Source organism: Saccostrea echinata, unplaced genomic scaffold (genome assembly GCF_033153115.1).
Source record: "Saccostrea echinata isolate AGI-Se365-2 ecotype Australia unplaced genomic scaffold, CSIRO_AGI_Sech_v1 ptg000025l, whole genome shotgun sequence".
Lineage (NCBI taxonomy): Eukaryota > Metazoa > Mollusca > Bivalvia > Ostreida > Ostreidae > Saccostrea > Saccostrea echinata.
The window spans coordinates 19,970,497-20,042,585 of record NW_026889774.1 but is presented as its reverse complement, the minus strand read 5'-3'; the positions used below and the strand labels follow the sequence as shown (position 1 = coordinate 20,042,585).

Below are 72,089 nucleotides of genomic sequence, written 5' to 3'. Positions count from 1 at the left end.
GAAGTGGACAACTACTATGAAAATAAACTGAAAGAAAGCTGTTTAAAGCAACTGTATCCTGCCATTTATGATGAAGAATGTGAGAGATTCAGAATTCTGGAGAGAGTAGCTGGACTTTTTATCTACTTCCTAGGAATCAGGGGGTCGTTAAGAATTGGTCCAACTGGATTCAGAACCTTTGCCAGGTAGCTTTTTGACATACATGTAGGTTTTGTTGAATGTTCTTCAGAGGGGTGTAACAAAGTTATGAACATTTATTCTTCTTTACACAATTGACTAACATTTGGTATATGATAATACATAATGATACAGTCAGGTGAAAAAAGCAACAAAATTATGCTTAATTATATAGTCCTGGAATTATACATTGAACATTTAAGAAATAATGATCTGTCATATTTTTAACAGAAATTTGCTAAATATTCTGCCACTTTGGAAACCCTGATGATTTCTTTATAGAAAATGTCGACTGAACAGAAAAGGTATGACAAACGCAGCCGTGGATATCATGTACATAGATTTACAGAGGCGCTGGGACCACATGAATCCTGAGAGGACTTCTGGTAATTAGTATATTTAATTAACTCATTTAAAATACATTGTCATCTTTTATTCATGTTATTAATTTAATATTGTATTTTTTATAGAAAATGTATTATATTCTCTGAAATGTCTACAAAAATGAGACACAATAATTCCTAGATCATTATATAAAACCTAAAATTACATATATTTTGTATTTAATCACAAGTTTTATTAATCATTTTAATGTATTGGTGAATTTGCTGAAAATTAAATCTAGTCATGCAATACTAGTATCCTGTTTGAATTGCAGTTTAATTAAGATTGGTTTCTAGTAGACCTATTTGGTATCCTATATCCATCACATGCATGTAATTTAAATCCATCCTTTGTTCAGTTTTTATAATCTAGTATGGGATTAAAGTGACACTGTAAACATATACCAGATAAATTGAGGAACATTTTTCTTGCTATATATTGTAACTGCACATAGTAAATGGTAGATTTTTTTGAGTAATGGAACATATCAGATATGCATTTAGTTGTCTGTAAGAACATTTTATGTCCTCTAAAGTCAATGCAAAACAACAACAACAACAAAAATTTCAGGAAAAAAGAAAGATGTCCTTTGAATTGAAGCTTGAAGCAAAGCATGTTCACTATTTGTGCAAAACCCCCAAACCAATGTTCAGGCCAATCAGGGTCAGCTCTGGGCCCCCTTTTTACAAAAGAATTTACAATTAAGATCAAAATGTAAGTTTGCAAATAACTTTATTTTTCACTTTTATTTGAAAATGTGTTTAATCTTTTAAAAAAAGAATTTAGAAAGATATTTTATGCAAGCAATTTTTAACAGAAACATTAATTCTGTAATCAACTAAAGTTTTTGGTCTCAGTCATAAGTTCTTTTGTAACATGGGCCGCCCTTTTCTTCAGAACATGTTGGAATTCTTACATTCAGAAAATGAATTATAATTCAAAAATAATTTGTTCCACAAGGCACACAAGTTATAACAGTGGCTAGCAGCACATCACGGTGAATTTTAATAAGAGTTGCAGTATTTTAAACAACTAATTAAAAAATCATTGAGTTTTAAATAATTTACATCTGTTTAAAGGTCCTGGTGTAAAATCTGTTGGTAGGTATAATTACAGTCTCTGATATAAATAATTCTATATCTGAGAGATAATATAACAATAACTGTAATATAGACTTTAATAATTATGCTTTTAAGTAATTAATATTTCCCCAGCCACTTTCATTATTAATGCATATCACAATCTTCCATGAGCATATTTCTGTCACTTTTTTCAGATGATATGTATGTATAAGAAGTCATTTACATGTTAGCAAAAATGTTGACCCTCTGATAATACCAATAACTCTTGCTTGGGTTACTTACATTTTCCTTAAAAAAATTCAAGACAAAAGGCGAATTCAGACAAATTATCTGAAAATTAAGGACAGAAATGTGCCACCATACATTTGAACTACAAGAATATCATGCGAAACCACCTTTATTTTTTTGCCAGGAAAGAAAGGCAACGGTGGGTCCGTAGTCAGTGGTAACGCTGGTATATGTCTTTTAGAGCTTTTGTTACGGGTGCCCAGAATGATCTAAATGGAGTTCATCACTGGATTGATGTAGAGCATTAGTTTGAATTAACGCTCACGTCATAGGCACTTATTTATAGATTGCTCAGCACTTATGCAATATACATATATAATTTTTATTTAATATTAGATTGGCTTTAGGAATACATATGGAAGTGAACATTATTATATTGTTACCGAAGCTAGTATACATGTAGGATGCGTTATAAGTTGGTATATGTGCAAAACAAAAATTTTCCATGTGTAAGTTAATATTGCTGAAAATGTTACACATACTTATTCTCACATTAACACTAATACATTTATACAGTTATTCGTAACAAGTAGTAATATTATAATGGATCAGTTTTTGCAAATGTAATGCTGTTTATATATTACGATATTGCTGATCGGAATGGCACAGAGAACTAAATCCGTATCTTTAACACGATTTTTATACATAGCTACCTGAATTCACTTCCGGGCAAAATGTACATATGTAAAACACATCAATAATAGCTATATTTCTTATGTTAAATTAGAAATAAGGATAATAGATAGGTAAATGGTACTATATTATTAATAATTCACATCACTTGGGATGTTGGCCTCTATTTTCTTCTTCACACTTATTACCAAAGACAAAAAAATATCTTATTTTTGAGTCTGTCAGTAGGGTACGTGGTGCTCACTTAGTACTAAGTCTTCGTACTTCACAAATCACCTTTCATCAAGTGAATGTTTGATTGCCAAAATATCAAAAACATCAGGATTAATGAGATCATCTCTTACAATATATACTTATCAATATATATGTTCAGTTTGACAACCATTTTAACTGATTGGATCTGCTAATAAGCAAATAAAATGAATGGTTGTGTTTGCAGGGCTATGCTATCAAGGATTCCTTGATGCTTGTATGGAGATAGCCAGAAGAAAATTTTACGCTCCAACCAAAATAGAAATGCTTGAAAACTTGGCAGATCACTGTGAACTCAGTCTTAACCTCAAAGGCAAAGATCTTGCCGACAATCTGCCACGACTGCACTTCCGACGTTTAGGATTACAATACCGCCAGGGGTCAATGTTTGCAATGCCTCGACGAGTGATTGAGATGACCGAGGAAACGACAATTGAGGACCTTCTGACGTCACACGAAAAGAAACTGAGACAAGCCTCTAAAGAGGACATTGAGGCATTTTTGAGGAAGAGGAGAATGACGTATCAACCTACTTCTGCTGCCTCCATATTAGGTGGTACAAAGTCACCTAATTCTGAGTAACAGTCTTTAGTTCAGACAGGAAAAGGGGGAATTACCGATTAACTGTATTACAAAAGTTGATTTTAAAGACTCACTAATCAGATCCCATATGTCTTTGTTTATTTACAAAATTTGGTCACTTCAGAGTAAACAGTATATTAGGAAACTGGTACATTTTACTGATTCCGTACGGAAATGTTTTTGTAAGTATTTCCATATTTCTTATGTGTAAAAGGTATGTTTTTGTATAATGCTATTGTTTCGAAGGTGTACAAAAGGTATATTTATTCATGTACAAATGTACGTGTTTCAAGGATGTCAGGTGCAAAAGTCTGTAAGTAATAATTTTTTATATTACATGTATTTCTGTTGAATATCTATAAATACCATGATACGACCTGTTTATGTTTAATGTATGTACCTTTATGTCATCTAAGTTCATGAATGAGCAGTGTTGCACCACACACGTGCCTGTATTTCAGATTCATGCCTTGGATTGTTGTTTTGATTTAGTATGATTAAAACAAATAATACATTTAGAAACCAAAATCTAATGATAATAATAAATAAATAGAGGATGACCGAACTTTTTTAATAATACTTTTTGCTTGCCCAATAAAATTTAATTAAGTGATAATTAACTATTTTATCAATGTTACCAGCAACAGTTTTAAATGATCGAAATGGGTTTTTTTTTCTTAACTGATATTTTACAGTTATGTTTTGCAAGTTTTATTTTTATCTCTTGCATTGTTTTGACACAAGATACTGGGCCACATAATCTTCTGATATGAGGTAATTTAATGAAGCGATACAGTGCAATACATGTTTTTGCAACACGAGGATGTTTGTTAGATAGATTAATCAATTTTTAAATCAGACAATTTTTGATGGAGTGCCATAACGGAAAGCTTGAGTAGTTTGTAGGAATAACATTCTTTATAAAAATAATGTAAGGTATTACAATATTTTGCATTTTTTTTTTATATAAAATTTCAAAATGTAAGGGGAATAAATCGAATCTAAATGAAATTGCTAGAATGCATGGTTTTGATATTACATCCTTGTACTTGTGATTGTAAACATTAATTTTGTTTAAAACCCTATTTGTGGTTTATTATTCCATATATGCAGATTTTTTTTAAAAACCTTTGTCTGTATTATCTGTTATTTTTCAGTATATGTCTTTCATTTATACTTTCCCTATTTATTGTGCTTTGCATCAAGAAGTAAAGAAATAACACGAAACTCTCTTGATTTGTTGTTTTTTCTTAGGTCATGCAAATTTCCTCAAAGCCAGTATGTAGATCCAATAAATATGCCTCAAATGTTATAACCAATCATATATGCCTCAAATTCATATTTAATATGGTATGAAATACTGATCTCTGTCCGGGGAGGGGGGGGGGTTCTCGTTTGCCCTTTAACTGAAATGCCATGTCAGACATATTTGTTTGATTCTGATATGCACACCCGTATAGAAATTTGAAAAAAAAACAACAACAAACTACGTAGCTTTTATTCAAGTAATTAAACCATCAGATTGTATGTACCAAAACAGGTAACTTTGGTCTTTTATGATTCACATAATCTGTCCCTAAAGACCAAAATCAAAGAATATTTTGCTGCAACGTTAATAGCAACATCGTGAACTACAACAGAAATACTGTTATTTGATAAACGTAAAAGAAGCTCAAGACGTTGCATATTTATTAAAAACGTTCTAAAACTACAAAAATATTCAGAAACAGACTTGGAAATTCAAGTGAGTAAATTCTTTGGATGGTCCTGCGACTCCTTAGAGACAGTGATGTCCGTATTAGTGTTGTATAAAAGAAGACATGGCTTCAATAAATCTAATGTGGTACACATGATCAGGAAATGATTGTGTATGGGCTTTTAATTCTGTGTTTTAAATTTATTTTGGGGTTTAGAAAAACGACTGTACGTTAAGATTGATAGATTATATAGATAGAACTGGTTTAAAACGATTGTTCGCTAAGATTAGCATATACTATAGGTGATCTTATACTTATCTATATCATCTTTTGTAAACCTGTTAAATTATTAATAGTCGGTAACAAAAATAATACTAAAACGAGTAATAGGTAGTACATTGTAACCTTGCATTACTTCACACAGAAGAGAACGGGTATATGTTTTGAAAAAGATTACGTCTGTTAAGAGCATTATCTTTACCCTACTTGACCAGACCTGTATTTTGATCAAAGAACGTGAATGAATATTGGTAAATTTAAAAAGACTTATATAAAGGACCCAAATTTATTGATTAACACCACAAAGAAAATGGACATATGTATGCAGAAATGGACAGATCAGTGTATAAATGTCTTGATGTTTATCTTTGTGTATATTGCATCAATGATACTTCTGACTTTGATTCTGCAGCCCTTCTTAAAGTGTGAACGCAGTGACACGTATACTTCCATGAAATCCGTCAGTGACTTTAGGGGTCCGTTTATATAAGTTACAGATATTTTCAAGTCTTAGATGGCAAGATTCAATGGTATGAATCAAATTCTCATCGCTTCCTCCTCGTTCCAGTGACCTTAAACAGAGGGTAAGTGGCAAAAAAATGTTCCAGGCATGTCGGTAGATGTTCATTTTAATACCTTGAACTTCCAATAGTGCAGTGAAGTCTTTTATAGACTATAATAACCATGCCTACAGGCAAGTACAGTATGAGATGTGCCAAGAAGTACATACTGCTGTTGGCGGGAATCTGCCTTGTTATAGTTGGAGTATTGATAATCAAGCAGAAGTCAGCAAGACATTGTGTGAACATTCTTGGGGATAGTTACTCTTCATATATACAGGACTCTAATGTCGTGTTTCCACTTAAAGAGAAGCTTTCGGAATATAAGTATGACACCCTATTTTGTCTCTATGAGATGTATACAAGAACTCTACAACATCATTGCAAAAGACTTCGCCGGTTTGGTGAGATTGCGAGAAAAGGTTGGTATGTGTGTTTAGACTTTTTGGAACCGGCGCCTCACAACTGCAGCGTTGTTTCAGCAAATTCGGTATTTGATGAGTCAGTGTTCGTCAGGCATATTGAAGCCTACTGCAGATGTGAGCATCATAAATACGAGATGAATGAAATGGAGAGCGGGTTCACAAAAACAAGAACGTTCGACTTGTTTACTTTTTCCATCACAAAGAAAGATGATTTGGTTTTGTTGAGGACAATTTTAAAATCTGATGGTTACAATGTGCGTCAGTTCTTAATTGAAATACATTCCTTAATGTATTTTAGTGAAGGTGTTAAAGACTTAATTTCCGTTTTGCAGATTTTGTATCAAAAAGGTTTTAGATTGGCGTGGTTTGATATACCTTACAGATGTGTTCCATTACACAATAACCGAGCCTCGAACTGTATAAATCTAAATTTTGTTCGTGTTTCTAGCGGCGGAAATAGAAGTAAGAGTAAAGAAAACAGCAATCTTTTATTGTTGCCATCATCGCAGTATGTGTGGAAAAAGCTGTCTCGCGTTGATTTGGCAATTTCATTATACCATGAATACCTTTCCACGGTGCAATTCCATTGCAAGCATATTGTAAGAATGGGTAAAATCAACGATGGTGGATGGGACATTTGTCATGATTTTATGTCGAAATCACAGACAAAATCTCCCTGTATCGTGTACTCTTTTGGGATTGAAAACGATTTTTCTTTCGATGATGATATATCGAACACGTATGGATGTCAGGTTTACTCATTTGACCCAAGTATGGGTGTTGATGACCATCAACGTTCAGATAAAGTACAATTTTTTAATAAAGGATTGTGGAATAGTAAACGATTATTGAAACGAGCAACAATTTATTGGAGTATGGACACCTTTGAAGGGATCCGAAAACAACTGAAGCATGTACAGACACCAATAAAAATCCTGAAAATGGACATTGAACGTTCAGAATGGATTGTTTTGAAACAAATTATTGATAACGGACTTCTTGAAAACGTAGAGCAATTTTTAGTGGAATTTCACTCTATGGGTGATAGAGAAAAACTTTTTATTCTCAAAAGTTTATATGATATTGGATTTCGGATATTCTGGTTCCATAAAAACCCACTAGGTTCAAACTACAAAACCAGGAATATTCCTATAAGCAGTGCAAACGAAGTATCTTTTATCAATGTCGTTTACTTGAGGAAGCATGGTATGCTATAAAATGTATAGCACTTCAATAAAATATTTAAAATAAAATTATTTTTCTTGTAAACTTTTAAAAAGGTTTATGATGTAATACGGTGAAAATATCTAGATCTCTATTATATAATAATTTTGTTACTTGTGATAAATCCTTATCACCGTCTTCCTTTTCTGCGCGAGTTCTCCCTCCAAGATCGGAAGGTTCTGGGTTCAAACCCCGGCCGCGACTGACCTAAGTCGCTAAAAAAAACAACTGTTCCTTCTCCAAGCGCTCGGCACTTTGAAATGAAAGTTGTAGGTCTTTCGGATGAGACCTAAAAAACCAAATCCCCGTGTTGCGGTTTGCGTTGACACGATAAAGATCCCTCACTGCTCAGTGGGTTTGATTGCCGAGTAAAGGTCTAAATTTGAATCCTACCGGTGTCTCTATATGAGTGAAAAATTCTCGACCAAAAACAACATACAATCAATCAATCTGCGTGAATACGATTGAACGGTAACTTTTCGTGACTAAAAAGCGGACGTTGACTGCCTGAGCATCATTAGACTTTTTCTCGTCACCCCCAACCTGAGACATAATAAAATAGGATACATCTACATGTATGAAACAAACTTGTAACAATGACTTTGAACCTGTTAAAATAATACTCATGACAACAAAACAGTCGTAGAATGAGCTTCGTATGTTTCTGTGTAACTGAGTTCTTTCCAAGAATGGAATCTATACTTTTTTCGATGATTTTGCTTTATCCAAATGACCATGGCTTATTGATATGACAGTACATTGGGAAATAAAAATGTACATGTTAGCAATTTTGTTTTCAATATTGAGAGAACAAAATTTTAATTGATATTTCTTGTTTTAAAGTTTTCATTTAAGTTTGTGAGAGATAGTGGTGGTAAATACTGACTTGTATATATAGCTTTATGAAGGTATCAAAGATTCACATGTATTATTATTTATTTTCAATACATTAATCCCACCTTATGATTTGAATCCTTATGAATACCGGTGTTGTAGAGTAGGATTTCCCCCTTAGCCAGTTTTCCCCCGGAATCTGTACTCTAGAGTAGGATTTCTCACCGAGGGGAAATCTCACATTAGATCCAATTTCCCCCTCTTTCTAATTTCCCCTTTTTATCAATGCAGAAAGTCAGATGACACGTTCCTCAAATATTTATGCATGGTTTGTTTGAAATACATGGACATAACGTACAGTTTTGGTATTATTTCAGAAATTATTCATAAGTGTTAATTTCACATGATTTCTAAATTATTTTTAATTTTAATATGTTTGAAAAAATAACTAAACCAAAAAATGTGACATCAGCAATTCAAAAGATTACTCATAAGGATTATATAGGAAATATCACACTCCGGTATCTTGCACAAATGCCGGGTATAAGGTACCTCAATTTTTTTTTTGTTAGGTAACTCCTTTAAGTAGCAATACTTCAATGACAAATTCTTGGGATAAGTTGTATATTTTCGAGGAACTCGTCGTCTGACTTTAAATCATATCAACAAAATTTTGGCTAAAAGTTTATATGAAAGTCAACAAATTTTTTAATGGAAATGATTTATGAATGTTTTCGACCCAAGAATAGTCAAACTTAGTATGAAGTCTTAAAATATACAACTGATCATAATTGATCAAAATGATTAATCATAATTGAATCCATATAATTATAGTTCAAATCATTCAGTCTTAACCCAAAATTTTAACTTATAGGAAATTCTAAAATCAGTCACCCAAAAAATCGTAAGATTCGATGCCAGTAAAAACCCTCTGTCGGCGCATCGGTACCTGTTTGTTCACGAATTTTAAAATGTATATCAGGTCACCTTTTAATTTAGTGATTTGATAATATGTTTGTCCAATGAAGGCTTAAAGTTTTACATATGCATCGATCTTTTTTTTTTTTTTTTTTTTAACAAAGTCTACAATTTATGTTATTGATAGGTTCCACATACCATTTTCCGAGTATTTGAATCGAATAGTTCCTCAAAGGAAAAAACATACAAAACCAAATACAAAATAATACAAGAAACACTGCTTTCAAGTCGAAGCATAAGCAGGTCCTCTCGACCCCAGCAGTAATACTGGATTTGAAAGCAGGGAGAAAATACTCTCTTAAAGTTTTACAAATTTTCAGATTTTTAGAAATATAAAATGAAAAAAATTAAAGTACCATGGCAACGGCAGCTATTTTGAATATTTTAACACCAGAATCTTGGAGAGACACTTAAACACCAATATTATGTACATGTAATTTAATATATTTTGAAATACAATTGGAAAAAATATCTCTTTTCATAAACATATGCTAGTGTTTTGAACGTGGCACAGACTACATTGTATTATATACATTTTCTAGTTAACAACGTAACAACAAATAACAAACGCCCGTGACATCTTTCATATTTCAAATCTTTGTATTTTTTTATGAAAACAGTTTTTTTTTCGAATTGGTTTTTGCAGTCAATTTAATATCGATCGTTGAGTACCTGAACCACGTGTTCGAAGTAAAATATAAACCAATGACAGCGGGTCACTTTGTTTGATCAAGCGTGTTAAAGTTAATCACCATATTTCTCATCGATTGGATGTTTGATTTCAATGAAATGAATACTACTTTGCATATCAAATAGAGAATCCAACAATACACTGATAATATTGACCAATCGCATTGAATGATTGTTTACGAGGACGGCAGGTCAGTCAAAGCTATTGTCGGGTTCACTGCTCATTTGCAAAAATACTATTCATTTCATTGTATCAAACACCCAATCGATGAGAAATGTGGTGATAAATTTGTGAAATTTTAGCACATTCGATCAAACAAAGTGACACACTGTTATGGGAACGATAGTAGTTGTCCAGTTAATGTTGCTGTTCATTCACGATTGGTCTATTGTTCGTGGTATAAGATCCTCTGTGCGCAATATAACAATAGCCATATAAGGTAAACAAGGGTTTGTCATTGTAGAAGATAATACACTTTTTTTCTACCAGCGTATCGGGCTATTTTGGAAAAATTGTCACCACTGAGCTCCAATTTTCGCCCTTTTTCACAAAAGCGAAGATTAAGTAGATTGTGATTTTTACCCCCCACCCCCCACCCTTTTCTGTTTAAAATTATGAAAATCGCTCAGAAAGGTCTGGAAACACATTTTTCATAGAACATGTTTTTAAAAGAGAGAGACTATAGCAATTCCCTGTTTACTGCCAATTTTATTTATAAAACCAGTTCTATCCTACAACATTTGAATGGGTCAGCCTACACCACCTGTCTTGAATTTAAATCACAATAACATTAGTAGGGGTGCTAAGAGTAGTCAGTTATTTATCCGCTACTAGTACTATTATAATTCATGCTTTCGCATGCAAAGAAAAAATCCAAAGATAAAATATAAAATATGATATTTAAATAAAATATGATTCACAACTCTCCTTACTCCGCGACTCTAGAACAGACACTCTACCACTGCGACACGCGGGCGACAAAGTGGCATCATTTTGTATGAATACTGTATATAATACAGTTTTAGTGTACAGTGTTCCGCACTCATAAACATGTGATATATATATATTTATCATTTACTTAGTAGTAAATACACCAATTCTACACTCTGCGATACGCGTGACATCACAATACCCCATATCAAGGACCGGTCCGAAAATCCATATCACGTATTGGACCGACGTGCAAAAATCCATATCAAACCGGAAGTGACGTTTGTATAAAGTTTAAAAGTTAATTAAATTGATTTTATTTGAATATACATGTAAAATAATTCTTTACTAACATTTGTGGACTTACAAGTAATATGTTTTCAGAGACCTAAAATTGGCGCTATTAGATTTTAAAGAAAAAGGTCATAAGCATGCACGAAACATTCTTCAATGACTTTGTTAACTCGCATATTAAGTATTTAAATAATATGATAAATAGAATACTACATACTGAAATCCATATCATATGTCACATCAGCCCTCGGGCCCTATATCAGCCCGAGGACCGAGGGCTCACATGGGGCCACTCGGGCTGATTTGACATATGATATAGATTTTAGTATGTAATATTCTCTATATACTAGTTATGGAAACTCTGCCTCTCAAAATTCAGGACAGTTTTGAAATTAAATGTTCGAAGTATTTTTGCAAAGGGAAACAAAGGTCAAGGTCATGTAGATTTTAATGCCGGTATTTTTAATAATATTTTATAACAAACAGTACATATGTTAAATTGCACGGACTTATCTTTCAAATCTCAAAAATAAGCTGCATATCGGCTCTACATACTATTTTGAAAAGTAGGTCATACGTCAAGTTCAAAGGTCAAGAGGTCAGTAACCATGGTATTTTACAAAAGCTTTAGGGCCAAACAATATACATGTATGTGCAAAATGTCAAATCCATAAGTCTTATAGTTCTCGAGATATGTGGTTTCATGATGTGATCAATCGATTGGCTTGCGTAATAATTTGCATAAAATTATCACGCAAGCCAATCGATTGATCATCGTCATGAAACCAAAAAATCTGACAGTTATTCCTTATATTTACATGCTCTTGATTCTGCAAATTCACGAGCTACAGGCCCCGCTTCTGTCTCTATTTGTCCCGCCCTGCACGTGATTTTTTTTTTCACCACGCCTATCGATGAACCAGTAGATTTATGTAGAAATAAAGTATTTTTACTATTTGAAATTTTATCTCGGACAAAGACATCGGAAATGTAAATATTTCTTGATCATTCTATCGGAATGTAAATATCGCCAAGCGAAAGGTCAGGAGCTAAGAAGGCCTAATATGCATGTAATTCTCGTGCGGCTGTCTTTGTGTCTGACGCTAAGGAGGCCTAATATGCATGTAATTCTCGTGCGGCTCTCTTTGTGTCTGACGCTAAGGAGGCCAAATATGCATAATTTTCGTGCAGCTGTCTTTGTGTTTGACGTCAGTGGGCGGGGACTATTGAAATTGACATGTGAGGCCTCGTGTAATTTAAGTTTATTCGTCTACATTTTTAAAATCTAAATTTACAATTTTATTTCACAATGAAATGGAAATATAAGGAATCACTGTCTAGTTAGTAGAGTATGCCAGATACATCAACGATAGTTGGAAACGTGGGATAATTTATGCATAACGGGCTTCGCCCGTTATGCAAATTATCCCACGTTTCCAACTATCGTTGATGCCATGGCATTCTCTACTAACCAGGCAGTGATTCCTTAAGTCGTGCGAGAACAATTTTACAGCAACATTTCATGATTAAAAAGCCAGACGTTGACTGTCTGAGTATCATTTGACTTTTTCTTCTCACCACCAGAGACGTAAAATATGCTTTTGGAATACATGTACATGTTCTATGAAACAGACTTTTAACAATGATTTTGATCCTGTTGAAATAATTTCAAGCGAGATTCATGACCTTATTGTATGGCAATGAGTAACTTACAAGTCAAGAATGGGCTTCTTATGTTTCATTGTGTTACATAACCGAGTTCTTGTCACAAATCAAATTTTATACTTTCTTTTTCGATGAATTTGCTTCATCCAAATGTCCATTATAGCTTATTGATATGACTGTACATTGGGAAATACAAATGTACATGTTAGCAACTTTTGTTTTGAATATTTAGAATACAAATTGATATTTCTATTTTATAAGTTTTCATCTAATTTAAGTTCGTGAGAAATGGTAGTTAATGCTTGTCTGGTTTGACAACATATGTACAATCTATATATAGCTTTATGGAAGTACCAAAGATTTATTTTTATTTATTTTCACTACATATATCCCACCTTATGATTTGAATCCTTATGAATAACGGTATCACAATTGCTATATAAAGCAAATTCTTCATAATAGTAATGAACTCGAATTGTTTGCTATTTGCCGTAGTGAAATAGCCTAGAGGCTATAAGACGCACAAATATGCAATTTATCGTAAAGTGTCAGTACTGGAACATTAAACTCATAGGCTAAAGCAGTCCCATAGAAGGAAAGTGGAATTTTCATCAAAAGTATAATGATTTTCTTTAGTTTCCATACACAACTAAGCTCCCGTAACTGTTTTGGCCTCGTGTAAGAGGACACACCTCTTTCCGTTTTGGAGTTTCTTTCTCATACGAGTTATTAATTGCTAGGGATGGAGAGGAGATTGCCATAAAGTTAATGCATTTTCAATATATGATCATTTAGCCCCCAACCTTTTACTAGGACTTGGAATTTTAAAAAGGGGAGAATGAGTTTTACCATCTTTATTGTTTGGATAAATAATGCAAACCTTTCGACTTCATTATGAGTTAATTAGTATACAGTTGACCTCGGGCAATAGAACACATCGAGCTGTTCCCAGCACCTTGGGAAAAATATTTTGGTCTATTGACTGATCAGACATTAAATATCTGTTTTATTACCTAATATTATAGTGTGTATATGGGCACTGCCAGTCCAATAGATCACCGGTCCGAAATTTGCAAACTATTGACCGGTGGTTCAATAGATCACTCTGAAATTTCTTAATTAGTTCAGAGGAATGAATATACAGAGAAAATAGTCAAAAATACTACATATTTAATAAAACAACAAAATCGGTTGCATTAGGTAATAATACTTTTTACATTTATAGACATTGTCAATAGGATGATTTCATCATCGATCTTGAGATCGTAGATAAAAAGACGATAAGTTGAAAGCAATACTAGAGACAGATAGAAAAATATAAATTAATGAAGATGTCAGTTCAAAGTTTATTTTATTCAAATTCTACAAAACAATAAAGACGTTGATAAACATCTACGTATAACAAACAACATATTCAATGTAACATTAAAAAAAACTTGATTTGGAGGAAAAGAAAGATTTTGTTGTAGGTTCATGAAATTAATATATGACGATATCAATACTCATAATTTTACTAAATAAACGAGAGGAAAGAAAACTACCACAAAATATTCAGGAATTTCATTTCCTGAAAATTGAAAGTGGGACTAGACATAATTTGACATGTCATAATCCAGCATTATACTGTTATTAACAAATTTATCCATATATATATATATATATATATATATATATATATATATATATATATATATATATATATATATATATTATATATATATATATATTTATATATATATATTTATATATATATTCCATACTTGTGTTCATAACTTTATACATTATGAAACAAATTTATCAAAAAAAAATCGTTTTCAACCTCACATTGTCTTTATGTTTTATCATTTTTAAAGATCGATATGTATTTTTTCCATACTGGTGTTCATAACCATATAAAGTAATTAAGAACAAAAACATAAAAAGAAATTAGAGGAAAAAACTACTTTACATTATTTCCAACCAAGAAACAATTTTTTTTAATGCTGCTACATCAATCACAATTTTCCTGATTCAGATGCCACGTATTAAAAATGATAATTAAAACAATGTATTCAAAACGTAGGTTTCAAGACAAAATTCCAACTTTGTCGCTACAAAAAAAAATATCGTAGAGTCGAATATGGGGAAAGGGATGTTGTCCTGTCAACAAGAACAAATGGAGAAAGCAGCTGATATTTCAACCACCAATCCTTTACGTATGACCAACAAAACATATTGATATCACAAGTTTGGATATGTATAGGTTATCACAATAAACAATGTATAAATATGGGGGGAAAGACATTCCACAAATAAATTCTTTTATCTTTGCAAGACAAAATATCAACAGAACTATATGAAGGACTCAGAGAAATAGAAAGGGGAAAATAATTCATATTTCTGGTTGCGGTTCCTTTGGATCCTCGTCAATTTTTGAGATATCCCCACTCATACTTTCATTTTCCATGCCTTCACTTGCATGATACTGTTCGTCTGCAGACGATGTACTATCAATTGACCAGTATGAGCTGTCAGTGAGTTTAGATCGTCTGCTCGAGGTAATTGGTGTTTCTGGTTCTTCTGGCAGATCTTCCAATACGTCAGGATTCATTTTTTGCAGCACCTTCCTCTGTTGTTGAATAAGAAAATCTAGTTTTGTTTCTAATTTTTGAACTTTAAATTCAACAACTTTGACTTGTCTTTTCTTCTGTTGCATTTGGTTCAAAATTTCATATCGGAAACTAGATATGTCCTGCTTCAGTTCATCAAGTTCAGCTGAAATGCAAAGAAAACCGGTATTTACATTGTATAATGATTCCTTTAAGAGCAGCTAGGTTGAAGAATATGTGAGAAAATAGAAACTGATCAAAATAAGAGTTTATTTTAGTTTTCATTAGGTATAAATTCTAATAATAATGTTAAGATGCCTGGCACAAAGCAAATAATGAGATATCACTTAGTATCCCCTTCTCCCCCTTGAGCGGTTGTGAGAAAAGGAGAGACGCATCAAAACATACCATCTCTATTCTCTACATCTCTCTCCATGTCAAACACAAACCGTTTCACAATTCTCTTCATTACTTTCTATTGAAAAAGAAATTTTAAAAAATCATAAGAAAAAGGACAAAAAACTTTTTGAAAGAAGATTGAAAATAAATTTACTAGATTTTTATTCTAAAGTTCTCAATTATATTCATATGTCAACTTAATTGAACTTCGAGGGGAGCTGATAATAAAATACCCTATACGTGAGTTTTTCGTCACGAATAATGCTTCTGCTGGAATCGTTCCGCATAAAGCCGTTAGTCAGTCTTTGCTGTGCAGGTGTTTTTGGTGGTAGTTTAGGCTTCTGTGAAGAAACAAGATAGAAAATAAATAATCTGTACATTCTTAATTAGTTCAGATGGACTAAAAATTCCTACTCTGTTCAAATTCAATAAATTGTCATTATTTTTATTTTTTTCAAATTGAATATTTACTAAACATGTGTAAGTTAGAGAAGATGGGCGAACAAGGCAAGCGAAGTGTCTATAGTGCGACAAATATGAAAATGAAAAATTAAAATCTCAATTATAACAAAATTTTCTTTGATATTTCATCTAACATTAATATATACTTTATGTAAAAAAAATCTCCACAATTTGCAAAAATCTCACAAAATAGAAATTATTTGCCAATGAAATGGCATACACACACTATAGAGGGAAAAAGGATCATTTTCTCATACTATAACAAGATTTTCGATATGAGTGGGTCTTCGCTCCACTTTTTAGAAAGTTTATCCTCAAAGTTTGCGTAAAAATATACATTTAACAAAAACATGGAGTAAATACCCAATATACCTTAAAAATACACTTTTATGACACAACATTCGCATCTTTCCAAAAAAATACTTAAGTCCATTTAGTCAAATGTCATATCACAAACGATTTAAATGCCACTATTCATCAGGAGCTGTGTAGCGTAATGGTAAGCGCGTTAGTCTCAAACGAAAGTGATACTCAGGATTTTTATTGATAGTGTTCGAATCCCACGAATACCACATGATTTTTTAATAACAGAATAATTTTTGCCGAGAAAATTTACCTCAGAAAGATTTTGTTTATATTTCAATGAGAACTTTACTCTAAATACTAAATTCACAAATTGAATATGATTTTTACATATCTGCACGCCTTCTTCATCCATCTCCTTTATCTCTTTTATTATATTTAATTTTATTCTACAGAAAGTGTTGAATTGCAATATTATTTCTTGATTGCAAAATTTATCGGAAAAGGAACATTCAATCTTACTAACACGGCTAATTCTAGTCTTTCATAATTTTTTTCAACAACTTAGTTATTTTTCAAAACTCTCCTTTCTTTCTGTTTATCCAAATATATAATAGATCTGCATGAATTACAGACCGATGGATCCTCCATATCTTCTGATTCATGGGTTGATTCGTTTTGTTCCTTTTTACAGCAACAAGAACCAAACATCCGAAAAATGGATCTCGGCGTCGGGAAGATGTTAAAAGGAACTGGCAGCTCACTACTATTCTTGATAAACTCCATGTAAATTTTACTTCTTGCGAATTTCCATTCAGTATCAGCTTCCTCCTTTTAAAACATAAAGATGGTATTTTTAAACTTGAGAATTTTTAAAAATATAATGATAATTATAATAATTCATACTGTGTGCAAAAACACCAATTAACCTGTATTTTTTCAAACGACCTGGACATCATAGCGATCAGCATGTTTAGTAATACAATCACGGTAGCAATATTGTAAGCACCAAAGATCCAATATCCGACATTCTGTGTAAAGTAGTGATCGAATGCGCCTAGCTCCACCACAGTAGGCTCACCAAGGGAAAATAGGGACCAGAATACAGTGTGAAATGTTGTTGGACTACAAACAAAGGAATAATTATTCATGAATACAGTTATATTTTTTGGCATTAAAAAGGCTCATTTGGACCAGATAAAATGCTTGACGTTTTTTGTCTCGTTTGTGCATGAACAGTTTATTTCTTTCTTGCTACACAAAGCTACCTAAAACGATTGTTTTGACAGTGACTGAATTTTTGACGTGTTAAATACTTCATAATTCTTCATACTTGCACATATGCACATTTACTTTTAGAATTTGATGAGCATGTGCACAAAAGCAGTAATCAACCTCAAAAGTCCATTGAAACAATACAAATCGGGAGCAGAGCAAACGCGGACCTCTAAAAGCATCAGAGGTGGGATCAGGTGCCATGGAGGAGTAAGCATTCCCTGCCGTGTCACGCCCGCCGTGTGCTCCTTGTCATGATCGGGCAAACGGGAAAATCCCTGGACAATCCAATGTGAAAATAACGGCCTAACAACTAGTATATAAAATGTCAGTCAATGACTTTATGATAGATTGTATTTGCGGACAAGGTAATTGTATCGACCACAGAAATCTCAAAAAGTTGACTTCAAACGAGACTGTTGATATCCTTGTTTCGTCAACTTGTTTGTCAATAGCTTGCCTGGTTTTAGAAATTGATCGTACGTTGAGCATGTTCTTGCGTATCGAATCAACTGGGAACATAAACTCCATATGCAGGAGATAAGGGTATATTGCTAAGTAAAAAAGGGAAGTTGATGATAGAAAAGATTAAGTCATCACGTTTATCATAAAGTTTGGTTGTTAGTTACCATTAGCGTTTTTTTTTTCTACAAAGATATTTTACAATAAATGCAGGTGAAGAAATCTTAGAATTTTCCATTCAAGGAATCGAATGACAACATATTATGTACTTACAAACCAAACGCTTTTTCTGCTGATGTGGTGATGTTGTTTGGGACAAATTCAATGGATTTCCTGGTTTCCTTTGGATAATACCAGTATAGGTTGTGTAAACCAACCAGAAAAGCCACAAATACCACCATGAAAATCACAGCAAACCTGAGAATGTCCTACCAGAGAAATAAATAAAAACGACAATTTTACCCCAGACAAATATAGACGGGATTTTTTTTTAAAAAAGATACTTGAGAGTACATGCAAGAATTACACAGGGAGTATTATGTAACAGCATTAGTATACATTTCTCAACGTTTTTGTAGTGGATGTCTACTGGACGTAAATTTTATTTTAGTGATGAATGTACTTTTAAAAGATTAATTATCTTCATCTTAATGTGGTTGTGCTAAACCGATAATATAATCGTGTACCCCAATCATTCTTGTTAATGAAATCTGCATTGGTCCAAACAGTTCATAGGCGTGTAAGACATGAGTCACACGGCAAAAACTGATGACGTTTGCCATCGCAAACATGCCGTCTGCCACATTGTGTGGGTCCATGGAATCCCAGTAAAACCGATCTATATAATATCAAATATATGGATGAAAATGGTTATTACCAATCTTAAGGTATTTTACAAGATACAAACTTTGTGAAAATATCCTAATTTTACTTTCAATTGTTTGTCTGGGTAAAATATAATATTTTATAATTCTAACAGGCATGTCAATTTCTCACTGATTTATTGATTATGTAACTTGAAGATTATAAGTTTTTCTTTAGTTTTTCTATTGTTTGTCAATGTGATAAAATTTTCAGGACTTTTGATTTACTAATATACACATTTTAATATGATACAGTGCAAAAAGGGACAAGTATCACTAGATTATGATGTTTCTGTCTCTCCAGACTATATCTGATTTCCATCTTTAGAATTGTTACGTTCTGTTTCATTCCGTTCTAAATTTTCTATGTCTCTTTCCCTATCACCTACTTGTGTAAGATGTTTTCTATTAAGCGTTTTCAAATTTACTGGTTTCATTTCAAATTTTAGTTATATTATTATATAATTCCTCCTCAAACAGTAACATAGAAAACAGAATTAGCTATACTTATTTAATTATAATAAGAATTACCTGCAATAATCCAGTATAATTGCCCCCCTGCTTCCTGACTCCCATAAAGTAGTCCTCGCCAAGACACAGCATTCTCAAAGTAGCTTAAAGCCTTTCTAGTCTACATTGAAAACGAACTATCATTAAAATTTTCGTAATGAAACTACCAAGATGAATTATTTTTCCGTTTGATCATTATTTATCTATCAATTGCTGGAATAAGTTGTTGAGTACTGGATAAAACCAAAATTTCCTTGAAAGCATATTCTGGGACGTTTAACATCGAAACTACTCATAAGAAGATAATAAACAGAAATTAAGTATCATAATATATGTTATAGCTAACCAGTATTTTGAATGAGATAGTCGTAAGGATTGGATCACTTACCTTAAATATGCTTAGATATCTCAACGTGAAAGAAGTAATATACAATGTTAGGACTGCCACATCCATATAATTGTACAAGGAATCAAAATAATTGGAGATCCCGTCGCTGTACACCTGTTTCATTTCTTGTAGTAACATTCCTATAAATGTATTCCAGCTTATGATTATTTGTGCCATTTGAATTCATAATTCTATAGAATTTATGTTTTAACAAAAGAAAACAAAAAAAACAAAACAAAACAAAAAAAAAAACAAAAAACAAAAAACAAAAAAAAACATACAGGTCAAAAAACGTCTTGTAGTCGTGTTTGGAAGCTCTTGTCTGAATGATTCTTTTAAATCCCTTAAATGTTATTATTTTTTGATTATTATTAATTTTTGGCTGAAAAATGAATGTTTGAAACACATTACTATGTAATATAAGCTAATGAAAGATAAGAATTTAATTGAGATATATCCTAGTACTATTACAATTATCTGCATTTATTCATAACAATGAGTCAAGGAAAGAAAAAAAAGAAGTTCTAATTACCAAAAACCCAGAGAGACAAGAGAATAGTTATAATATCCGGACTATAGCCGCGGATTGCGAAATCGTCTGGCAACGGTTGATTGCTCTGATTTTTGTACCATCGATATTTCTCGTGTGTTGAGAGAAAAAATGAGAGTTTGTTCGTCTCTGTCACACCCTCCGCCAGTGTTGATATTAGGATAAGCGTTAGGAACAATAAAAAGGATAGTGTGTGACCAATGAATCGGATACACGGAATTTCTATCCATTTTCCAGCCTTAAAAAAATAAAAACTTCTGTAAAAGTCTGATATTTTGAGAACAGTTCAAATATATTCTGAGATGAGAAAAAACATGTTGTAGCTGAAAGATGTCGAATATTTATTTGCAATTTTATCATTATTTTTAATGTAATCCAAAGAAAATAGAAGTACCTTGGTATTGGGAGCGATCCAGTAAAACAAAGACAGGAATGGAAACGTTAAAGATATTCCTAACACAATAAATATTCGTGTAATCCAATGAGAGCGTTCGATGATCCGGAAGTCGTCATACCAGATACTAACAAGCTTCTGTTGACAGCTGGGATGAGCCACGAACTGATGAAATTGATGATTGTTTTGGAAAATTTATAGACATATATAAAAAAAAAAATATGAAATGTACTTTTTATGTATAATAAGGACAGGTTTTTTTCTACCATATATCTTTTTCTTATTTATAATTAAGTTTATTTATTTCTTTGATATATAAGGATTCTGTGTTTTGTCTCACTTCTTTAGCTGGTATTAAAATTGTGAACCTTTTTTTCGTTGCATTGGATAGCTATTTGAAGTCGTGCGAGAAGATCGTACGATTCGTCCTGTGGGTCCCGACGCTTTTTATTAAGCAGTTTTTCCAGTTCATCATGACCTCTGACCTTATCCAACAGCTTAACAACATAGTCACTTAACTGGTCGGCAAGGGCCAAGTATTCAGTCTGCAGAAAAGAATTGCACTTAAAGGTAAAAATTCTTCACTTTATTCGTTGTACATATTTGTAATCCTATTTTACTTAACATTTTTTTCTCTCAAATTCTGTGAAATATTTACTCATAAATAATCTTTAGTTGACTTGTCAACAGCTGATATAAATAAATCAAATACTTGGTAAAATTTTAAAAAGTCATATACCTTAAAACTTTTCTCAATTGTCGATACATATCGAAGCTCTTTCGCCAATTCAAAAGCTGTCAACACGGGATCTTCGCTTGTCAGCGATATGTACGTGCAACTAGCCAATCCCTTATAGGCATTAAGGCGAGTTTTTGCCAAACGCAACTCATCGAATTCCAGTTTGTTGCTACATTCCTGGCAGCTGCAATAATAATGGTGCGGCTTCTTGATCTTCTCTCCTCGCAAAAGCAACAATTGAACAATTTCAATCTGATTTCGCTCTGCTGCAAGTATGAGAGGAGTTATGTCCGACGAAAAAGGCGAGTCTTCCTTTGTTTGGTTGAAGAAATGGTCTGTTTCCCCTATTCGTTTGTTCTTTGGCTTTAATTCTATATATTTTGGATGTTTTAAGATAGATTCTGCAATGTGTTCATGACCTTTGCTAATTGCATGGAGCAAAGCTTCATGGATGTTAGTTATATTTGAATGTCCTAACAGCAATTCAACAACCTGCAAAGAATAAATTCTTAAAATAATAATAAACATGTGGGTACTTCAAAAATTCCTTGTAAATTACACATTCAATGCATTTGAAATATGAGATGTCAGTAATTTAATCAATTAACGTTGTCCTAGTAGTTCATGTGTTGCACTACTGATAATCTTGTATTACAATATATTATCTGTAGTAGGTATTATAATTACATGTATTAGATTTCGATACATCATTTAGAAAAGTTGTTTCTTTTTAATTTATTTTATCCTTTCCGCCGTTTTACTTATCTACTTAGTGTCATCCATTATCTCACATGGACAGTCACTTGTGCTATAAAAGTTGAAAAAACACAATCTTTACATTTACTGCGGCAAAACTAAAGGTAGCTTATGTATCAACTAAAGGCATTCTTATGTATCCCATTGTAATATTTGCAATGTTTAATAAACACAACACTTGGGAAATGTTATTAATTTATTTAAAGAAAGACAACATAGCAATATAACCAAATCAAAATATTGCAGACACATTTTCAGTAAAAGTTAAAGGTGTCAAAAGTTCATCTTCATTCGTTAAATATTATTTATTGGTCCAAATATATTTTTTTTTAACTGAAAATTCATTATGACGACAAACAATGCGTGTAACTGCTTGAACGTCAAAACTAATCTTTTGACTTTCTTTCAGTATGGAATATATAGCGTGTCTTATCTTGCAGACTTTTTTTCATTTGAATGAAAATCAAACATAGAACTACTTAAAGTAGTCATATTTCAGATTAAACAAAATAACTGAAAATCTGAGAGAGAAAATAACTGTGAAAAATAAAGCACATGTGTGATGAATACAAACACGTGCCATCAGATTCTTTATACATGTACAAATTATGAGTATTTTTCATTTTTTTTATTGGAAGATCTCTCCACAAAAGAAATGTTCTGTTAATATCTAATGAAATAGACATGATAAGTGTGAAATAAACAGGTAATCTAAAGGTATCAAAATTATTTTTTAATAAAAAGACGAATTAATCAACACCAGAAACTAAATATAATAAACTATATGAAACCAATACAAAAAAAATATTATATAGGTGCACTGTCTTCTATTATTCATGATACATAATATTAGCTCAATTCTAGACACAAACTCAGCTATATATGGGTAATTATCATTGATATATACACAATAAAGATAATGTTAGGAACTAATCATGTCTCAAAGTTCATCCTGTATTTCCGTACATCTTTTTATTTTTCTTGCAATTATTTGCTTCATGTATACATGATAAGCGAGGTGACTGGACCTCGTTCAACCTGAAACTCAAAGCTGTCTTTGTGCTTTAATCTCTTGTATGACTGCGGCATGAAGATGCTATCGTTCCCATCGTTTGCTTCTTCCATTTCAACGTGATCTAAAAGGTGATGAATTATTTGATTTATTGAAGTCAATTATTATTTCCTAAATGAAAAAAAAATCTCCTACGGAGAATAATAGAAGACGTATGGACCTTTTCCTAATACATCTTAGAAACTAACAAAGAGCTCATGTAGACATTTGTCTTTTCTTTTTTATCGTTAATAGTATAGACATATATTACAAAGCAAATGAGGTAAGAAATATAATAAATATTTGTCAATATTTACCGAAGACATTTAGTATAAAATTCCAAGTTATTTCTCACAATATTTCAATCCTTTCCTATTTTAACAAAATATCTCAATTAAAGAAAGTTAATCTATTACCAAGTCCATTAGATTAAAAAAAAAAAAGAATACTTCGGCAATCATTGGATGAATAGATAGAAACTTAAGTTCATTAAAACAGAAAAAGTGAGTTATATATTATATAATTTCATCGACAGTTAGAACTCTTATGTAATATATATTGATTTAAGCTCGTCACGCTAGTTTCATGTAAAAATTATACCTTAAAAATTGTATTTCCACTGGAGATTGTATTTTGCATAAACTTTATCGCTGGTATATACAATTTTCTTAAGGAGATGAGCATAAAGACAATTGTACTGATGTTGCCAATATCAATTGTAGAGTAAGCTAATGCCTAAAAAACGATTAAAGAAAAATGCTTTTAAAGCCACATTTAATTTTGAAACATGTTTATCAAGAAGTAATTCTAATTTTGTTTTTGTACTTTTGAATAAATAACTCATTTGTTCAGTTAGCTAAAAAAGCAATTTCCCTACGATAAAACCGATTAATTAGAGCCCTGTAACAGAAGGCAAAATAAGGCAAGCCAAATCAAAAGAAGACAAAACGAAAAGCAGACCATCCTCTCTCTGTTAAGGATTGCAGCATGTACTTAAGTTGGTGGATCTATTCAAATTGCAGATTATACAATGATTAATGTTCAGAGAGATAGAGAGAGAGAATGTATGCTTTAAATTATTTTTTTTTAACTACGACCCTTTAGTTTCATACTGTAAATTGTACTCAACTGGTGACTACAAATATAAATTAAAATTTACAAAATGATCAAACTGACATATGTATTCAATTGTGTTTTCTTTGAACTGACACTCTACATCTTTTTAAATCTAAAATTGTATGACAGTTGAAAGTTCTAACCAGCTAAAACAATTTTCCAAAGACCTTCAAAGGAATATTTGGAATTACAGAGGTTGCAAATCAAGGGGGGAAATGATTCAATTCACAGAGAAAGCGTGAAAATTGAAAATATATAAAGTAATTATTTAAAGCAATATGAGCTGCAACTTTGATGTTGGAAATTTTTGTGTCAAAATTGTAATTAACAATTTCAATGACAGAAGAAAGAGCATTTAATATAAACTTCTGTTGCTCATATTTATGATGGAAAAACTATTTAGAAGCTTTGATTGAAGCAATATTACATTATTGTCGTCCTGTACAATATTGTTTTCTTATATAATACTTTACATTCCATAGTACAGAAACTTTTCTTCTGAAAATAATTAATACTTTATTTTAGTCTAATTGATCATAAAGGTTTAAATTACATACAGATTTATCATAACAGCACAATTTAACAGCAAAAATAAAATTCTCAAATATAAATAAAATTCTCGCAGCTCATATTGCTTTAAGACTTAAGAGAGATTTCTCCTCGCAAAGAATATTTCAACATTTACCAAATGAAATTTTATTAGGAGAGAAGAGAATGAAAATAGCGCTGTCAGTTTATCATTGTTGTTAGCATTCGGCGATAACCAGGCGACCGTTTCACTAACTGGTCGTAGCTCGTATACGTAGACGTAATTTGAACGTAGCACGTAAGTGCGTTATTAAGAGTTACGATTAAAGTTGATCATAAGTCTATGAGCAGTCAGGGGCACTCTTAAGACACTTACTTGCAAGTAATTCTCGAAAAAAGCAACATAAAACAAAAATATAAGCAAAATCAAAATGATTGTCACATTTTACATCTCTGGCTGCTCTCATAAATAATTTTGTAGACCGAGTCCCATCTTAAAACACACGCTTAGTTAAAAAAAATATATACTCGCAACTGAATTAAAAAATTCAAGTCTAAGATTTCATTTTTGAGCTCAATATACCCCCACCAACCCAAACAATTAAAATAAAGTCTTCAAATCGGGGGTGCGTTGGTTGCGATCACACTCTTTCAACAATACACTTAAAAATATCAGTCTTGATAAAAAAAAAATTAATAAATCCTGGTTCAGAGGATCTACATACTACTCCTCAACCCAGTTACCCTGCAAAACAAAAATTAAAAAAGAAAGCCTTTCCCGCATTTTCTCTCTTCTTTTCTAAATATTGAAGCGCTGAAATGATACATGTATATATAAGAATATATTGATGTGAAAAAAGCGATAGATTTTTTATAACAAATTTTGTTTGGATTTACGTACTGGGGCCAAAAAATCAAATCAACCACTCAAACTTTATGGGTACGGATATATACAATCTCTATTTATAGACGTGGATAGCAGGTTGTTGGATCAGCGCCTGCTATAGACTGTCGTGTCAATTTACAGATTTGAATTTAGTAATTTAGTTTGATATCTTGAATTATCACGTTTAGTCCTTTATACAGTGGATATAGCTCATTGGACATCGTTTTCATATCCACGGTTGTAACGCCACCATGGTTTTTGTGTGGGTTTGATCAAGTCAAATATTGTGGATTTACATCTATGAAACAGTATAAAACATGAAATAGCTATGTGTAAAACATGTGATAAAAAGAATCTCCATTGTTTGTGCTTGGAAATGATCGATTTATCCAATTTTTTGTGTTTTTATCCCCTCGCCAAGACGAGGGGATACAAACACACAACTCGTTGGATAAAAAAGTCATAGCCAACCAGAAACCATGGGAGATCCTGTGTGTATGTGACAGTAATATATACCACAAGGAATTTTTACGAGAGATTTGTTCGGTATATCACTTTAACGTAGAAATTTGTGTTGTGTACAGATAAGAGCATGTAATATAGCGAGTAAGGTAATTCTTCTTTGAGAAGTTGATGAACCAGAGAAAAATAGAAATAATACATATACATGTATTAATATGAATAATTTATTTTTAAAAAATAATTTGACAAACCTGCATTGGAGATGCATTGAAAAAGTATCGGCAATAGCTAAAAAAAATAAACATACCGGATATTATTATTATTAGTTTTTGAACGGAAACGTGACGCGAGGACCATCAATACACTAGGAAATAAACTTTGTTTTTAAATGTTTGTTACACGAGTGTATTATAAATTTGCAATATTAACTTCAAGTAAAATGGAACATTATACACCATCGTAAACTATACTTGTTAATTATAAGACATAAAATGCAAGAATGAACTTCGATAATTGAAACATATAATTTGATCCCAGTTATAAAGGAACTTTTTATTAAAGTTTACGTAGGGGCCTATAGTGCAAATTAATATTGTTTTTTTTAATCTTTAGTGAATTATTTTTCATTGCTACATTGTCCTTTTATTTCTTTTTGAAGGCTGAGAAAAATGATGAAACATGTTTTTAGCTTCGTAATGATCTCTCTCTCTCTCTCTCTCTCCAAATACCTCTTCTTAGCCAGAAGAGTTCCAAAAATTAGTCGTAACTTGCTAATCATAAGTGCTACGTCTACGACACGTTTTTTTAAATGCTCGTATACGTTCACGTTAGATAATTGTAAACGTAATCGTACGTTTACGATTTGTTAGTGAAACGGTCGCCAGAGTCTTGAAAGACCATAAACATTTTTATCATTTAAACCCAGTTGATATTATATGCATACAAGTAATGAATGTTTTTAAAAACCGAATTAGGAAACTAGAAGAACTATAAACTAAACTTAATATCACAAACCTACCTTTTCTTTTCGGACTGGAATTAACTTCTGAGAAAACCGAAAAAAAAAAATTGTTCAACAACATATGTAGAGCACTATGCCGTGTCTACTTCGTTATTGAGGTAGGAAATGTGTATGTGTCGCTTTCAAAACGACAAAAATATACATTTAATCGTTTCATAGAACGTATTTTCTCCATTAAAAACCTTTCATATATGAAAAATAAAGTAACACATCATCATTATTGTTTATTATCATAAACGATCTCGATACCAAAACGTATAACAGTCAATTATACGTTCTTTGCACGGATCTTGCAAACGAAACGGTAATTAATATTCTGTACATGAAATATGAAAATGATCATGCTCAAGTTCATTTAAACAATATAAATTGAGCAGAACCAACACGGACCTCTGTAAACTGAGATTGCGTGAACCAGGGTCATGGAGGAGTAGCATCCCTGTTGACTGTTGACCCGCCATGTGCCCGGGAATTCGGTGTAAAAATAATGACCTAACTATTTGAATAAAATTCGACTAAACGACATAATTTATTTGAAAACAAGGTTATTGTACATGCATCTATCATAGAATATGCGAAATGCTTCAACGAGATGGTTGAAACATTAAATTCCAATATGTAGGTGATAATGTTCTATTGCTACATAATTAAGGGAAGTTGACAATAGAAAAGTTGAATTCATCTCCTTTATCATATAGTTGAGTTGTTAGTTTTCCATCAATTTCTTTCCAAGTAAAATATCGAAATATGAAACAGATTTGTTAGACTTTGTATTGTCTTTCATTTAAGTTCAATGGAACGTAGGAGTGAAAATGAATATTGTTAATTGATGATGCGTCGTCGATAGATATAAGTGTCGAATTCCAACAGATTGTTGGAAGACATGGTCTCCAAAAACTACATAGATATTGCAAATGAGAAACTCAAGCATCTAATATCAACCCTGGAGTACAGGTGTGGAAAATCAGAATGTTTTTAACAAAATAAGTTTGTAGATGACCAATGACAAGGTATGCAAATTTACGAGTTCCACTTTTGTTGAAGAGGCAGTTGTGCATGATGTCAAAAAGCCTGCAGCCATGCTCATTAAAATTTCTTTGGGCATATCTAAAGACTATCTTGAGATGTCTTTTGGTGTAAAACGAAGGCATGTTAGGAATATCTTAAGACGTCGTAATTTCCATTCTACCCCTGATGAAAAGACAAAGAAAGTCATATACTTCTTTTTTCCTCTAAAAATCTTTGTGTTGGAATTTTTGTTTTTGATTGGTAGTAAAACTATATACCCCCCCCCCCTTCCCCTTAAAAACGATTGCCAAGGTCACATGTAATTCATAAGAATTAATTATAATTAAATTACAAACATTTCTTGTAACCATAGATATTTCTATTTAGAAAATGTTTTCGAGGAGGAATGAGGGAATGTACACCACTTTTATGACGTATTCCCTCTTGAATAAACAATAAAATTCACCCTATAATAAATTATACTTTTATATAGGGTGAATTTTATAATCCACATATACAGTAGGAGTATTTATTTTGTAATTATTTTTTTTTTCAAAAATAATTTTAAGTCGCTTGTCCCCATATGCAACATCTCTCTCTCTCTCTCTCTCTCTCTCTCTCTCTCTCTCTCTCTCGTATAAACACCGGCTACTACTCACACATGTAACAGGTTGGTGCTATTTACATGTATTTATGAAATGCTGAACTTGTACTTAAATCTATTAATAAACAAAATGAAACTACGTACAGAATGATTTTCCCCGACTGTTGTTTTAACCGATAAAACAATTATCAGACAAAGTGTTGGATTGTGCAAGTCAGGAAATTGGGGAGGGGAACTCCAAGTCCTTTTTTGATATTAAAATTATGTGCATGAGACTTCATCCCCCAGCAAAAAAACAAATAATTATAGGTCTTTTACAGTCATTTTTAAACGGATTTAATAATAAAGCTACCTCAAAACGTTTAAACTGCTAAATGTTTAATACATCAATTAATAAAATGATGCAATTTCATTTGTAACTTTCTCCATATTCTATTTGATGGGATACCCATACACAGTGACACGACGCAATGTTTACTAAATTGATTTAATTTATAAATTAAAGAAATTAATATTTTGCAAAATTATCGGATTAAATTACACATACAATGTGAATTCTTTAATTCCTAGATGTTTTCCTGGCACTACATGGCGCTACTTAAATCACCTAGGAGAAAATGATAAAGCATCGTCGTCTTAAAGTTCGGACATGGATTAGGAAGTCTCCTAAGATAGGATAGTTTCGTTGGCCTCACTTAAGTCTAAGATACGTCGTAAGTTAATCCTAAGTTATAGCTTAATCATAAAACAGCTTCATGAGCATGTCTGCTGGTCTTTATTTTATCTTGGGAAATAGTAAAAGCTGTACGTTTTGATGCTGTTGATAAGGGTAAAATTTTGTGATTTCAAATCGTCTAAACGTTTTTGAAGTTTTTAAGCATCCACATCTGATAAACACCACATCTCAAAAATGTTGTACTTAACTTTGTCTCCTTTAAAATTTTCATGAGAAGTAAAAGGCCTGGTAGAACCTTTACTAGAACTCGCTATTTATTTTTGTTTGCATATTTTAGGAATAACTCTAATTCTTGGCCAAATTATTCGAGTATAACCTGGTTTGGGTCAGTTTACGCTTTATAATATTTCTCACCTTTAAACAAAAACAATCAAAAAGTGAAATGTACAAGTACTAATGAAGCATAATAGTGCCATTTGGCACTTTTTTATTTTCAATTTTTCACACTTTAATCAGTTAAATTTACACTTTGAACTGTAAGATTTACACTTTAATCTTTAAATATTACACTTTCATCTGTAAAATTTACACTTAAATATATATAGTTTACACTTTAAACTGTAAATTTTACTCTTTAATCGATAAATTTAACACTTCAATCTGTAAATTTTACATTTATTCTGTAAAATTTTACATTTATTCTGTAAAATTTACGCTTCAATCTGAAAAATTTACATTTTTATCTGTAATATTTAAACTTTAATCTGTAAAATTTACACTTTTATTTCATTCATACACCTCATACAAATAAGTTTTAAAACCAAACGACCATGAATCCTGCATACTGTGAAAAGTATAAATCTTAGTTTAACAATTAATAATCTTGGTAGATTTCAGACATATTTCGTAAAATGTATATGGAAATATCACAAATAAATTTTAAATAGGGTGTTAATCGCTTTTTACTTCTCAAGCATTTGCTAGAGATAATTACAAGAGGCCCATGGAAAACGTTCATTGAACTCATTTTCACCCTACTTTCTTAGGAACTTCCCCCTCTTTATTCCTCATGCAAAATTTGACCCCGTATTTTTACCACCCTAACCCCAAGGGGTATAACTTAATGAATTAATCAAAGTTTAATCGACACAAGGGGATGGTTCAATATATAACATAAATGTATTGTCTGACTATTTTGGAGAGGGTGATTTTAAGATGTTTTTGTTTATACATATACACTGTAACATTTGACCCCGATTTAACACATACAATAATTAATGATACATTAATTTTTACAAAACCACTTAATAATATACAAGTTAGTAGAATTTATAACCATGGGCCAGTCATCCTTTAAGGTATTCCATCCCTAATAGCCTCAGATTAAATGAATTTGAATACATAACAGATGTGTACGGGTGGAATACTCAGTATATTTAGACATAATTCCCATTTATTACTATTACCATGTAAGAATGGAACATGTCCTAATTTATGACCTTGACCTTTGTTGAAGAGTGGTCTACCTCTTTTTTAAGTAATAAAAATTATTTTTAAAAAATCTATATGGTAAAAAAAAAAATTTCACTTGTCATTCTATTTCTAATGATTTAATGCATCTCTGCACCACAGTATTTATTGATATTCTTATTATTTGAATTTTTATTTTTAAAAAAATCACTTGTCTCCATAGACTTAAATGCAATTTCTGTTAATTAATCACTGCTTAGTTAATTACATTTTTGAAACTTTCTCTTGGTAAATCCTTTTCTACTGTAAAATGCTTTGAATTAATATCAGAGTATTATATACGTGATGGATGTCTAAGGTTAGAGAATTAGGTTCTATAAGGGATGGAAAACCTTAATTTTCTATATCATATACATGACAACATGATATGACTATTCAATTAATACAAACTGACTTACATGTTAGTTAAAGATCAATGTTTAAATTTTCAGAGTAAAGTGTATATTTTACAGTTTGATATGCAAATTTAACAATTTAAAGTGTAAAATTTACAGATTCAAGTGTAAATTGTGCGGATAAAAGTTTAAGATTTACGGATTAAAGTGTAAATTTTACAGTTAAAAATGTAAATTTGATAGTTTAATGAGTAAAATTTAAAGTTTAAAATTCAAAGAATAAAATTTACAGATTGAAGAGTAAATTTTACAGATTAAAGAATAAAATTTACAGATTAAAGCGTAAAAAAGTAATAAAAAGTGCCAAAATACAACCTATATGCCTTACAGAATAAAGTGTAAAATTTACAAAAAAAACAGTTAAAAAAAATTTTCTAGATAAAAGTGTAAAAAATAATAAGCGTCAAAATGCCATTAATATGCTTCCGTAATGTGCCACATCTTTGAAAAAAAATTCAAATAGGGGGATACTGGGAAGATTTCGTCCCCGTTTTATTTTCGCCCCTTTCGCCATACTCACAGGAGGGCGAATTAAAAACAGGGCGAATTCAAAGTACATAGTAAAATTTCTTAATCAGAACTGTGACTGGGCGAATTTAAAACAGGGCAAAATTGTTTGCAAGTTTGAAAGGGCGAAAATAACCCTGTATACAGTATACAATCAAACAAAGGGAGGAGTAAATAATAAATGAAAACTTATGCCCAAAAATGTTTTTAACTGAACTTGCTCATAAATTTTATACAAACCTCTAAGTGTTCATTGGCAACTGCCAACTGAAGTGGTGTACGACCAACGATGTCTGTGTAATCAACGGAGAATGGAAGCTGTTCTTTCTCTCTTTCTTTCAAGATAGATTTGATGGTAGGAAAATCTCCATATTCTGCAGCTTCTATAAATATCTCCTCCACCTCCGACAACTACAGATTTAAATACATACGTAAATTTACATGTATATACGTACATATAATTACAATAACTGAATAATAATGACTCTACTGTATTTCATACATAGACATCAGTCTGTCCAGGAACCCATGATTGTATCAAAGATTGAATTAATAATCATTGTGTTTTACATATACGACTTTTTGATGAACATGATTCTTACTGAACTTTTGGCATCCCATTTCCGGCCACCCGATAAACCTAACTTTAGTTGTGATGATTTCCTCTTGCCCATAGGTCGTCGTGCCATTTTTAAGAGTATGGAAGTCTATCAATATATTCCTGGGAAAGAAGAGACTACAATTACATTATATCATAAATGATTATATATATACCATCAGCATTACAAGATATAAGTAACATTTGTTGTTTCTTTGCAGACTTGACGATTTATTTTGCCAAGGTTTTCAAATGATATGTGAAAATTAGGGATGTCAACGAATAGTCGACTATTCGACTATCAGTCGAATGGACCAACGATCGAATAATGAAACGACATTCGAATATTATTTGAACTAAATAAATGAGAGATAGATGAGATGGAATTCTCATCAAAAATTGAGAAACAGTTTTTTTCTCAAAGACAGTCGATAATTTTCCTCAACAAAAACGGTAGATTTTCCATGTTCGTATAGAAAGTACAGCAATTATAAGTGCTTCACTACTGCGAGAATTAATTGTCAGTAACTGTTTTTGTTGTGTTTGTAATAAATTACCAACCAATATAATGGGCTTTGTTTGTAAAATTATTAATTGGACTTGATCTTATACCATGTACCAATTATCTTTTGTTATTTTAAGTTTGCTCAAATGCAAGGAATAAACCTGTTTTGATACATCGATAATTATTAAAACAATGCGCTTACATTTCAAACTGTTTGAAGACATTTTGTTAGCCCCCCCCCCCCTTCCATTTTATTTAATAATAAGCTTTAAAAAATATCGGCTGGCAATTTTTTAATGCTCACTAAATAAAAAATGACTGCATGTACAGGCCGATTAATGAATTCTATTTACGGGAAAATAATAAATTTTGGAGAATTAGGTTTCTAAATTTATTTCATAGAATCATGCTATCCACGCGTTACGTTGCATTAATTTCGATGTTACTTTTTAAATAGATTTAAGTAAAAAGGTTTCTGAGTATTTACCAATGAAGTTTGAAATAAAATTTTATTTTCAGAAAATGTTTCGAATATTCGACTATCGTTCGAATAATGCAATCGAATGATCGACTAAGGAAAATAAATATTTTGACATCCCTAGTGAAAATGGAAATGCCTGTGCTGCTATCAAAGAATGTCATATATATTAAGTTATCATAAACTTTTACAATATTAAAGTGTCCTTATTAAAAATGAGGCAAGGAAATTAACCAACGTTCTGGAGTTACTGATATTATTTAGGTCACTTCATTTTACTGTGTCGAATGTGAGACCTCTTGATTATTGGGTAAAATGATTGCTAGTCGGACATGACCCCAGGTCGAACTTATTTTCAACGTCTCCTACACCGGTTGATAACCAATAAAAACTTTTAGAAGAAGTTAACTTTGCATATCGTCATTCCGAAGCTTAGAATTGAGATTTGAAAATTATTTCTTGAGAATTACTATAGAAGCAATTGTTCTACTATAAACATGGCATGCGTCCATTGTAGGAAGTTTTACCTCAGCCAAAAAGAAAGCAAACGCGGCCATGCTAGAAATCCAGCTATTCCGAAAGATAACTTAAATAGAGGCCACGTAGCGGTGAAGTAAGGAAGAAAAAGGCTTAGAAACTTAACAAATTCTGAAAGAAATACGACCTGCTTCTGGAAAATTAAGCTAATTATTGCAACTTCCCACTGCTTATATAGCACTTGCCTATAATCTTTTCCTAATAACATGGTATGATTACAAAATAATCATAATTTTGTCTTTAGTGAGGAAAACATGTGGGTAGTGTTAATTTAAATGTTGAAGGGGTGGATGTCTTTGTATCGTCTGCAGTAATATCAGTGTTATTACACTTATTTCAGATATACAGGTAGTCCTATAACCTTATATTAAAGCTGAATTATTTTCATTAGTTCTTGTGTCCTAGCATTACATTTTTATTAGACGTAATCTATAAATACATGTATACACAACAATAATATCTGTACGGGTCAAAAAGCTTTATTGTGAACTAATTAAATGCACATTTTGGAAATATATTGCTTCTAAACAAAGGCGCAAACAAAAGATGATGTTTTTTCTAATTCTATTAAAGTTTTGATTTTCTGATTGATGATGTACTTCGTAGTACTTAGTTGCATCCTTTTCTGAACGAGTAACACCCTCAATGTATTTAGGTATGTTAAAAAATACGTTTTCTAGAATTATTTTTGGGAATTGAGCACCGGTCCCGCTAGAGTGCCTTCCTCATATCTTTTATGTTATAAGTTGATTGCATCTTCTGAGTAAGATTCGGTCTCTTCTTTATTTGACCCCAGATATTTTCATTTGGGTCTGAATCATGTCTGTTCGAGGGTAATGGAAATGAAGAAACTACATTTCTTATGAGAAACTCTCTTTTGCTTTTGAATAATTGCATGCTACTAAATAATGCAACCCTTACAAACAAAATACTCGTAGTTCGCTATAGTCTACTATAGTAAATCAAATATCAATGTTATCACTATTATAGTAAATCAAACTTTTCAAAGTGATCACTATAGTGTCATATTTATCACTACAATGTCGAAGTTATCACTATGGTAAATCAATGTTTGAAATTATAACTACATTTAGTTAAAGTTTAACATTTATCTACAGTATACAAAGTTCTGTGATAGAAGTCTCAACTAATTTCACAGTATGGCCATGGTATCATCCAGTTTAACAGATTTTTCATTTTACCAAGAAATTTGTATTTTTTTTACTAAGGAATGAAAATATATTTTTTTCTGGGAAATTTTAAACAAGTACACATGGTACTACATGTAACATCTTTCAGTACCTCCTGAAGAGCACAAGTTTCTCAAACACAATATATTTTTTACACTAACACAGCCGTGAAGCAATCACGATTGTAACTCTATCTAAAACATTTATGGTGAAATTTACATTGGAATTAGAAAAACTTCGGTGAAAAAACATTCCAACGGCTAACAAAAAGACATGTGGAAGACACGTCGGCGGGAATACTACTTAATTTATAAACATTCTGTGAAAACTTGACTCATAACAAACCTAGAGATATTAAGGCTGTTATTCATGCAAAAGGGAGAACAACTAAATAATACAAAAGAAAATGTCAATTATGACCCCAAAATCTTTGATAAAATTTCAATATTCAACATATGTTGATTTCTTCTTTGTTTAGTTGCAATTTATTTATTTTCAAAATGTGCATTTATTTAGATCACAAATGCATGCAGGGTTGAAACGTTTTTTGAACTGTATATGACTCTTGTTTTAAACTACTCGGTAGAATGTCCTAAAGTGCCATTTTACTAATTTTTTTAAAATAAGTAATTAGTCATACACAACGCAATATACAGATTATCAATTAGCAATAATTAATTCCATTCATATGTCGACTCCATATATCCCCGTCAACTCAAAATAAAAGACTCCACAGAGTCTGTTACATCTGTTTTACTGACTATAGACGATAAGGGCTAACTAACAACTAAATTCAATGATAAATGAGATGACTTATTAAATAAACTTTTCTATCAACTTTCCTTATTTATGTAGTAATATTCAACTATCATCTATATATGTGGTTTACATCTCCGTAGCTTATTCGATACTCAGCAGTCTGAGGAAGATCAGTTTTTAAAAGGAGACAGACGATTGACAGATAAGTTGATGTTACAGGGATTCCAACAATCCCCTTTAAAGTCAGCATAAACTCTATTGTCATTATAATAACCTTGTTAGCAAATATAACCTATCTTGGCTGACGTTTTTCATATCAATTGTTAGGCCTTTGTTTTTATACAAAATTTGACTACGGAATATTCTGTCTACCTGATCAAAACTTACAGCTAACGGCGAAATGACGGGATGCTTTCTCCTCCTATGCACCTTATCCCACCTCTGGAATTTCCGGGGGTCCGTGTTTTATGCCCTGTTCACAGATTTGTATTGTTTGTAGATTTTTTTTCTGATCGATCACTGTTCGTTATTTTCACTTTTTCATTGGGAACAATGTATACTTGTATATACAAAGTATGTTTCATTAATCTGGACAATTTGTTAGGGAACACAAGCGTCCAGATTAACGAGGCTCGACTGTAATATGTTATGCAATTAATATACGATATTATGTGGTTGAACCCCAGGAAATTCTATTCACAAGTTAATAAAAAAAAGTTGAGCTATGTTTAACACACAGTGTGTGATTCAAAAAGAATTAAAACAACAATGTAAGAATTAATCTTTGTAATATACCACCTTGTTATCCATTGTTCCAGAAAGACTGATTAATTTTATTCTGAAGTACAGTGTAGTTCAACATGTAAAACGTAAACACATAACTGAAACGAAGATGGTTATTAATTAAGAAAGAGAGGTCAGAAAGAGAGACAATGATGGCTTGAAATTAAAATGAGTATCAATATAACGGCTGGACATCATGAGAAACCGATTGTAAAAGAAGATGGTGGAACAAGGCGTGCAAAATTCCTATAGCTTTAAATGTATAAAAGTGTTATTCAATTAGTGAATTTAGTATTTAAAGTTATTATCATCGAAAGGTATGAAATTATAACAAACAAAACGTTTCTGTGGAATTTTTTTTTTTTTTTTTTTTTTTTTGGCAAAAATGACTCTATGATTTAAAAAAAAGGTGGCATTCTTGGGGTTGGTTCGAACCCAAGCAATTTAAGTCCTGAGTGTCAATTTTCCCTTCGAGACAATCACGCTAACAACAACGCTTTACGCTCAAACCAAACATCGGCATTTAAGCCATGTATGTGATATGACCATTGACTAAATGGACTTTAAATATTTCTAGGAAAGATACGAAAGTTGTGCCATAGAAGTGTATTTTTCAAGGTATAGTGGGTCTTTGCTCCTTTTTTTTTTTTTTTTTTTTTTTTTTTTTTTTTGTTAACCGAAGAATTTTTACGCATACTTTAAGTATAATCTTAAAAAAATGGAGCGAAGACCTATTGATATGGAAAAATGGTGTTCGAGTATGAAGAATTGATCATTTTTGCCCTCTTTGGTGTATGTATGCTATTTCATAGAGGAATAATTTCAATCTTTGTGAGATTGTTGCGATTTGTTAAGATATTACCTGATGTATAAGTCAATGCTAAATGAATAGTAAAGAAAATTTGTCACAATTGAGATTAAATTTTTCACTTTTTCTTTGTCGCACAGTCGGTATTTCGCTCGCCTTGCTCGCCCATTTTCTCTAGGTACTATTTCAGAAAATTTTAACGACTAACATATTGCGAATTAACAGTATGTTATGTTTAGATGACTTAACAAACACATCTTGCGAAGGAAAATTATTTTGATTGTAATTTCTTAAATTCCACTATTAAATTTCAGGTAACAGTCCTTGGGAATATTTTCCGGATTAGTTATAGATCGAAATCTTCTCCACATCGGGTGGGAAGATGATCGACGTAGTGTCTTTGAATGTTTTCTGTGTAAACATTTTATCAGGATTTTATTGATCGAAAAGATGCTCTTCACCATTACAACCAGTTCTTGTCTCAAATTAACATGTAGTTAGCATTGTCAGTCTATAGCCGTTTGTTGAACCTATTCATCACCATGTCTGTCTTCTATGAAGACGAGAAAAAGTGAGAAAACCAATTACTCATGATTCAGGTGCAAAGTCAAATTATTTTGCAGGCCTAGGGTATTAAATTTTTATTTCTAAAAAGCAGTTCAATGAATTTAAGGAAAAATTAGAAGGTGTCTTAATTTTTATATGATGTTATTTTTCAAAATTAAAATAAATAATTTATTTTATTAATAAACATGTTATAAAAGACCTACCGAACATTCACTTTATAATAAATCGGTAATGTCTATAGACCAATTTAATTGCAAATTAAACTTTGATATAAAGGAACGATGTCATTTTTAATTACCTTTAAAAACTCAGTCTTCTATTGAGAGTCTACAGCACTGTACACACTCTGTAAAATTGCAATATTTTTAATTTTCCAAAATGCTTGTGTTTCTGAGACCATTCAACAGACATCTATTTTGAGCAAAATCCTTGATTAGGAAAAAATAAATAAATAAAAATAAAACGTAAAATAAAGATCAACATGAACTTGCAACTTTTTAAGTTTTTGAAGGCGAAAAAGGAGGCAAGGACACTTTTGGGGAAAACATCAGGCTTAAAGACTTCAAAAATGCCTGGCTAGTTCCCTAAGGGTTCGAAATTCACTATATACAACTCGCAAAACGCGAGTTAGAATTCCCAAATTGCGAGTTAAAATTAGGTAACTCGCAAAAACTTGCGAGTTGATTTTTTTGCATTGAAACTGTAACAAAATTACATAATATGACAGAACACAATGCTTTTGATTTAAATCAGGAAATTAATAAAAGGTCACACTGTAGTTGTATTTTGTGTATTGTACAGAAGTTATACTTTTTCCTTAAGTTACATGTACAGCAAGTATTTAATTTATATAAATTTAACTTTATATGAAAATTGCGAGTAGTCTTATAAAATTGCGAGTTCACTTTTTTGGTACTCGCAATTATTTGCGAGTTGTAATTTTAGGGAGTTTCTAACCCTGTCCCTTCATCATAATTTTTTATAATTTTCATACCTACGTTTACACTGATTTGTTTTGATCTGAATAGTTAATATGGAGCAATGGGTCTACGGGTTTTGTCATATTGAAAATTTTGTATTTACTGCCACCCTGTAAATTCAAAATTCACAACATGACAGTCCTAACGTTCATCAGAGTACCACTCTTTAACATGTGTAACGTTTTACATTGATTGCTAGGGATTGAATAAACAAAATTTGTGTGAATCGGCATCATTACGATGCTTGCAGATAAGTATGACACTGCTTTTGACCTTTTTTTCTATATTGCAATGTAAAATCTTTGAAATCTTGTTCACCCTAATCAATGTTCTCTGGGTCATCAGATCAACAAATTGAGGATATATACGAAACATATACATATTAATCTAACACTTTTGCTTTTCTTTTTTTTTTCTTCAATATATATAAAGTATATTGATATAAACTCGACAAACTTTTAAATCTCTTATGGTTTTAATTTCCAATTAAGCTATGATGTATGGATATAACAGTATTCAAATTCAAAGTCCATTAAAACAATACAAATCGGGAGCAGAGCAAACAAGGACCTCCAGAAACATCAGAGGTAAGATTAAGTGCCATGGACGAGTGAGCATCCCCTGCCGACCAGTCACACCCGCCGTGTGCTCCTTGTCATGATCGGTAAATAACGGAAAAATCCGTCGACAATTCAGTGTGTAAATAATGGCCTAACAATTAGTATGAAAAACGTCATTCAGCATTTCACTCAATGATAAATTGTATTTGCTGACAAGGCCATTGTATCGACCATAGAACTTACGAAATGATGACTTTAAACGAGACTGTTGATATTCTTGTTTCATCAACTTGTTTGTCAATAACTTACCTCGTTTTAGAAATTGTTCATACGTAGAGCATGCTCTTGGGTATCGAATACACCCCATGTGCAGGTGATAAGGGTATACTGCTGCATAAGTAAGGGAAGTTGACGACTGAAAAGTTTATCATTAAGCTTTGTTGTTAGATTACCATTAACGTCTTTTTCCATTAAAATATCCGAATATGAAACAGATGTGCCGGACTCTGTGGTATCTTTTATTTCATGCTCACAGGGATATATCGTGTCGACATATGAATGGAAATGATATTGTTTATTCATAATACGTCGTCGATATATCTAAATGTCGAGTTGAAGGCCACAGCATGAGATTTCTTTCTCTCATGTAAGAGACTTTGAATAAATTCTGCTTCATATGAATACAAAAATAGGTCTGTTAATAACGGGGCGCAATTAGTACCCTTGGAAATTCCAACAGATTGTTGGAAGACCTGATCTCCAAAAACCATACAGATGTTGTTAATCAGAAACTCAAGCATCTTTTTAATATCAACTTCAGAGTACTTGAATCAGGAAAAAAATCAATTTGCATTAGATGAATGTGCATATCAATCTTATTTTTGTGATTCTTGACAATGTTTAATCTTTAGAGTGTTTTTCGTAAGCTTTTGTTGTTTTGAAAAATTTGGCTCCCCATTGTAGATCTTTATAGCACCCCCCCCCCCTTCCCCTCTTGATTTGAAGGAAGTATAAGATTTTATCAAATAGATAATTAAGTAAAACGTTAAATCCCCTGTCAAAGCTTTATCTCTGCTATTAGTGTAACGATTTAACAAATCTTCATCTATAATAAGTATTCATCATTGTGTCCACTATTGCTTATCCCCCGTGGTTCTCTTTATTCTTCCGACCCAAGTTTGCTCTGAAGCGGATTGGTTGAAATCGGATTAAAAAAGCGGATAGGAATTTACTTTAAAATGTTTTAATTTTTTTTTGTTTCTTCAGTGTTTCAGACACGCCTACTGCAAAAACAAATTTTTCTCGGATATCTAATCATCATTTGGTATTGAAATACAATAAAAGTTATAAAACTGATGTTTTTCTCTTCAAAGTGTTTCGGGACGCAGTGCTCATTAATGGAGGTTACAATAGGAGATAATTACATGTACGTGTGAAATCTACTCATCTTTAGGAACTGAAATACAATGTTCGAAGATGCGACTTGCAAATCATATGAACAGGCATTTATATTAACATTTAAATCGCACAAATAAATTATATGATTATTGTGTTTTTTTAATTACATAAAATTACTTTATTTCTTAAGTTTTATGTTATTAAAAGAGGACAAGAATGATGTATCTTAAATTGTCCAAAAGACTTTTTTGATTTTGTGTAGTAAATGTTTAAAACCATTTTGCGTTCAACATTAACTTCCCGGCAATAAGGAAATAAAACATGTTATACAAAGATTCTAAGTAGGGGAAACACAAAAACATTATAAGCATCTGTTTGTTACTGCTTCAGGAGTTTTTTGCAATTGTGTTAAAATATAAAAATGGGACAAAAGATAAAAAAAAAATTTGGGCACTGGATCCCCCTCCCCAAACCAAAACATTGTTTTCACAATCGTCGACCACAAACAGGAATTTTATTATCTATAAGCACAGTAATATTCTTGTTGCATGAAAATATTTCAAGCTTCGTTAAGAGACATTCAAATACATGTACTTTTATTTGAATGAAGTTTTATAGTACCCGCTAGTGTAAATTAAGTACATGTATATTGTATTTTCTACCTTTCAAGGATTTACAGAGAAAATGACTTTTTTTTATTAGACAACATCATCCCTTCCCCTTTCCTCTAACCCCCCCCCCCCATCCCCAAAACAAAAAAACGAGGAAAGAGACGACTAAATTCTTGCTTCTGGGCTACCATGGCATTAAATGACGCAATGAAAGAATAATTATTATTGCAATGTTGAACATGGATTTTCAAAGAAAAGTGTAGGTTTTCCTTTTCTACGTAAAATTGTGAAAGTGCGTATAATGAGAAAGCTGAATCTTATGAAATATTCATTTGAAGCATGAAAAAATAAAATAAAGATAAAATCTAATTAAATCCAGATTACATGCATATTTTTTGTTGCACTTTATTTATTTATTTGTTATACTTTTGCTCCCTGTTTCCATTCAGTGATTATCAAATACCTCTTTCTCATCAAAACATATTTAAGAATTACTAATTATCAAGTTATGTGTGTGTACTTTGCATAAATTAGAATCACAACCGTACTTGCTAGATTGTAAACAAGACTATAAAAATATTACATATAGTAATATTATGATTGTATATTATCAGATATATGCATTATTTTTCATAGGAATAATAATAAAAAAAAATTAAAAAATAAGAAACCCATCAGACATGCCTAAAGTACCAGTTAAATTTAAAAGAGATGTCATTCACGTTCATTCTGCATTGTCACCATAATCAAAACAGCAATTAACACGTCGAAACCATTTAACCCCACGATGTCAATTTGGGGAGCCTTAATTATCTCCGAATCAGTTTAAATTCACAGCTGAAAATACTACTTTTCAAAATGTTTTTATTTATTCTTTTTCAGTTGAATTTTCAGGATTTTGTGTTAAAATTTACACAAATATTTTTTTTTCGACTAATCAATTACAGATTTTCCAACCGATTAGCATCGTTCGTTCCAACCGGTTAACCGCTTAAAAATTGCCACACACACATATATATATATATATATATATATATATATATATATATATATATATATATATATATATATATATATATATATATATTTAGTGCTCCCAGAAATTATTGAGAAGTTTTATAGTGATATATTTTTTAGTAATATTTTTAAAAGAAAATATGGTTTGAGATCAATTTTTTGTCAAAGGACAATACCTCCTACTTTCTTAAGTTATGAAAACCTTATATAGATCTGTATTATCCAAAAATTGTAAAAGTATCGATACTTCTGAAATACTGAGTATTCCAGACTCTTCTTTTGTTTCACCTTGTGACAAAATATTTAAAAAAAAAATAGATGGAAATCAACAGAGGGAAAGAGCTGGTAGAATTAAGAAAGTAACACCATTTCAAAACTTTGCTTGTTCTTACTGAGAAAATATCCAATCCTTCTTTGATCTGTAAATGTAAGTTTACGTGGCGTACAATCTCTTACCCTTTTCTGAATTCCTCTTCTTTTTCAATATTTTGTTCCACACAATAGAAGGAAGATAGTGAAATACTCAGTGTTTCAGAAATACCACCAGATTTAACAATTCCTTACAAATGCATATCTTATATAGGCTTTCTGTTTTCAAACGCAGTAATTTTGAACAACAGCACACAACAGGAAATATATAAAATAAATAAGAGGCTATCCATGAAAATTGCATGTATCAAAAAAAAATAAGGGGGTTTTGTCACTAAATGTGTCACACAATGTCATAATCATAAAGACACTATCATATTCTTATTACAGATACAATTTATAAAATAAATAAGAGGCTATCCATGAAAATTGCATGTATCAAAAGAAATAAGGGGTTTTGTCACTAAATGTGTCACACAATGTCATAATCATAGAGACACTATCATATTCTTATTACAGATATAATTTTTTATGTCGGCGAATTTCCCACGCTGAAGGTCGTAACTGATGCTAAGAATTACGTAGTTCTATCTACAGAAAAATGTAATGTTCGAAGAAATTAATCATGATACACTGTATTTACGACATTTATTTTTAATCTGCCAAAATTCTATAATTTCAAACTGTCTTACAATATGAACAACATCTATCTATATTATTTGAGGATTTTACAATTTTACACCCCGGACTTCTCTATTAATAAAATTAATGTTATTCCCCAATATTCCGTGTGCTGTGGGTTTTTATCAATTGAAAAATATATTTACCTACCTAAAAGAGCACTATGAATTCGAATGTTTTATCACACGAGGAAGAAGTTCAATCACGTCACATGTTAAATTTACTCTCGGAGAAAAAAATATCCACGTTGTTCTACTTCAAAGCAGTCGCATCTCATTCCGCCGGGTGAAAGAAAAAAGATCGTAGCCTACGCCCACTTTGAAAAAAAAAAAGACAGCACGTCTAAGAATATACTGATCGTCCTTGATAGAGGAAACACGTCTCCATGGTATTATTATTAATGATATTGGCGACTGAAGATCCATCAGTTGCAGTTCTGCTTTACCTGTTGTCAAGGATAAATTTCTTTGTATTGTATTTGGATACATGTGAATCACACACCATTGTATTAACTTGTCATTTATGAGTGACATGTTTCTGTTTCTGCAAAAAACATCACGTTCTGGGAGTACGCTGAGAACGGATTTATCATATTAACTAATAAGATTGGCATTTTTATGTAACAACAATCCTTAAAAGTATTATTTAAAATGGTCTTAAAATCAAGTATTTTTTCTAATTATAAGCATACTAAATTCTGTATAAATCAATTTTTTTCCATGCAAATTTTAATTAACGTTATAAGGTAGTGGATACCATTATCCATGTACTTGACGTGAAGCTGTCACGACACAGTCTGAAGTAATTGAAGTTCGATATTCTAGGCTGAATCCGCTGTGATATTACCTTTTACGTTATATAAACATTGCCTGGTAGGAATACACGCTTTAATGAATGAGCACTAAATTAATGACCCGGAGGCCTATTGCTTAACAGGGGACTGTAAAAGTCCGGATGCTTTAGAACCTATAACTGAAATCATTATAGGCATGCTTATCTTGCTTTAACAGGAAATGAATGCTTTTTCTTTTTTCAAAATTAAATTTCTTAAATGCATCTTCATGTACATAACGCGATGTTTTTATTATTTCTTCATTTAATTTTATAAGAAATCAATGCCTTATTCATAATTCTTAAATCTACATGTTGTTCATCTTAAGGAAAAGAACATGCATGATTTACATGAGTTTGAAAGCTATATATCGTTAGATTCTCAAGTTCAACTTTGTAGCATAAACAAATACAGGAGATTCAAACCATTTTCAGTCTCATGAATTTATTGATACAATATCTTGTATACAAACGGATGCTTAGAGAAAATCCAAATTGTGAATTCGACTTGCCCAGCCACTAGAGAACTTCAAAGTGGACCAAATTAAATGTAATGATGAAAATATATCTTCTATGAAATTATTACGTTTGCAGTCGTCAATAGAATCTATACAGTATGAAACACGCAGATGAATACGCATTCCTATCCGACATTGCTACTTCGACAAAATGGACTCGATTAGAAATCTGAAAAATGTTAACGATATGTTAGCGTTATCTAAAGTCTTTTTTTTTTAAATCCTACCAGCCTTAATGCTTAGTTATACATTTTACTAATTAACCTTTTACTTTATTTCAATCAAATAAATGACATATATAATCGACAAAACTTCATCTCTGTGTATGGTTATTCTTTGCTGCCCTATCAGGCAAAAAATTCTCATAGGAGGCATAAAGGCACATCAAAACAGATGCTGAAAAGTGGATAAATGGCGGTATATTGTACGGAATGCGACAACTGATATTCTTCCACGGAAAGCCTTTAAATCTAAATCCGCTGAAGACTGGACTTCAAGGCATTTAAAGCACATGTAACCGGGTCGAGATAACATATCAACGAAACGAAAGCGAATTCATGAACTAGGTTATCGAACAGGCACATCCTAAACTCAACAATAAAGGAATTCCTACTCTCGACGTGAACCCAATCCACTACAACACATTTAGAAATTGACAGAGAAACAATTACATGCCCTTACGAAATTGCAAATTTTTAGCCCTTCTGAGCCGAAGGCTTAAAGGTCTAATACTATGGCCATTTGTGCGGTGTGCGTCAACATTTCGTAATTTTGGCCATATCTCAAGAAGCTCTTGGCAATTTTTTGTAAAATTTGTCAAAGAGTATTCTTGGCTGAGGCAGAGTATGCTCACTCTTCTATGGCACCTGATCCAACCTCTGTCTTAGAGGTCCGTGTTTGTTCTGCTCCTGATCTGTATTGTTTAAATGGACTTTTGAGCTTGAATACTGTTCGTTACCTCCATATATTTCATTATACTAAAAATAGGGATCGTGCCCTTCTACAAGAGGAGATAATTAGGAAAATTTTTAAAAATTAATTGCTAAAAAAATCTTCTCAAGATCCACAGGGCATGTTATCACCAAATTTATGTTAAAGATGATGACATAATGAAGATTAAAAAAAATGTTCGAGGCATCGCGGAAAAGAGCGTGGTCTCAAGGTCACTTCAAAGTTGACCTAAAGTGAAACGTTGATATTTTGTCCACTATAAGGACTACGGTCATCAGGTCTTGTCAGTTGATGCATCTTAGGACCCCATGTCATGTTGACCCAAAAGAAGACCACGATGACTTTCTGAATTTTCATTTTCAAACTGATCTGGATGCATATCTTGGACACTTTGAAGCTTATGATCATACAAATTGTCAACTTATGCATCATGGGACCATGAAGCTAAATTTTGAATACGTCAATTTATGTACACGTACAGTATATCTATAAACAATACAATTCTGTTAAGAGGGCATAAAACACAGACCCCTAGAAATTCAAGAGGTGAGGTCAGCTGCCAAGGTGAAGTAAGTGTTGCGCCTGCATAGCAAATTAAACCTTTAGAATGTATGTTTCATAATTATGTTTTCGTAATAGAACTAAAGATGCATGTTTACACTTGGAACAACAACGTCTGTGCTTAACCTTGATTACGTATACGTGGATTACGTTTACCTTCAGTGCATATTTAAGCATATGTTCCTTTCTATGTCTTTATACATATATTCAGAAAATTTGTTTTGCTTTTTGTTTTGTTTTTGTTTTTCTTCCTCTTTTTTTCCAAAAAATACTCTAAGTATTGGAGGGTGACCTGGCCCTCGATGCTAGTTACAGTGGGAGTGATGGACTCATTTTCTTTTTTTTTTTTATTAGAAATTCCCACTGTAATCATGTTTGTATATGTGTAGGTTATATTACTATTGTTATTAAAAAAAAAAAACTAAACAATCAATTATATATGCATAAAATTTCCTTTTTTCCAAATTTTTCTTCACTTTCTGAGTTTTATGTATCTATTACTGTGTATTGTGCATATATACATATATGGTTTATACAGATGTTGGTGGCATTATTAATAATTTATTCCTTATTGAATATAGTAATATAAACAGTTGAATTGATGTGATGGAAGAGTAATACGCCCTGTGTACTAAATAATGTTAATTAACGTATCATTTTAGGTTGATATTATTTATCAGTTGATTAAGTGTATTGTCATATTATCTTGGAACTGTTTGTGGATATTATATAATATTATACAAATGAATATATATTTAATAATTAAATAAAATATGTAAAAAAAAAAAAAAAAAAAAAAAAAAAGGTCAAGGTCAAATGGTAAAAAAATAATGGTGCCTAAGGTAAGGCTTCTCACAAGAAATATATTGGTGAAATATGAAAGCTGAAGCACCAATTGTTCAAAAGTTATGACCAAGGTTTAAGTTTTCCAAAAGTAGGTCAAACTCCAAGGTCAAGGTCAATGGATTATAACTGTTAGTATCCAAGGGAAGGTCTTGTCACAAGGATTACATATGTGAAGTATGAAATCCCTAGCACCAACGGTTCACAAGTTATGGCCAAGGTTAAAGTTTTCCAAAAGTAGGTCAAAATCCAAGGTCGAAGGGTCAAAGTTGTTGTTATCCAAAGGAAGATCTTGTCACAAGAATTACATATGTGAAGTATGAAAGCCCTAGCTCCAACGGTTCACAAGTTATGGCCAAGGTTAAAGTTTTTCAAAAGTAGGTCAAACTCCAAGGTCAATGTCAAAGTTGTTGGTATCCAAAGGAAGGACTTGTCACAAGGATTACATATGAGAAGTATGAAAGCCCTAGCACCAATTGTTCAAAAGTTATGGTCAAGGTTAAAGTTTTTCAAAAGTAGGTCAATCTCCAAGGTCAAGGACAAAGGGTCAAAGTTGTTGGTATCTAAAGGAAGGTCTTGTCACAAGGATTACACATGTGAAGTATGAAAGCCTTAGCAACAACCGTTCAAAAGTTATGGCCAATATTTAAGTTTTTCAAAAGTAGGTCAAACTCCGTGGTCAATGTCAAAGGATCAACGTTGTTGGTATCCAAAGGAAGGTCTTGTCACAAGAATTACATATGTGAAGTATGAAAGCCTTAGCAGCAACCAATCAAAAGTTATGGGCAATGTTAAAGTTTTTGCGGACAAACAGATAAACGGACGGACAGGGCAAAAACTATATACCCCCGAATCTTCGATACGGGGGCATAATTATAGATATATAAAATAGATCTTTTGGAGTATTATAAGTAGGTTGGATAATCCTAGCTATAGTTTATTGATAAAAAATATTGTTTTTGAGTTTTATTTTACATATGATGTAGTCGCTGTATCACTGCCTGTCAGTATAAAAGCAGCACTCGAAGCAGCATTGTCAGATCCCTTGCAGAGAATTTAGGAAGAACATCTAGATCGGTGTCAGTCGCTGCCAGTCAAGATTAAGGTAATTTCATATTTAAGATAAGTTAGAAAAAATTGTTTTAGAACTTCTTGACCTATTTAGAAATAGCAAATTAAATTGAGAATTCTTCAGGAAATATTTGAGAATTATATGTTTTAAAGTATTCAAGTATTGACTACTTGGTGCGGGATTCTGAACCAGTTTGTTTCTTAATTTATAAGTAAAAATTTATTATTATTTACTGTGCAAGTTTACGATGATGAATTTAGAATAATCAATTCCCTTTTTGAGATTTAGCTTAAGATAATTTACGGTGCAGTTTGGCACCGGCGACACCGAGCACCGGGTAGCACCTTGCACCTGGTCGCACCGAGTAGTCCCGAGCATCGATTAGTATATATTAGACCAATCTACGTTGCATAGGTTAGAATTGATGGTTGGCATTAGCACAAGAACTTTCCTACCTACGCATGACATGCTAGCATAGGAGGGGGGGGGGGGCTTTTTGATAATAAGAAGAAGAAATTTGGATTTCAGTTCTAATTACAGTATCAGAGTTCCTGATTGTGCCTGTATAGTTATACTTAGTATTAGCAACAGATAGCACCAAACATCTTGAAGCTCCGGAAACCGAGAAGTAGTAGCACCGGAAACCGGAAGCACCGAACTCCAAGTAGCACCAAGAAGCACCTAGCTCCGTGGAAGTTCGGCAGTATACTTACTATTAAAGAGACATTTTAAATATTTTTTGAACTGTAGTAAATATATGTATTAACTGTTTTATGTACTTCCTTTCTTTATTAAAACTAGGTACCTTCAAACCCAGCTATTGTAACGTGCCTCACAGGTACCGAGTTGATGTAAAATTACATGTTACAATTAGTGGCAGCGAATTTATTTATATTTACTTATAAATACTTACTGGTCATGGTAGCCTAATGGTCGGGAGGCTCGTTCGCCGCAACGCGTCAAACGTAAATATAGGTAGTTACTGTTCCTTTGCCAAGCACCGGCATTAGAAGTGAAAGTCACGGGTCTTTCGGATGAGACCTTAAAACCCGAGGTCTCGTGTCACGGTAGACGATGACAAGAAAAGAACCCTCACTGCTCAATGGCCCTGAGTGCCAAGTATAGGTCAAAATTTGAAGCCTTTCACCGGTATACTGTAAACGCATTACATTTGGCTGTGTATTCTATTTAGCGCCTTTGGCTAAAAGCAGCTTCAGATAAATCAAGTACAACGCCAAACGTCTTTCATACACACATTTTACCTTGCACATTCAAAAATGCACTAACTTGCTGAAAAATCAATTTCCGTCAAATATATGATACATTTACAATATGGTGACGTTTTTCTCTGAGTGAAAAATTCTCGAAAGGGTCTTAAAACATACAATCAATAAATCAGATGATAACTTTAAGTTTTTGCTTTTACAATGAAACTTAAGGTCACCTCCAAAGCTGAAGAGTTCCAGCAATAGTCTGCTTCAAATACTTCGTTCTACTATGATTTCCCATAGAAATGAATCATAGTACGAAGTATTTTAAGCAGACTATTGCTGGAACTCTTCAGCTTTGGAGGTTTGAACGAATATGTCAGTGCTATGAAAATATCAACAACTTGATTTTGGTTGGATTAAAACCTTTAAAAGGTAAGAAACAAAAGTTTTATAGTAATAGGGAGTTAAAAGGGTGTCCAAAGCAAAACGTTGAAACGGACAGGGAATTCATTTCAGCCCATATTGATCGAAACAAGCGGTCGAAGTCCGGGCAAGCAATTTCTAGTCACTGTGTGGCACTGGTCCGATATTCGTAAGAGACGTCTGTCCAAAATTTTTAGTCTCGACGAATCTCGCTGAGATTACCTTTCAGTACTTGTAGGTAAACCATATGATGCATCGGACGATCAAGGATCGGTACTGTCAGTGTTAGTCTAGGGCGCGACTGCTGGGCAGTTGCAAAGGCACTGTGTGCATAGACAAAGTGCATGCACTTAAAAGAAATAAACTTTAGAATTAATTAAAATGATATACGTGATGACTTCAACTTTTCTATCCTCAACTTCCCTTACTTGTGTGCCGTCACGGTAGCTCAGTCGGTAGAGCGCTCGCTCTGTGATCGGAAGGCCGTGAGTTCGAATCTCGGCCGCAACTAACCTAAGTCGATAAAAAATAGGTAGCAACTGTTTCCTCGCCAAGCGCTCGGCACTTAAAAGTGAAAGTTGTGGGTCCTTCGGATGAGACCTAAAAAAAACCAAGGCAAAATTATTGTCAGGGTCGTAACTTTGTAATGGGGGGGGGGGGGTCATTGGAAACTCATACTTGGTACTGGTGTATCAGGACCTTAATCCAAGGTCAGTCCGGCAAGGTTGAGGAAAGAAAATACCATGTATGTAGTGGAGGATCTGATCATTGTGAAGCTCATACTAGGTATAAGGATTGTTTATGATCTGTGGGTGTTTTATGACCTTAACTCAAGGTCATTCCGGCAATTTCAAGGTCACTGGCAAAAAGATTGTAAAGTTCTTTCCTGAAAAATACTTTATAATGAAGAATTACTGAAATTTCATACTTGGTACAAAGATTGTTTATCCCCTGAGAGTATTCACGAGCTTCCTCCAAGGTCACTCCTGCAAAATTATCAATTGTTTATGAACTAAAGGAGGGTCAGGACATTCCAGCAAGTTCAAAGTCACTGGCTTTTTAAAAAGTATGAAATTCTTGTCTGGATTACAACTTTGTAATGGAGGATCATTTGAAGTTCATACTTGGTTAAAGTATGTCATGACCTTGAATCACTCATTTTTCAAGTTCAAGGTCACTTACTAAAAAAAATGCTAAATTCCTGCCGATTAGATCTTGTTATGGACAACATCAGAGGTTCATACTTGCCACACATATCGCTTAATCTGAGGGTATGTATTACTTCATTACAGCTAGTTCAAGGTCACTTGCAAAAAAGTGGTTTATTTGTGTCCTGTTCTATACCACTCACATGAAGGCTATTTTGGAAGTTGATACTTGATACAAAGATTGATTATTACTAAGGGTGTGTCATGATCTCACTCAAGGCCAATTTGGCAAGTTCAAGGTCACTGGCAGAAAAGTATTAAATTTGTGTTCGGTCTATAACTTTCTAATGGAAAAACATAGAAAGTTCATACTTTACACAAATGTTACCTTTGTTTTGACGGTTTGTCTTGTCCACGACCCAAGGACATTAATATTCCGGCAAGGTTCAAAATCACTGGCAGAAAAAGTATATAAAAATTTGCTGGAAGATGAATCTTCAAATAGATTGATTGAATATTGTTTTACGTCTAGTTCGAGAATTTTTCACATATATAGAGACGTCAACATATACCGGTGAAAGGCTTCAAATTTAGACCTTTACTCGGCACTCAGAGTCATTGAGCTGAGGGTTCTTTATCGTACCAACGCCTACCGTGACATGGGGCCTCGGTTTTTAAGGTCTCATCCGAAAAACTCGTGACTTTCACTTCAAAAAGCCGAGCGTTTGACGAAGGAACAATCTCCAAATAGATAAATTATTCGAAAGCTGTAAAAATGTCCTAATTCACTGGCAGAAAAAAGAGTAAAATTCATGTCATGTCTATATTTTTCCAATGGGGGAAAAAAAAGAATATCCAGAGGATTTGCCAATTTTTATAACCAAGGACATTTTTGCAAGTTCAAGGTCACATTTACAAAATTGCGCATTGGCACTTTAAAAAAAGTGTATTAGTGATGATACCTAAAGAAAATCCTCGCCTTTTTTCGGACTCCTCGCCTTTTTTCGGACTTCGGACCTACAAATATACATTAATATTTGGCAGGTTAAGGTTTAAGGAGTACAATAAAACCTAAACCTGACAAAATATTAATGTATATTTTCTGTACCAAGCCCGAAAAAAGTCGATCGAGCTTATGGTTTCTTTAGGTATCATGTATGTCTATATCAGTTAATATGAAACTTGGTACACCTCAAACATGCTAATATATGCTTGGTAGAACATTTACTGGAACCCGCTTTGTATCTCTGTTTGTAAGGATTTTTATGTAGGTTAGGAATCCAGTACAGGTATGGTAATTCAAATTCAGTTTATTGTTGGGAATATTAAAATATTTAAAATTTTCTCCTTAGAGAACTATAAGCTGGATTACCAGATGGGGCAGAATATGTGAAGAATATTACTGAAGCCATTACAGAGCTCTTGAAGCTTGAAATTGCAAATCTTCGCACTCATATGAAAGGAGATTATGCCCGCATACGTAAGACAGCGTATAAGCCAGGAGATATAGTGTACATATTAGATATGTGATATTTAGAGAACAGTTTACGAGTAATAACTTATCGTACATCCACAGTTGCACAGAAACGAGTCTCGCCCAATTTGGATGTTTGATAAATTAAGTTAATACGAGTAACTGTTCTATAAATAACTTGTACCATGGATAACTCCGTCTACCGTTTGTAATGCGTTATGGTGCAGCGGAAATAAGTTAATCTCTAGAAAGGTCTAGAATTTTCTTTGATAGACTCCGCCCACCATCGCAAAGCATTGTGGTATAGCGCAACTGGTGTGCAGACGACATTTCCAGTAAAACAGGGCGAGAGGATGGACGACACAATCGGTACGATTAATTTTGATGAGCTTGACTTTTTGCAAATAACCGAAGAAGATATCACACTTCCACAGATTTGTGATGCAATTGAGAAAGAAGAGGAACTCATTGACGGTATGCATGTAATCAGTTTTGAAAATGAGTTTGATATGAACCTCGATATTTCGCAGCCGACAGGTCCCAAAGTACTGAACCTCGATGTTGACGTGTTTGGAGATTTTAATTTGGACGGAGGTACTGATAGGTTTAGTAAATTTGAAACGAACAGTGATGAGTCAGCCAAGCGTTTTGGGGGAATTTCTGATTCCGAAATTGAGAAGTTGATTTCTAGTCAAGAAAATCAAAATACAAAGAGAAATACTCGTTGGTCATTCGGAGTTTTCGAAAAGTGGCACCAAGAGAAAAACAAAAATCTGCCTTTTGAACTTGCAGTACCGGAACTTCTACACATGGATTTTTCTACCATGAGCTATTCATTGACACATTTTGTATGTGACGCTCTCAAGAAGGACGGAAGTGAATACCCACCTAAGTCGGTCTACTATTTAGTTTGTGGATTATTAAGGTATTTACGAGACAACAAGAGACTTGACATTAACTTTTTTTCAGACTTGAAATTTGGAGATTTTAGAAAAACACTGGATACTCAAATGAAATCCCTTTTGTCAAAAGGACTAGGAACTTAAGTCAAACAGGCAGATGCAATAGCTCAAGAAGACGAACTGCTTTGGGAAAGAGAAGTACTGGGAAACAAGTCTGCAGAAACGCTACAATACACAGTGTTTTTTTTTTATATGTGTAAACTATTCGGGCTGCGGGGATTTGATGAGCATAAACATGTGCAAACGTCACCATTGGTGAGGATGGGCGAGGTAAATACATCCATTTTTTCGGCGGTTCGAACAAGACTTTTAAGGTAGGACTTGCCCACCTAACTGCAGAGTAAGGATATTCGTCACTATTGTCAACCAGGTATGTCAGATGAAACGTATTTTTCCTTTACATTGGTATAAACCTTTTAATTTTAACGTTTAAAACTACAACCTACAATGATGAATATAAATTTATTTTTGTTAATTTTTTTAAGGAGATCGATGCATAGCCGACTATTTCCATCAGTATCTTAATGCACTCGGAAACGATGGAGAGTTTTACAGACGTCCACTTGCAGGGAACCCTATTCTACATGGTGCCCAAGTTGTTGGTGTAAACAAAATTAAGAGCATCATGAAAATCATCTGTAAAAAGGGGGGCCTCGTTGGAAAATTTACTAACCACATTGGCAAGCGCACCTGTGCTAGCCAGTTATACAGCGCTGGAATGGATGAACAGGCGATCATGGAGAGAACCGGTCATAGGTCGGAGAGAGCAGTGCGGAAGTACAAACGATCATGTCCAGAGGTAGCTGAGAATGTCAGTAAAATACTTGATCCTCCGGCGCCGAAATCAATGAAAACGGAAACACCATATGACGAAAATGATAACCAAGAAACTATGTGTACTGAAAATACCCTGGAAAAAGTCTTTGTAGGTCTGGAGTCTAGCAGCAATTCGTCAAAAAAAAATTGACGACAGGGCAATGGCGGATTTGACCAACAAGTTTCAGTTTGAAAAATGTAAAATTTGGTTCAATTTTTGAGACGAAACATAATTGTTACATGTTGCAGGAAAACTTTTAATATCTGTTTTTAATCATACATGACATTACATATTGTCACCTTTTTTTTTTTTTGGTTGGTAAAGAGAAATAAATTGTTTGTTTGCGATTTGTTTTTATTTTAAAAGCGTGCGATAACAAGTTATCACATTGGAAGATAACACATGCTTAAGCTCCACCCCCTTTCATTTTAACTACATTTTACATATAGGCAACTTCAAAGGGAAAACACCGCATCCATGATACAAGGCCTATTTAAAAGAGAGAAGAAATTAGGATTTCCTTGGAAGGACATAAGGATGAAAGACAGGAGAGAGGATGTTGATATCCATTCACGTAATTGTGTGCAGGAGTGCGACTTTGTAAGACAAAAAACCCAAGTTTCATGTTCAGGCTGAACATCTGCCACGAATCTTCTGGGATTACACCCAGCGCGAATGAAGGATGCAAAAGTTAATGGATTGACAGAGTGGATATATCAACACCTGCTGTTCTAACAAGATGTCTAGCTCATAAGAAAGAGTGGAACATTTGGAGCAATGGGCTGTAGAATTTGCCTTCCATAGGTACCCTCCCAGTCATGGATTATTGACAGTTCTAAGGAGCAAATGAGGAAGTTGTCTAGGTGGACAGATCATGGTATCTTCCAGTTGACACCAATAAATTCTACCAGTATTTTCATCAACTGGAGGTACTAGGTCATACGTTATCAATATCTGGAAGCCACACAATTACTCGAGTATCTGAGCTTTGGTCACCACTTCATGTCTGCTTTGGGAAATGTCCGCAGGAGCGGCCGATCTATTTGTTGTTGTGTTAGAAAGTGTGCATGTGGAAATGAGACGTTATTATGTTCCCCAAACGAAGTTGGGGAACATATTGTTTTTACTCTGTTTCTTATTATTAAGGTCTTCCGTCTCCAACGGAAGACCTTATTGTTTTCGTTCGGTTTCTTTTTCCCTATTATTATTATTATTATTCTTTTTCTTTCTTACCGATTTTGTGCACGCGAGTTCTCGGAAACGACTCGGTCGATTTTCATGAAACTTTCAGATCTGATAGATATTGATCTGAACCTTATTGGAATTTTTTTATATTGATGACGTCACTTCCGGTCGTGAGATATAGACAATTATCTGATTTTCAGAGGGTCGGCTTGTCCTGGTAATCACTCCAAAACGAATAAAGATATTGAGTTGAGATTCTCAGTGAAGGTAGAGGAGGGATTGTAGATATGCTTTTTTGCGTCCATATCTTTCCAGCGCAAAAGGCGCCAAAGCTCGCCTTGGCTCGAAAAATAGGCTCACAAGCATCTCGCAAAATTTGACAAGTTTTCTATCATATCTTTATACCTGTAAATATTTTGTTAAAACATATATAACAAAAGTTGTGCAGAATGATAAGTGCTTTCATTTGATATCAAGAAAAAGGGGCTGACCCCTCAAGTTAAGGGCTCAGAGGGGCCAAAATTCTTTCATCTATAACTTTTTAACGATCAATATTTTGTTATACATTACTGAAGCAAAAATGTTTATCTTAACAATTTACAACAATATATGATAAGATTCTGATCATATGTTACGAAATAAGGGGTCACAAGGGGCCAGAATGCTAAATCTTTGACGCTTTATATCTCGAAAAGGGGGAATATTTTGATAAGCAATACTGAACAAAAGATGGTCAGAATAATGTTCTAAACAATATGCACCCTTTCAATTTTTTTCAATCGGCCCCTTTAAGGACTTGGAGGGGTGGCCCCTAAATATTTCCATTCAGCATATCTCCACAACGAAAAGAAATCTCTGAATAGTTGTTGAACAAAAAATGTTCAAAATCACAAGACTTTTCATTTGATGCCAAGAAAAAGGGACTGACCCCTCAAATTAGGGGCTCAGAGGGCCCAAAAGTCTTTCATCTATAACTCTTCAACGATCAATAACTTGTAACACATTACTGAAGCAAAGATGTTTATCTTAACGATTTACAACAATATATGATAAGATTCTGATCATATGTTACGTAATAAGGGGTCATAAGGGGCCAGAATGCTAAATCTTTGACGCTTTATATCTCGAAAAGGGGGAATTTTTTGATAAACAATACTGAACAAAAGATGGTCAGAATAATGTTCTAAACAATATGCACCCTTTCAATTTTTGTCAATCGGCCCCATTAAGGACTTGGAGTGGTGGCCCCTAAATATTTCCATTCAGCATATCATCACAACGAAAAGAAATCTCTGTATAGTTGTTGAACAAAAAGTCTTCAAATTCACGAGACCTTTCATTTGATATCAAGAAGAGGGGTTGACCCTTCAAATTAAGGGCTTAGAGGGGCCAAAAGTCTTTCATCTATAACTTTTTAACGATCAATAATCTGTAACACATTACTGAAGCAAAGATGTTTATCTTAACGTTTTACAACAATATATGATAAGATTCTGATCATACGTTACGTAATAAGGGGTCACAAGGGGCCAGAATGCTAAATCTTTGACGCTTTATATCTCGAAAAGGGGGAATATTTTGATATGCAATGCTGAACAAAAGGTGGTCAGAATAATGTTCTAAACAATGTGCACCCTTTCAGTTTTTGTCAAACGGCCCCATTAAGGACTTGGAGTGGTGGCCCCTAAATAGTTCCATTCAGCATATCTCCACAAAGAAAAGAAATCTCTGAATATTTCTTGAACAAAACGTTTTCAAAATCACAAGACCTTTCATTTGATATCAAGAAAAAGGGACTGACCCCTCAAACTAGGGGCTCAGAGGGGCCAAAAGCATGTCATCTATAGTTTTTTGATAAAGTTATATAAATCAAAAGAATAAATCTAATTAGGGAAGTCTATATATTATTATCTTTTAACAAAGATCATAGTCAAAATCATATCTCATCTTATCGAAAAATCGGACGGAAGACCTACTCGTTGCTCGCAACGAGATCTCATCTAGTTATTATTATTTTTCTTCTTCTTCTTCTTCTTCCTGGGTACTTTTTTGTCCGCGAGTGATCTCGTCAACTACTCATCCGATTGAGGTGAAACCTTTTTAGGGTTAATAGGCATGTTATGTAGATTTGCGGAATCAAGGTCATTTTGAGCACACGTGCATGCACGTGCGTGCACGTGCAATGCGTAAAATGACCAATATACTTGATATAGCTGTAACTTTTATATTTTTTGATAAAATGCTTTGATACTCAGAATATAAGGATATATTAAAAGTGTAAACAAGATGACATGGTCAACATGCACATGCATGCACGTGTGCGCACGCGCAAAGCGTAAAATGACAAATATACTTGATATACTCGTAACTTTTATACTTTTTGATGAGATGCTTTGATACTCAAAATTTTTATATATATTAAAAGTGTAGACAAGACGACATGGTCATCGTGCACATGCATGCATGCATGCATGCACGTGCGCGTGCGTGCAATGTGTTAAATGACCAATATACTTAATATAGCTGTAATTTTTATATTTTTTTATGAAAAGCTTTGATATTAAGAATATACAGATATATTAAAAGTGTAGACAAGATGATGTGGACATCATGCTCATGAATGCACATGCGCGCGCGTGCAATGTGTTAAATGACCAATATACTTAATGTAGCCATAACTTTTATATTTTTTTATGAAAAGCTTTGATACTAAGAATAAACCGACATATTATATGTGTAGACAAAATGGCATGGTCATTATGAACATGCATGCAGGTGCGCATGCGTGCAATGCTAAGATGACCAATATACTTGATATAGCTGGAACTTATTTATTTTTTGATGAAATGTTTTAATACTGAGAATATAAAGATGCATTACTAGTATAGATGAGATGACATGGTCATACTGCACATGCATGCACGTGCGCGCGCGTGAAATGCAAAAAACTATCAATATACTTCATTGGCTTATTTAATGAAGCTTACAGGAAATAAGACACCAAAAGGGTGTTGGGGAGCGTTTGGGGAACATCTGTAACGGTCCCCGTTACAATTATAACTAGTTTTTTATTAGTTCTATAAATAATTCGTCATGTGTAAAAAATATGAGTAAAATATTTTAAAAACTTGTTCCAAACCTAGTCTTTATTACATTTATATATTTGTTAATTTTATTTTCATTTCCTCATCAGATATTTAATTTATGACTTTTTGAAAAGCGTTTACAATAGTTACTTATCAACTTGGGACTTCTGGCGAGTTTCGTCCCTTCTCTATTTTTTTAATGTACAAGAAATACGATTTTTTTCAATTGCGAATTTCAGCGATTTTCCATTATTATAATCAGTATATTTAGACAGACATGGAAAAGGACACAATACACAAAATATACCATCCTGAAACTGAACCCTTATGGTGTAGCATATTTTGCAGAAATCATCGGCATCATCACCCGACAAAGATCCAGAGTCCATTTAGTTTATTCTTTTTGCCGTATAATGATCTAAATACATTTGAATCATTTATCACTGATTTTGATATCGATGACTCGTTTTGATTAATAAATGCACTAAAAGCACGTGGCATTATATATCTTCCCTTTTTTCCCCATGCTTTGAAGACTGCTCTTTTGCTTTGACTGAACTATCTTGCGCTTTTCTTACACGCTCTTTTGTGAAAATACGTTTGTAAAATGCTTAATTGTTTTCGGCCGATATGATGCTTTGCATCAATTTTACCTGTTCTATATAAGTATTTCCCTATATTTCTACTAAGGATATGCCTTTCCTAAGATGCAGGGGCATCCCATATTTTTTTAAGAAAGGGGGGGGAGTGGATAGTAGGTTTACCTTTTCGACCGACAAGACAGACGTACGACCTTACTATTGCTAGAATATAAGGTACGAGAGTTACCTTAGAGTTTAGACGCGGTGTGGCAAGAGACGACAAATCCGAGATCGAAAGTTCAGCACACTAGCTAAACGACTTTGAATCTGGTAATTTCCCTAATGTTTCTACACGTTCATTAAATATTACCATAGTACCTTTGCAAATGACGTTATTCTACGATACGAGACAGGTACCACCGAAATATAGCTGAAAATTTTGTCCTATTCTCGGCACTTACGGCCATTGAGCATTGAGGGATCTTTTTCGTGCCAGCACCTACTGCGACACGGGATCTCGGTTTATACGGTCTCATCCGAAGGACCGGTTTCCACGTCCCACAGTGGAATTCGAACCCGCGACGTAGGGATCAACTCCTTACTCTGCGACTCTAGAGCAGACTCTAACCACTGCGCCACGCGGGCGACGATAAATAGAAGTATGGACAAGATCAAATGACACAACCCTTGGTATAAAGCCGATATACGTAACTTTGGTAGGAAGAATCAGTTAAGAGAAAAGGTTTGTTTTTTACTCGAGTGGACGTCCTGACTTTAACTTATAACTTTATCACACACTTTTCTTTGCATTAAGTATGAGCGCTTAGAAGTTTCTCAGATTAAAGGGTATGTCGACGTGCCGAAAAACCTTTGCACTTTCCTTTTTCCTGTCACAGAAGTTATGAACAATGAAATCCTAAAAAAACATGATCTATTTTAAAAAGTTATACCGGTAATGGTACAATACCAGGTGCATAATATAATTAAGTCTGGTAAAAAATTAAGATTTTCAGAAATTAACTCCAAACAACATTTCTATTGACGGGGGTGGGGGTGTTTAAAGAAACATCTTCTGATGGGAGAACACAAACTTAGATGTTGATAACAGAACGCACATGTCTTCCGTATATTATTATTTTTCTCTCTGTTGCTCTTATTAATTTGAAATATATTCTTTTCATTTATGAATGAAAACCCGTACTGTACGTACGATGTGCAGCACATAGGTTTTTTTCTGTGCAGGCCTTATGCTGCTTTTTTATGCTTAGATAATTGTTGGTCACAATTCCGTCTAAACGCTATAAATTAACCACCATTATCACTTGCATGTACTTGGAAAATATATTAAAAACAGGTCACCATGAATGTATTTTCATTTAGAACACATGCAACGGTAATTATAGACGCTTCGATCCCTGCCCAAGGCTATTGCTATGATATTTATGTGAACAAAAAAGGATTATTACTAATTATCCAGGAATATACCTTCAGTTTCAGCAGCTAGTTGTAACTGTTCAGCTAAGAATTTTAAAGGGTCAAATGAGATTTACTAGTTGGTATACAAAAAGGCATCCAACATAACCCTCGACATCAAATATCAGGGTTATTTCCTTTGGCCAAATTAGCCACAACACCGTTGATTGATTTATTGTATGTTGTTTTAGGTCCCATTTGAGATTTTTTCACTCATACAGAGACGTCACCATATGCATATACCGGTGAAGTGCTTCAAATTTAGACCTATACTCGGCACTCAGGACCATTGAGCAATGTGGGATCTTTATAGTGCCACGGCCGTGCCTCGGTTTTTAGGGTCTTATCTGAAAAACACTTGACTTTCACTTCTATTGCTGGGCGCTTGGCGAAGGAACAGTCACTACCTCTGTGTACGTCTTGAACGAGAATCGAACCCGGGCCTCCCGGTTACGAAGCGAACGCCCTACCACTAGGCTTCCGTGACTGGTCCACAACACCTTTGAGATATATGTTCGAGACTCCAAGACATTGTTGGTATCTGATTTCCAATACAACCATGAGGCTTAAACATTTACCTTTGAATTAGCAGTCATTTTGTTTTGTTACAATTTATAATACCTGTAAAAGGGAAATTTTTTGTTTCAGCGGGGGGTGGGGGTTTAAAATATTCGTTTTCTTTAACTCCTGAGTTTTACTAAACATATAGTTATCTCTCGTTCTTTTGATAAGTGAATCTTTGATGGAAATAATTATATCTAAAGAAATTTACTAAAATAATTGAAGAACGTATAATGAAAATTGTTCTGGAGGAAACAATACTATCGTTCGCAGTCCGTCTTCCACTCCCCCGTTGCCCATGGTATAGACCCCAGTGTGGTACTACGTTTAACATATATTGAATGTTTTTTTTTTTCGAAAATCTTCTGACTCGTGGAAATGTAGAAAGCAAATCGTATGATTAATATCGGGCTTTAGAGTGTGGTTGATTTGTATTGAAATATATTATACATTGTATCTTATCTTCTTTACTCCTTAATTTCTTTGAGACAAGTTGGGTGAATATAATAATGATTTTAGAGTCCTCTCAATACTGTTCAATTTTTGTCAGAGGCGAGAGTTCCAGTTTGGGCTAAGGTGGTCTCAGCCATTTGTGAACCTCATGATAATCAGGCGGCCGTTAAGACCCTTGAACCTCCAATTAATCCGAGTAAACGCTAAACACTAGTATTTTGTGAAGATACAGGTACGCAGGTGTATATATTTATATGTCTGAATAATGTCCATGTCTAACAGAATTAAAACTGTCTTATTGATTTTCCTGAATGCAAAGTGTTTCTAGCAATTTATATCCATGTTAATGTTGTTTTTCAATATCCAAACACCTACTTCGTGACAAACAATATTTTATATTGAGTGTTGATTTTACGTGAACATTGACACTTTTGAAAATAAGCTTTTTCCAGGCGTAATAACTGGATACATGAATTTAATGGAGATCAAAAGTATGAAAAGAGACAGATTTGTAGTGAAAATTACCTTATATATATCGGGGGAATTTAACTCCGACCATTTTGTTGTATACATCTGTAAAGCCCCCCTTTCACTCCTCCTATAAATTCCGTTAAAAAATTGGGATTTTTGCAGTGGATCTTGCGAAGAACTATAGTAATCTTTTGTACTTCGAAAAAACTTTGGTCCAACACAACAATATTCGTCGTTTCTCCTTCCACGACTGTGCGCATGCATAGTAATCATTATGGTCCCCTAGTTCAAACAAGAGGGATGTCAGCACACTGAAGATTTTCACAAATTTTTCCACTGCAAACTCTTGATTTCATGAAGTTTTTACATGTAACGATTAAATGTTTTAAACGATTTGGATTCTTTTAAATTCGCCCGGCTGTATTTAGGAGATAATGAAGTATACTTTGAATAGCCCCGTTTTGAATTCGACCATTTGTGACGAGTGCGAAAAGAGAACCGGGAGGGGGGGGGGGGGGGAGTCCCTGTATACAGTACTAGTATGCAAATATAAACTTACTATATACGTTTGACTCGCTTTGTCCCTTTAAATTCTTTTGTCCTGAAATTTATATATATATATATAGATTGTAAACAGATGTTTTCTTAAAATTAGAGTCTTCTCTTTTTGGTCCTAGAAACAAGCTTCCATATCTAACTCTCAGTCGTCCGTGTTGCGCAGTGATTAAAAAGCTAGGTCTCTCTATGGTCTGAGTCTAGGACTTACGCAGAAGCTGATCCTTATATTTCGCCAGTTTGACTACGGGACGTGGATACCGGTTCTTCGGAAGAAACCGTATAAATCGAGGTCCCGTGTTACAGAAGATGCTAACTGGCCAAAAAAGATCCAAGATGAGGATTATTTTTGGTGCAGAATCTGTATCCACAAATACACGCGTGTTTGTGCAGTAGTTGTTATATTATAGGCATGCCATCGCCGTTGACCACAGACCTATGAATTTTTTCTCTCATTCCCACTTAATTTGAAGTAGTAAAAAACAAAAGAAGGGTGTCCAAACAAAACAGATCCTGAAAGAACATTAGAATGTATAAATCAGGAACGTAAAGTATGGTTTCTTATTTCAGGTATTTTTAAGGTGTCTGTACAAATTGTGACTTACTGCCAACTGATGTTGAAAACAAATGTTGTCAGCAAACCAATATTGCTTTTGCAAAGTTTAATATAGACTCTATGCAATGCATTACTCACTATGAAGGATTTATTGCGAACTGTTTAAACCGTTATATTCTATAAAACCCTTTAATGAGTATATTTAAGAGAATGGTCCTTTAGAAGAAAATGAACATGTAAATGTTTAGAATTGCTTTTAAGTCCCATACTTCTATAAGGGATTCATGCATTTATATGTCCTACAGCCAGGAATTGTCTCGAGGGAAGTGGATGTTGTGATGCCCGGTTTTCGCCGGGTAGGTCCGAACTTGACGATCGTTTTCTACATTGGGATCGGAATGATCAAATATAATTGGAATCGTTAATCAGACTTTGCATTTTATTCAAATTCAATTGCAAATGCCAAGTCTGGATTGAAAACTGATCCTTGTTAAAGTGACTTTCACAGATCTTTATATAATAAGTTGGCGTAAATTTAACTCTTTTAAGCTTCAACGTTTATATCTTCCTAAAATTGGGTTCCACTGGGGAAAGAAACATACTTAACCCCTGGCTTAATTTTACAATTCAGCTCACTGCACCATAATTCTAGTGTTATAAACAACTAGTACAGTTTTTCTCAGTTGTTGCAGTCAAACGTTGTCTCTGATGACGTAACAAGTTATGGCGATAACTCGTTACTGTTACTATAAAGTTATCAATCGCCCATTTTAAAATTTTGAAATTGCCGCCCGAATCAGACTTAAAAGTCCATTCAAACAATACAAATCAGGAGCAGAGCAAACACGACCCTCTAAGGTAGGATCAGATGCCATGGATGAGTGAGCATCCCCTGCCGACCGGTCACACCCGCCATGTGCTCCTTGTTATGATCGGGAAAAACTGAAAAATCCGTAGACAATTCAGTTTATTACACTTCCCTGTTAAATACTAAAATCTGATTGGTTTAGATGCAGTTAACAATCCGTAATGTTACCCTCAGCCTTAGCAACACACTTGACAACGGGCAACACAACGATAATGTCACATGAGTGTAAATTATGCGCCGCAGAATTCACAACATTTCTAAGGAAGTCAGTTGTGCGTTTGAAAAGAATGCGAATATTAAGACATATTTTAAAGCTTGCGCTCGAGTATCAACAAACGATAGAAATTCTGAAAGGTTCGACAGGATAAAAAAATGTTCGCAAATGTAGAAGAGTCTTAAATAACAAAATTATTAGATAAAAAAGGATCTGTAAATACCTAACGTACTATAAAGAGGTCCGTTTATCTATTCCGCACTTTCCTGATGGAAAGAAGAGGAAGCGGAGAATTCGAAAGTCTCTCCAAGCAAGAAATCAACGAAAATCTGCGACTTTTTTTATATGTTACCATCAGGACAAATACAGGAAAAAACCTCTGACAAAGTTAGTTTATTGAACAACATAAGATATCATATCTTATGTAATGGTCTTTCCAAGTATTTAAAGAACACTTCAGAATCAACATTAACGGTCCAGAATTCAACAATTCAAAAGGAGTTTACAAGGCAGCCATTACGACATGAAAAAGAAGGGTTTTGGATTCGTGGATCACAAACAAGCCATTTCCACAGAGGACCTAAAAACTGTATGATAATAAGAGCATTGTATTCAATGTTAAATCACCGTGTCGATTACAAAACCAGAAGTCTCTGATGAGACTGTACCTCTACTGGTTTGTATTTATAACAAAGGAAGAGAAAATTAGCACTTAATTGCACTTGAAACTATGCAACAGCAATAAATAGAATAATGGGCCTTGGTTTAGTCTCTTTTTGGCAAGATTCATTGCAATCACATTAAAACTGTTGGAGGAGTAGCCTTTTGGAAGTATTTCACAAATTTCTATTTTTAATAACCATGGCACGACCGTGATATCTCAGTGTAGTCTACTTGTGTAACAAGTTATACTGAAATCAGACCAAAACTGTAGAAGTAGCATTTTAGAAGTATTTTACAGAAATTTCTATTTTTAGAAACGATGGCTACACTGCTAAAAGAAAAATCAAAAACCCATGCAAGGAATTATATTGCAATTATAGTGGAAATTTAGAGGAATTATATTGTAATCTACTTCGTGCCAAGTTATACTGAAATCAGACCAAAACTGTAGGAGGAGTAGCATTTGGAAAATATTTCACAAAAATTTCTATTTTAGTATTTATGGCAACACTCACAGGCACTTGTTTCATATACGGGGTACCCCCTACTTATTTTTACCACAAGGTACCTAACTCGATTTCAGACAACCGCGCTTCAAACTCTTTTTTTCAGGATTAATCATTCATACACCTACATTATCTTGACACAGTTCGCTCCGAAAGATATTTTTCTTTTCTCTTAAAACATTGCAGACGTCTCTAATAAAGACCCTTTGTTGTAAACTGCTCATTTATTCATCGATAATTACTTCGTCACGTTTTAAGACCACGGATAGGATACATCCACTTCCGGTTTGCATTTTACGGACAAAATATTTCTTATAACAATAAAACAATCTGCTAGTGAAAAATAAATGGTAACAATTTTATAGAAAAATATAATTTTTAGAAACTGATTACACTAAAAAAAAAAGGTTATTAAACTTTGTTAAAATAAAACAACTCTTTTATCCCTCAGTATATGCGTGTACGATAACACAAGAAACTTCCGAATGAAAAGGTAAAATCTAGAGCAATTTGGAGGGAAATCCAAACAGAGGAAAAAACACACCATGGAATGTGACCTGTTAGTCTATAAGTAAGGCATTTATGCATTGTTTAAGAAATGTAGAATACATAATTTACTTCATTTATGCAAAGGCCAGTGAACTATTAAAATCACAAGTAATAAAAATATGATTTTAATGTAAAGTAAAGGTGCTCCCCTAATAATGATTCATTGTGAAAAGAACTGAAATTTGTCTCAAATAGAACGCTGTTATAGTGACAGGGAATTGATGGAGGGGCAATTGCATAGTCACAGGACTGGAGGAGGGGGCATGGTGACCCCATCCCCTTTTATAAAATTTTATATAAATGAAGAATACTTATATCAACTATATTAAGTTATATTATATATCATCTTATATGCAGTAGTAATGATTTGATTCTGAATTTGTTCACAGTAACTTAAAACCATTTAAAAAAAAAAAAAAGAAAAGAGGTCCTCGCTGTGTTGAATACATGTGTCCTACTGCATGCATTAAAAAAAATACTGCATAAGAGGCAAGCCAATGAAGTGTATAAAATAATACTTTTTTGTAAACTTTAAAAAATGATAACAAAACAAAAAAATTAATGGGAAGAGACTCTTTTTATTAAAAAGCTAAACGATATTGTTTACAAGCTTTCTGTTCATCAATGCTGTCAACAAAGATTTTTGTAATGTCTGGTGACTTCAAATTTTTAAATAAATTCCCTCTTAAACAGTTAAAACTTTAAATTGTAGTATTTTTGTAATCTCAATAATAATTCCTTTTTTCCATCTATACAGTATTTTTTCCCAAGAAATTTGAAGGTTTTAAAATTACTGATCAATTTCTTTCAAATTATTTTTATGAATTTCACACAAAATTACAGGTTATATGTTTTTGATATGGTGAAGCACACAAACTTTACTTTTAAAGAGAAAACCAGGAAAATGAATGCACAGCATTATAAAAAAAATGATGCAAGGTACATGTAGATATTAAGAGCAAATAATGATAATTGTCTGGAGGGAACACTGGCATACATCTGTTCAAGCATACAAACTGAAATTAGGACTAATAATTTTTATTTACAGGATATGTGAAAAAATCATTGAAGTTCCAGGCAGAACCCTAAGTCTTCAAGCAATATGTGGCACATTTCAAAATGAGAGTATCCCTGGAAATAAATATCCTAAAATTATCAATAGCTTGATTTTAAAACTTTTTCCCAATGCTGTGAAATCCAAAACAAGAAGCAAAATAGATGGAAAACCAATTCAAAGCTACAAGAATATTGCGCTTGCATCTTACATTGATAAGACTGCAGTATCATTTGAAAATATATCAAACATGATGCCAGGTGATTGGTTTGTTTTTAAAAAAGAGGCAGATGCAATAGTATTTGGGCATTTTCTAGACATTCAATTTAATGGAAGGAATCCTTTTATGCAATTAGCAATCAACAGAAGTAACAAAATATCATTTTCTTTAGATGATAAGGAAATAAATAGTTTTGTACAATACATTCCACAAGAGATAGAATTCAATGTAACCTCTGTTCCAGCATTATTTCGAAGCATGAAAGTAATTTGTCCATGTCAAGGTTATGATATATCAAGAGATGAAAACAAATACATGTATGCAAAAATTTCAAACTGTACCAAAGAGATTTGTAGACGAGATGGTAAAACAATGACAATTTTGCGATACAAAGACTGCATGCATTTTAATCAATTAAAATCAAGATCATCAGTATGTGAAAAATGCAAAATATTTTTTAAAAACAAAAACTATTACTGCAAAACAAAAATGTCTGATAAAGAAAATATTTGCCAAATTTCAAAGGAAGAAACTCTGGAAAAATTGAAATTATTGGCTCCAAATCTGAAGCAAAATCAATTAATATTGATGCTTTCTCAAATAACTGCTTCCAATACAAGTAAAAATGGAATGAGATGGGACAAAGATGTCATATGCATGGCTTTAAGTCTGTACAATAGAAATCCAGCAGCTTACAGGGATTTAATTCAGAATGATTGGTTAAACTTGCCATGTGAATCTTTATTGCAAAGGTACAAAAATGCAGTTCATCAAAAACCTGGAATATCTCATGATATGATGTCATGGATGAGTATTGAGGCTAATTCCCAAAACATAACAATGTCAGGGTATTATGGTGGTTTGATCTTAGATGAAATGGTGATACAAGAGGATCTACAAATTATACACACTAGAAATGAAACCAAGTTTATAGGCCTTGCAGACAGTGGGGATCCTGTTAAACAAATGCAATTATTAAATACTGGAAAGACTGGTTATGAATTAGCAAATCATGTTTTACAATTTGTTTTTACTGGATTCACAGGGTTCAGATGGCCTTTTGCAAATTTTCCAAACACACAAGCACCACCTGCTGATATTTTTCATACATTTTGGACCTGTATTGATGCATTATATTCTTGGGGATTCAAACCTGTTTACTCTAGCCTGGATGGATCTGCTAATAACAGGGCATTTATCAAAATGCACTTCCCTGATAACAATCCAACTGAGAATAAAATGATAGCTAAATGTTACAAGAACCCAACCCGGACAATGATATTCTTAATGGACCCATCTCACTTGCTGAAAAAAATAAGAAACAGCGTTTTAAGCAGTGGTTTCTTATCCCGTCATCAAAGACTTCTCACAATAAATGGCCATTTTATAATTTGGAAAATGTGGGTAGATGCTTACCAATGGGACTGTACAAACAGTTTCAGAATTCACCATAAATTGTGCGATGAACACATTTTCCCCAACAATGCCCAGAAAATGCGGAATAAGTTAGCCTTTGAGACTCTTGATTCAGATATGTTGAATTTAATGACTTGCTATAGTCAAACACTAAATGCTGCTGGACAGGCAGAGATGGTAAGTGTACTTCAATTTCTGAAGTATACAAGCTCCATGGTGTCTTTCTTTACTGATTCAAGACCAATTAAAGACATCAAGGATGCTAGACTTACATCATTCACAGAAGTCTACAATTATTTTAAGGCTTGGGAAAGTGAGCACTTGCAGGAGAAGGACAAAAATCAAAGACACAAGTCTTTAATTACCATGGAGACAAGAGAAGACATAGATTTCACATATCATGGGTTTATGTCACTAGTAAAGAAGGCCCTTCTAGAGTTAAAAACTGATATTGTTCCGAGTCGAATCAATAGTGATATTATTGAGAACATTTTTTGTCAGCAGCGTGCTTTATATCATGGTGGAAATAGTAACCCAAACTACAATGAGTATAGAACTGGCATTAACAGTATAATTCTTGGTCAGACAACAATTTCAACAAAATCAAATGCAGCTTGCAAAAATTCTGCAAAACCTATAGCTCTTTCACTTCCTCCAAAGAGAAGGAAGACAGAAACATAACAACATCATTCTAAATTTCACTGTACTTTATAAGCATGTAGATAAATTTCATGACAATATTATATTTTATTTTTATAACTTTACAAATGATTTTGATTCTGATATGAGAAATATTGCAGGAACAAAGTACATTTTACAAGGTATCTAGCAGAGTGTTCAGATTTTTGAGAAGTCATTCCTTTAAGCAACTGGGGCAATACCAATCCTCATTTTCAATTCCTGTCCATTGATCGTCAGTTATGTTAAGACATTGTCTATTGTACCAAGTGTCACACAGGTCACAAGCTATCCAGTCTTCCCCATCTATATACTTTTTTCTACATAAAGGACATATTAATTCATTTTTTTCCTTTTGTTTACATTTTTTCTTGGTGAACCTACATTTTGGGGGCTTTCTTTTCCTGGATTTTAAGTTTTTCTTTGTGGTTCTAGAAGAATCTGCTTGTTCAAATGCAGATGATGATGGCTGACTGGGTATGGCATGTTCTGCAACAGAGGTCAATTTTTGCTGGGGGGTCTTTTCTACAAGGCCATATTCATTCAAGTGTTGAGGGTGTCTAATCTCATCTGAAGAAGGAATCACTGAGCAAAGCAATTCTTTAATTTTATCTTTTTGTGTATTTGAGGACACTTGAATATCATATGCAGAGCTCAACTTCAGTAAATCTTTCTTAGTAAAAGTATGCAAACATGATATTCCACAATCAAAAATAAGTGATTTTAATTTTAAATGAGAGCCTTGTTTGCAGTCAGATTTGTCTTCAAATATACTTTTCATTGTAATTGTTGAAGAAGCATTTTGCTTTAAATCAACCCTTTTTCTCAATCGTTCAGTTTTTGTTTTTTGCAGAACATGAAGCATTTTCTTCCTAAACTCATTATCTGCAATTCTGCAAAACCTTTCAATGACTTCTTTGAACAGTTCATGCAAGCAATCATTAGCATCTTCAATATTAACCCTAAATATTGTATCCTTGAATTCAAAATCAGAAAACAAGTTTTTCCATTTTATAAAAATACCATTGTCACTCAAAATTTCATTTCGGGTGTAAGTAGGCAGATCTGCCCCAAACACTGAAAATGACTGTTCAGTTTGCAAAGAACATCTTTTGCTCTCAACATTTGTGATAAATTCAAATGATTCATCATTTATGTTTGTCAGTCCATTCGTCAAATTTTGCTTTCTTTGGGTTTGAAACAGTGTTTCTTTATATTTTGATGAATTTTGAAGGAATGCATATGTCTTGGTTAGAGAATCTAGCATTTTAACTTTCAGTACCAATTTTGAGTTTTGATTTCTGTGTGCTGCTTTGTACATATTGTTCATAGACTGTTTCATATAATGGTAACGACTTTTAGCAATGCACCTTCCAAATATATACCTAAGCTTGCCTTTAGATGAGTCTGTCATTTCTGTCAATGAGGAGGTATTGGGTCTCTTCAAGGTTAAAGCATCACTGTGCCTTTTCAAAACTTCAGAAGTGACCTTGTCAAAAATTTTGCTACACATTTCAAAGTGTGGACTTAAAAGTTCGCATTGAAACAGAGATTTGACCAGGGAAACATAAATATCTGAGGTAGAGAACTGATAAACAGCAGAGTAATATTTGGTCCATGTCTTTGGTTCAGTGGGTTTTTGCGACACATCACCACAGTTTTTGACAAATATGTCCTTTATTTCAGAGTAAAGCTTATTGACAAAAAAAATCAAATCATTTGGCTGTTTTTGTAAAATGTTTTCATAAATGTCATTAATTACTTTATGTGAAGGTGGTATGCTTTCACAAGAGAAAAGAGCTGAAATTTCAGCTGTATTGATGAACTCCTCTACTGGTTCATGATGTGTAGATTCAGACACTTCAGAATCAGGTGATAATAAAAAGTCAATTTCGCTCAT

At 33.1% G+C, this 72,089-nt stretch overlaps 3 protein-coding genes and 1 pseudogene across 3 annotated transcripts in view; 3 read left to right on the top strand and 1 right to left on the bottom strand.

The window, feature by feature from the left end:
- Positions 1–3,407, top strand: part of LOC133192114 (tubulin polyglutamylase TTLL11-like) — a 15,997-nt gene extending 12,590 nt beyond the window's left edge. The window contains exons 6-8 of the mRNA XM_061327982.1: positions 1–185; positions 460–563; positions 3,004–3,407. The exon at positions 1–185 is cut by the window's left edge and continues 77 nt beyond it. Coding sequence (XP_061183966.1) covers positions 1–185; positions 460–563; positions 3,004–3,398 — 684 coding nt within the window. The 3' untranslated portion in view covers positions 3,399–3,407. The remainder of the gene's footprint in view (positions 186–459; positions 564–3,003) is intronic.
- A 2,651-nt stretch (positions 3,408–6,058) lies between these two features.
- Positions 6,059–7,576, top strand: LOC133192934 (uncharacterized). Its single transcript, XM_061328937.1, has one exon. The coding sequence runs from the start codon at positions 6,059–6,061 to the stop codon at positions 7,574–7,576; it is 1,518 nt and encodes a 505-aa protein (XP_061184921.1).
- Positions 7,577–14,734: 7,158 nt separating this feature from the next.
- On the bottom strand, positions 14,735–44,724 carry LOC133192693 (short transient receptor potential channel 7-like). Its single transcript, XM_061328688.1, has 16 exons — positions 44,440–44,724; positions 33,051–33,169; positions 32,689–32,859; positions 21,909–22,400; positions 21,538–21,714; positions 21,170–21,334; positions 20,758–21,013; positions 20,226–20,365; positions 19,859–19,958; positions 19,151–19,302; positions 18,738–18,892; positions 17,657–17,852; positions 17,364–17,558; positions 16,196–16,303; positions 15,972–16,038; positions 14,735–15,729 (listed from the first exon to the last, which is right to left on the bottom strand). The coding sequence occupies exons 2-16, from the start codon at positions 33,135–33,137 to the stop codon at positions 15,347–15,349; spliced, it is 2,844 nt and encodes a 947-aa protein (XP_061184672.1). The 5' UTR covers positions 33,138–33,169; positions 44,440–44,724; the 3' UTR covers positions 14,735–15,346.
- A 9,106-nt stretch (positions 44,725–53,830) lies between these two features.
- LOC133192933 (uncharacterized) lies at positions 53,831–55,250 on the top strand (annotated as a pseudogene).
- The last annotated feature ends 16,839 nt before the right edge of the window (positions 55,251–72,089 follow it).

What these genes read in the sequence shown, in the direction of transcription:
- LOC133192934 (XM_061328937.1), top strand. Translation starts at nt 6,059, where the DNA reads ATGCCTACAGGCAAGTACAGTATGAGATGTGCCAAGAAGTACATACTG.
- LOC133192693 (XM_061328688.1), bottom strand. Translation starts at nt 33,137, where the DNA reads ATGGCACGACGACCTATGGGCAAGAGGAAATCATCACAACTAAAGTTA. An exon ending in TCCAATGCAACGAAAAAAAG is followed by an intron (nt 21,335 to 21,537) that starts GTTCACAATTTT and finishes CAATTTCATCAG; the next exon opens with TTCGTGGCTCATCCCAGCTG. An exon ending in ATTATACTGGATTATTGCAG is followed by an intron (nt 19,303 to 19,858) that starts GTAATTCTTATT and finishes GATATTATATAG; the next exon opens with ATCGGTTTTACTGGGATTCC.